The sequence below is a fragment of the Lottia gigantea genome (genome assembly GCF_000327385.1).
Source record: "Lottia gigantea unplaced genomic scaffold LOTGIsca_297, whole genome shotgun sequence".
NCBI lineage: Eukaryota > Metazoa > Mollusca > Gastropoda > Lottiidae > Lottia > Lottia gigantea.
In genome coordinates, this window is record NW_008708972.1 from 1 (window position 1) to 68970 (window position 68970).

General features: G+C 32.6%; 8 protein-coding genes across 8 annotated transcripts; 5 read left to right on the top strand and 3 right to left on the bottom strand.

The window, feature by feature from the left end:
• Positions 1-923: 923 nt before the first annotated feature.
• LOTGIDRAFT_239537 (hypothetical protein) lies at positions 924-2816 on the bottom strand (the record flags this gene model as incomplete). The annotated part of the gene is made up of 5 exons (XM_009056981.1): positions 2783-2816; positions 2511-2602; positions 1943-2221; positions 1146-1412; positions 924-1012 (listed from the first exon to the last, which is right to left on the bottom strand). The coding sequence occupies exons 2-5, from the start codon at positions 2590-2592 to the stop codon at positions 924-926; spliced, it is 717 nt and encodes a 238-aa protein (XP_009055229.1). The 5' UTR covers positions 2593-2602; positions 2783-2816.
• Positions 2817-7650: 4834 nt separating this feature from the next.
• Positions 7651-9425, top strand: LOTGIDRAFT_64873 (hypothetical protein; the record flags this gene model as incomplete). Its single annotated transcript, XM_009056982.1, has 3 exons — positions 7651-8176; positions 8408-8588; positions 9032-9425. Coding segments are annotated over 3 exons (1101 nt in total), but the record flags the coding sequence as incomplete, so codon positions are not given.
• Positions 9426-12657: 3232 nt separating this feature from the next.
• On the bottom strand, positions 12658-15045 carry LOTGIDRAFT_145212 (hypothetical protein; the record flags this gene model as incomplete). Its single annotated transcript, XM_009056983.1, has 3 exons — positions 12658-13511; positions 13926-14239; positions 14339-15045. The coding sequence occupies 3 exons, from the start codon at positions 15043-15045 to the stop codon at positions 12658-12660; spliced, it is 1875 nt and encodes a 624-aa protein (XP_009055231.1).
• A 32255-nt stretch (positions 15046-47300) lies between these two features.
• LOTGIDRAFT_83307 (hypothetical protein) lies at positions 47301-48449 on the top strand (the record flags this gene model as incomplete). Its single annotated transcript, XM_009056984.1, has 1 exon — positions 47301-48449. A coding segment is annotated over one exon (1149 nt), but the record flags the coding sequence as incomplete, so codon positions are not given.
• Positions 48450-50964: 2515 nt separating this feature from the next.
• Positions 50965-51271, top strand: LOTGIDRAFT_145188 (hypothetical protein; the record flags this gene model as incomplete). Its single annotated transcript, XM_009056985.1, has 2 exons — positions 50965-51042; positions 51095-51271. Coding segments are annotated over 2 exons (255 nt in total), but the record flags the coding sequence as incomplete, so codon positions are not given.
• A 4827-nt stretch (positions 51272-56098) lies between these two features.
• On the top strand, positions 56099-58903 carry LOTGIDRAFT_239539 (hypothetical protein; the record flags this gene model as incomplete). Its single annotated transcript, XM_009056986.1, has 3 exons — positions 56099-57192; positions 57660-57825; positions 58400-58903. 3 exons carry the CDS (start codon positions 56099-56101, stop codon positions 58901-58903), a joined length of 1764 nt encoding a protein of 587 aa, XP_009055234.1.
• A 1529-nt stretch (positions 58904-60432) lies between these two features.
• Positions 60433-62935, top strand: LOTGIDRAFT_239540 (hypothetical protein). Its single transcript, XM_009056987.1, has 4 exons — positions 60433-60514; positions 60799-60907; positions 61173-61410; positions 61845-62935. The coding sequence occupies exons 2-4, from the start codon at positions 60824-60826 to the stop codon at positions 62024-62026; spliced, it is 504 nt and encodes a 167-aa protein (XP_009055235.1). The 5' UTR covers positions 60433-60514; positions 60799-60823; the 3' UTR covers positions 62027-62935.
• Positions 62936-63292: 357 nt separating this feature from the next.
• On the bottom strand, positions 63293-67374 carry LOTGIDRAFT_239541 (hypothetical protein; the record flags this gene model as incomplete). The annotated part of the gene is made up of 2 exons (XM_009056988.1): positions 63293-64277; positions 67056-67374. The coding sequence occupies 2 exons, from the start codon at positions 67372-67374 to the stop codon at positions 63454-63456; spliced, it is 1143 nt and encodes a 380-aa protein (XP_009055236.1). The 3' UTR covers positions 63293-63453.
• Between the last annotated feature and the right edge of the window lie 1596 nt (positions 67375-68970).

Genomic DNA, 68970 nt, shown 5'->3' on the forward strand with positions numbered 1-68970 from the left:
TAAGGGGATGTTGTTGGGCTTGTGGAAGGAGATGTATTTGGGCTGGTAGTAGGTGATATTGTCGGACTGGTAGTAGGAGATGTTATTGGACTTGTATTAGGGGAAGTGGTTGGACTGGTATTATGGGATGTTTTAGGACTGGTAGTTGGGGAAATTAATGGACTGGTTGTAGGAGATGTTGATGGACTGGTATTAGGGGATGTTGTTGGGCTTGTAGCAGGAGATGTACTTGGGCTGGTAGTAGGTGATGTTGTCGGACTGGTAGCAGGAGATGTCGATGGACTGGTAGTAGGGGATGTTGTAGGACTAGTATTAGGAGATGTAGTAGGACTGGTAGTAGGAGATGTTATTTGACTTGTTGTAGGTGATGTTATAGGACTTGTATTAGGGGATGCTTTTGGGCTGGTAGTGGGAGACGTTGTTGGGCTGGCAGTAGGTGATGTTGTTGGACTGGTAGTAGGTGATGTTGTTGGACTGGTACTTGGTGATGTTACTGGACTGGTAGCAGGAGATGTTGATTGACTGAAAGTTGGCGATATTCCATTACTAAGTGCGATGTTAGCGATATATGTTTGTGTTCCTAAAAATACCAATTCTTATTTATCAGTAAATGTAAAGTCATGGTAAAATTATTTATTATTTTAAAATTCAGTTTATGCTACTATCACACTTCCAGCCCTGTATTCACCTTAGATAAGAGTCAAGATATATTCTGGTGTCTCGCATGCATAAAGGTCGAAAATATTCGAACATTTTCAGTGGTTTTTGTGATATAATGGCCAGTTTTCAGTACGTCCTGAAGTGTCTCTTTCCTGATCGCTAAACTGCTAATGGTCGGTTTGCTTTGATTTAATTTCACAGTCAAATCAAAGCAATTAGGTCCTCGTTATATCAGTCTCGCTTTAATAAGTTGTCAATGAATCCTATTTGCAGAGCGCGAAGGAGGGTTGAATTTTAACAATAAGTAAAGATTCCTCAATGTCCAAACCATCTATGAAGTCCGCAATAAAGACTTTAAATAGTTATTACAACGTCAAATACAATGAAAATATGTGAAATATTGCGAACTGGTTAGATTCGATATCAGTTTTACTTTTTTGTAGGTTATTAAAAACTTGACGAACTTTACTAAAATCCTGACTTACTTGAACAAAGATTATTTGATAAATCTAAATTTGCTCCATCCAATGGAAATATATCTTGAGTTGAGTCCGACACTAAATTTGATAATTCTGTTGTTTCTGATAGGAGAAAAGGCAATGCCAGCACCGGAATTCCGTTCTGCTTCAATTTGCTTATTTCTTGCAAGGTAAGCTGGGGTTCTGTCGAAATTCCATCTGTTATTATCGTCAATAATTTTGGCAAACCACTTCTACCGTCCGTATTAAAAAGTTCGCTGCTGACATTCACACCTGTAAAATCGTGATCAGTTGGTTTAGTATTTCAATATAATAATAATTAGTAATTTTAAAATATCATATCGAACAGTTGACAGAATTCAATTTTCTTTTGTTGTTGCCTTCTATGTTAGTTAAAGGTGGCAGTGGTATATTTCGGTGGTTCAGAATTGTGTTGAAAATCACTTTCAGCAAGACGACCGGGTATCGTTGCTGTTTTAAAAAATTTCTATCTGCTAATGTTATGACATCACCAATTAAATGAAATTACGGAAAATTTCTCGTCAATTTTTTCTAAGAAGGTGAAGACTGGCAACGCCATGTAGTATGCAATGAGGATTGCACGAGGGATCTTAGACGTATAGCCTACACTACTGTGCAATCCCTCACTCGGTTTACTACATTAACAAACAACTAGACACTTTTGCTACGGCAGCCAAACTGACCTGCATTACTGATACAGATGGAAGCCAGGTTGAAATACCTAAGAAACTTATGTTCATTAAAATGAACAATGCACATGAAAGTATAATGTTTTAGCTTACCTATGTTTAAATTTGAACCCTTATAAGAAGGTTGAAAGTTATCTATGGATGTTGTCAGTTGTGCTTCATCATTTGTGAAAGAATTGACAACAGAACTTGTTGAACTGAAAGACACCAGAGCAACATGGTGACCAAAAGAAGTGAAAATACTGATAGCCTGTTTAAGAAAGGCCACTAATGGTGGTGCATACACTTTAGTATCATTAACTACGAATAGTGTACTCTCCGAATCATCAAATAGTAATATAACATCACCGGTATAACCATTATTATTACAATCTGAAAAAAATATTAGAGAATATTCCAAATGACCAGTGTAGTGAAATATTTATCTTATTTGCTCATTATAATATGATGGTTGGATTTTTAGACTGGGTGTAGGAGATCACAAGAATATATTATAATGTGTGATGAGGATCTAGAACTATCTGGAAGTTACTACCAACATTGTTGCTTTTTACACCTTCTCGATTTTTTACGCTGTGCTCGAGCAAGATCAGAACAACACGCCATTACAGTAAATGACATTCTATAGCCAAACGGATGGTAGAAGAATGAATGCTATTACCTTGAGCTACAACTGGATCAGCTGAATGTTGTAAGAGAACAGTGAAAATCAGCAACCAGTGCATCTTTTGCTGTTTTAACATTTATACAGTTCTGAAAAGGGAACAATAATACTTTCTTACCTCATTATAGCAATGGTTACCGGGATCTCTTTTTCTTAATTTACTAAGAGTTGATTAATGTTTTGGAGCTCCTTTCCCTTTTCCATAGTGAACACCTTGACAATAAGCCTACATTAAGTAATTCGCATAGTGCCGAAATATAAGTACTTACATGATAGCAAAAATTGCTTGCTCATCAAATCCGTCTGCATAAAAACAGTGAAGGGGAGGTGCTATATGCCCTATATACTGCATTTTAACTTGACTCTTACTAGGTTTTTGTTTTATCATAACCCCGAGGTGTTATCCTTTAAGTTGATAACATTTTCCGTTACATCATCATTAGAAATCCAGATCCCATTTCATGTTTATTTGCCCATAACGATTAAGATAAAACGATAATCTGAACATAATATTGGAGATGAGATTAGGGGATAACACCGAGTAACCGCTAACTTATTGTAGGCTAAATCAATAAATATGCTATGCAGAGTGGCTTACAGTGACCTCCCACCCTCCAAATTTCGAAGTAGTCGAATATCACACACATTAGATCTTTTAAAGATGGGTTTCCTTAATTGTCAGTGTTAAAATAAGCGAACTATTTGATTAATTGGTGTGTCTAATGAATCCTCATTCATTCTTAACCATATCATTATGTCCTTATTGCATATAATTAAGAGTTTTAACCAATCATAAATGCCCACGTATGTACAGTCTGGATAAACAAAAAAAGGTTTTTTGTTTTTGACCTTTCTCGATCGGCCAATCATGGGAATTCTGCTTGTAATTCTCTTCTAATTAAGCTAATTATGAATTAATTATGGACATGTGAGACAAACTGATATTTCTCCAAGTCATTAGAACACCTCTACTTTCTATTCATATAAATATTAGCATTTTCATAAATGAAAATAAGGGAACCCATCTTTAAATCTTTCGGGATATAAACAAGTAAGCCTGGAAAATTCTTGGAGTTTCATGGTCTAATAGACAGAGCAAATAATGTTAAAGAAAGGAAAGGGAGAGATTTTGCGTCACTGTGGGTTTATTTATCGGACTAATTGCGGTTCGAATAAGGTGTATACGAAAAAAATAACTTCAATGTCAGCTTAGCAGATCACGTGACTTTCGCGTACGCATTATGGCCGTCGATAATGACATAAATTTACAAGAAATTCAGCATATTTAATCGATTATCTGAAGTCTCTTTCTGTATATTGTCTGCTTAATCATGTAAGTTTTGAAATATGAGTATTATGCAGGAAATGACACCAGCAATACGAAAGTATTTTGATCTGTAAAGCTATTTATTTGTTACACACAATCGCAACATACTCGACCATTGTTGAAACAGGGAAAATCTCAAACCTGTCGTTACCTGCAAGACGACAGTCATGATAATATCTGATCAGATTGTAGACAAGTCTTAAGGCATAGGTATCAGCAGAAATGCAATATAGTTTTAGACTTGTTTTATAAGTAGCCAATACATAAACTTTGAAAATTAGATTTGGAGAGGAATCTTGAATTATGATATTACACACTTCCCTTCGAGAAATTTCTCACCGACTCCGAGATTTTGGTCTGAAATATCTTCCTTTAAATAATATTTCAAAATTAAATCTTTTTCAATGGTTGGTATTTTCATCTGACGCAAAGAAAATCATAGCGATTCGTTAAATATTGTCAAACAAGCTGAGCAAAGCAAAAAGTTGTTTGAATTTTAAAGTTTTCTCAATGTTTAAAGTAGGCCTATGGCAATTTACCAATTATCATTTCTAACTGAATGAAAATTTTGCACATAAAACCATACTAATAGTTTAATGTTCTATATGATTGATGAAAATACCGACCAACGGAAACAATTTAATTTCAAGATATGATTTTATAGGATAGAAATTTCAGTCTGAAAGTGGGTCATTTTCATGGTCTTATTTCTGGAACCATGTTTATGTAATCTTATCAAATCTCATATTTTTATTGACCAAAAAACATCATTAGGTTAGCTAATTTGGCTGCTTCCTATATGCCATCTTATTGTTTGATTTTACTCACAAGATACTATTTGTTTTTCAGAAAAGAAAATAGTATTCAAAACAAAACCTACTAAAATGGCAGATCTAGAATCTCATTCAATAAATGATGTCCCGTTTTCTCAAATAGCTTGCTTTAGTTGCCTGGAAACAACATACAATGGTCGTAGATTGGTGAGACTGAACAGTATACGGTCAATTGATGAAAAACTTCAAGAAAAATTAGAACGGCTATTCTACATGTATGATAAAGAATATGATATTAAATATGATAGATTATTAGAGGCTTCTGCAGGAATGTGCCAAGTCTGTTTGAAAAAATTGGAGAACACATTAGATTTCCTAGACATGATGGTTCCTACAACTGATTCTTTCTTAAACCAATCCATTTCATTGAAGAAACCAATCACTAAAACTGCTATAGAAGAATCTAAAAGAAAAGTAGTTGCATTGAAGAAGAAAATAAATAAAGATGACCAACGCTTATCATCTCTCTTACTTGAGAAATCTACTGAACTGTATAACAATCAATTATACAGGTAAATGATTTTCAAGGGATTAGAAAGATTTTAAATCGGCATTCATCTGATGTTCTTGTTTAACCAGTGCTATAAAACAGTAGGGAAAGCAGTTTTAATTAGAAATCCAAATCCTCAACTCCAAAGAGTTTGATTTTGTTTTCATGATAGGCTGAAATTCAAGTAAACTAATTCTAAAACTTGTGTAAAGAATAGTATCAACAGATCTTATTTGCCATGTATAAAGATATTGATATTATATTTTAGGCACTAGTGTTTTATTAAAAAGGTTTATTGCTTTTGACTTGCACAAAGGATAACATATGTTGTGCCATAATTCATATGTGTACTGTCTTTCAGTGATATTACTATAAGACTAAAAGATGACAGTATCTTCTACGGACATAAAGTTATTTTAGCGACAAGAAGTGAATATTGGAAAGTTGAAGATTTCGCTTCCATTCAAGAACTTGATTTTACAGGTAACTTTATTTACTAAGATTTGTTAACATTTAAAATAAAAAACCTCAATTAATTTCATACTTGTCTATCCACTACCCCTTTCTTCTTCATAAAACATTTTATATATTAAATAATTCTTTTATGTTGACAATTCATCAATTCAAGCAAAGCCTAAAGTATGACATAAATACAAGAGGTGACCTCTGAAATAAAATCTGAAATCTTTGACAAAACTAAGCTCATCTAATTAAAATTTTCAAATGTTGATTCTTCAAATCTGTTATTGATAGAAAAGGATGCTGATATTATGAAGGTTTTGTTAACATGGGTTTATAAAGATGAATTAAGTACAAACCACACAGAAGAATTCATGAAGTCACTCTTTCAAACAGCTATTGAATTGAAATTGATTCCTCTCAGTAATAAGTAAGTTGATTTTAAATACATAGATGTAATATTTGTTGTATCGTCAATCTTCAAAATGACAAGACCTGCAAAATAAGGATGTGGATTGGCAAGTGAGATTTTTGTTAGCTAACCTGCACTTCTGAAGACTCAGGTGCCATGCAGGCATAGGTCTGAATGAAAGTTTTAATTTTTGATCTGTTTACCTCCTTGTCAGTGATGCAATTTGTCATGAAAAGCGCAACTGTTCATTGTGTACAAAGGCTGTAGTGTGATAGTCTATAGAAAATGCGCAATGCATTAGTTATATTCATTATCTCATTTAGGTATTAGTTGAACTAAAAATGAAATATATCACCTATATTGTAGGTGTCAGAGAATTATGATATCCAATGTTGATATTACTAATTGTTTAAAGTATTATAAACTATCAGAAGAATTCCCAGCAGAACTCCTTAAACAACACTGTAAAGATTTAATGTCTCATTGTCAGATTAAAGTCTCTGTAAGTTTGATATTATTTATATATAAACTTGTTCCATGTGTACACCCAATTTTAATATTGTTGAGTTCTAATATACATATTTTAGTTATTGACCTCCGGCTGATTTTCAGTTCAATGCAAGTTTCAACAGTGAGAGATATTCTATGTAACTCTATTTGTCATAAATCTGACAAGCAATCTTTTAAATCCTGTCTTCATAAGCCCACAAAGGCCTAATGAAAAGTAGGACGTAAAACTCCATTCATTTCAATCAAGTACCAATATGTCTGTTATTTTAAATGTTTCTTTGTTTTCTCTGTTCCAGCTGGTGGATAAAAGAAGTTTAGAAAAGAAATCTGAACTTCTCTTAGATCCCACAACAGATATGAATGATGCTCCCAGTCAATCAGCTATGCAGTTGAATTATGATGTTGATGCTGACAGCAAAGTTAATGTTCAGATGGTTTCTACAGAAGATGAAAATACTACTTCAGATCTAATTGATTGTCAAGTTTGTAACAAGAAATTTCTACTCACTGATGATTTGGCTGAGCATATGAAGATCCATGCTGAAGAAGAAGTCGAAATATGTAAGCAAGAGCCAGAGATTTCTGAAGTTCCTGATGAAGTTTCACATGAATCTTTACAGAAATCTGAAAATATAGAACTAACACTAATGAAGGCCACCAAAAAATCACCACCAAAGCAGAAATTTTCCAAAAGAGGACGACGCTTAAAAACTAAACTCAAAGATGAAATAGTGGATGAGGTACTTTCAGATGATCCAGTGGAAGAGTTTGATGATGAAGATGATGATGAAGATTATGAAAGTGAAGAAGAAGAGAAACCTAAACGTCGCACAAGTCTCCGTATAAGCCCACGCACATCTCATAGTCCAAGAGGTAAAAATACGAAAGCTTCTCAGAAAACACCAACAATAAGTCCTGCAAGACGGAAATCTAGTAGAGACCATGTCCCTTCAAAGAAGAAGAAACAGTCTTTACCAGATGATGATGATGAAGAAAAAGATGATTATGAAGCAGCTAGGAGAGATCTTGAAGAGTTTAAAGAGGCACTCGATGTATTGAAAGACCAAGTTTCATTAGAAATTCCTAATCTTCCTGGCCTTAGTCCATATAAATGTTTGAAGTGTGAGGAAGGTTTCCTGAACAAAGTAGAAATGCAAAAACACATGAAAGTTCATAATGGAGAGAAACCCTTTCAATGTAATGTATGTGAGGAGACATGTTCCACTCTCTTTCAACTGGATGTTCACATACGCTCTCATGTTAGCGAGAGACCTTACAAGTGTGACTTATGTGAGAAAACATTCAAGAATATTTTCAACCTCAAGAAGCATCTACCATTGCACAATAGTCGTACACAGATCCAGTGTGAGGTTTGTGGTAAGAACTATACCAGTTTGAAGAGTCTTGAAAGACATCAGATTCATCATTTAGATGAAAAAGACAAACCACATCAGTGTGAAATCTGTGGCAAGGGATTTGCTGATCCTTATTATTTTAAAATTCACAGTCGCATTCATGTAGGAGAGAAACCATACCAATGTGAAACTTGTGGAAAAGCTTTTGGTCACAGCAGTACATATCATAAACACATTAAGATCCATGAAGCTAAGAAGAATTTCTACTGTGCTGACTGTGATGAACATTTCCCATCAAAGGTCAAGCTTCACGTCCATCTAGCTGAACATACAGAGGAATCTCTTTTGACATGTAGTCTGTGTGGTCATCATTGCTTGAATAAAAGCGCTTTATCAAGTCATCTACAAAGGAAACATGCATCAGAAGAAGACGAGGCTCGGATTCTGAAAGATGTAGAAGAACATGTGGAGAAATTTGAGGGTGAGCCCAAAGCATTCAAATGTAAAGTTTGCCAGAAGTATTTTAATGCTGCTTATGATATCAAAGTCCACATGGCTGTCCATTCTGGTCTGAAACCTTTTAAATGTGATATATGTGGCTATGGATTTGAAAAGAGATCACACCTAGGTATCCACAGAAAGAAACATAGAGATGAGAAACCACATCAATGTGATGTTTGTGGAGAAGGGTTCAGAACTCCTTATCTTCTGAAGATACATGGTAATAAACATCTTGGTATTGAGGCTAGACGTAAAACTTCATATAAATGTAAAGTATGTAAAGAAACTGTCATCACTTATAGAAGATTACAGACACATATTAGAGCACATGCAGGTAAGATCCATTATCTTTTTTTATTAATCATCTTAGTCACAGAGTTTCATTAGATGATTTGGAGGATACTCAGATGAAATAAAATGATGTCTATTGATAAATTAGGAATCTATCATTTCCTTTCAGTTATCAAGAGTTGGTAATTTTGACTTTTTTTCTTTTAGATAACCAAGATTATTTGAAGGAAGAGTACCTGGCACTAAATGCTGGCAACCCTAAAATAACCAAAGAATATTTGAAGCAGTATATCGAGTCCAGAATCCAGAAATATACGAATGTATGTGAAATTTGTGGAAGGTCATTTGGAGGAAACTTTTACTTGAAAATCCACATGAGAACTCACACAAAGGAGAAGCCGTATAAATGTGATGTTTGTGGAAAGTCATTTACTTCTCCAGCTAGTCGTAGAAATCATAAATTATCGCATGGTGGTGTAAAGAATTTTAAATGTGACATTTGTGAGGCAGCATTCTACACTAATGCAATTCTGCGAAAACACTTAAAGACACACTCTGGTGAGAGACCCTTTCAGTGTGATACATGTGGTAAAGCTTTTAAAACAAAGGGAACTCTCAGAGATCACATTAAATTTCATGTTGGTGATAAACCATTTAAATGTGAGCTTTGTGATAAAGCATTTGTTCTTAAGACAGCATTGACATGTCATAAAAGAACACATACTGGAGAGAAACCATTTGAGTGCAGATTCTGTTTTAAAAGATTTTCAGACAATAGATCTAAGAAGAAACATGAAGGTACTCACAGTAATGAGACATACCAGTTACCACAGATACATGTTGTACCCACTGTTGTTCCAACAGTTATACCAACTCCAATGACAAACCGCTGTCACCCCCTTCAACAACAGGTTCTTCCTCAACAACTTCAACCATTAGAACATTGTCCACAAACCATTGAAATTCGTCCTCCACCACTTCCAACTTCAATGCAACAGATGAATCATCGCACTCTTCAACCAATACATCACAGAGTACCAGTACATGTACCCAGTACACAATCTACCACTTTCTCTGTTGATGGTGTTGAGATCAACCAATCTGTGTCATTTATACAGCTTGGTACATATCATCAACTTTAGGAAGTGTCAACTACTGTTTTGCTGATATGCATCTATATAAAATTCATACATCATAGTATTAAGTTTACAAATGTATAGTGTTATTAATTCATGGTATGAATTATGGCTCATTAGTTTGCAGTTTGCTATTTTGGTCTGTTAATCAGTTTCAGGTAAAACTGAAAAAGAAGTTGTTGTTTTTTTTATACTTCAAATTTGTAGAAGTACTGCCCCAAACAAAATAGCAATGTCAAAAAATGCAATATCAAGGTAACTTTCAACCTGTGTTCAATATACACTCCATCTTCTTCGACCACCAATTGCAGCTGTTTTTCTTATTCTGAGATGCTCGACGATACCAGGCATAGTCCTACTAGTCAATCATGTCTACATATATAACTTCACATCATCCAAATTCATAAAATATTCAATTTGTGTATGTCAACCTGGCAAACCTATCAACATTAAATTAAAGTTATATTATTCTGTTAGCATCTGAAAGTATACAGCCCTAAAAAATCATTGAAATTTAAGGTTAATATGCTTCATTTTCTCTATAAACCCATATCACGATATGTATCATCGTATCACGGCTTGATATTGTGATTTGTATCTTATTGTGATATGATTTGCAATACCCAGCACTATCACTAATATTGGCACTGATTGAGGCTTTGTTTCTTGCTGAATTTGTTTTGTAGAAGATGTATTAAAGACCATATGTATGATAGTCAAATGCTCAAACATCAGTAGTACATTTGAGAGTTATTAGTCTTATCCATGCTGCATTAGGAGCCAGATGATAACAGGCTCCTAATGATACATGCTCCTAATGATACAGGCTGGATGGATTAAGTTAGAACATTTTTCATTGTTTTTTATGAATTGAATCTCATGTTAAGGTTTAAAAACTGTTTGTTCTTCATGTTTAGTTGTAGTTTTTGTATTTGAATTTCATGTTAATTGTATTAGTATCATGATATATTGTCTGTAAAATGGACATTTGTGGAAGCAATAAAATACTGGTATATTAAATAGCTATTTAAGCAATGTTGCTAAACTATTTTTATCTTCCCACTTGAAATGTGAGAGCATCTTCAGTTTTTGATGCATATGAAATAATGCACCTGAACTAGTTACTAGATCAAATATCAAACATAGTTTACTGCCATGTATGGGAAACGGCTTAAAACCGAACTAATTTTCTAAACCGTAAACAAGAATTTGCATCTAAAGACATTTTCAGAGCCTAAAAAACTTGCAAAACAATAATGTTGTTTATATGAATTGACTGATGAGTCCTGCTTATAAAACTAAGTTGTAAATAGATTATTGAATCAAACTGTCTCTTCATGGGTGCCTCCATCAAATTCTGTAATATGATTACATGTTAGATAAAGCTGTGAATGTTACAATCTTTATATGATTCATGTGATGCTGTAAGACTGAAAGCTTGGAGGAAAACTTGGAATTAAAAGTTAGGCTTACATTCATACCAAATGTCTGTATCCAATTAGATAGCAAACTGTACAACAATGGCCTTTTCTGTGGCCATTCTGGCCTGTATATTTGAATAATACCCAAAAGAGAAGTGGTCTGTTAAATGTTTTGTTCTGAATCCTCTACTAATGCATAAGAGTAAATTAATTCATATAACGGAACTCAAAATAGTACATAAATACTTAACAAATAGCTTATAGACTACCTTTTATATTTACATACATGTAATTTATATATATATTATATACACTATTTAGCTACAAAATATATTGCACATGAACAAAAATTCCAAAAATGGATCCTCAATCTCTCTTAGAGTAGTCAAAATATTCGAACCATATAACCTTTTTATATTGGCTGTTAAAGGGACAGTTTCGCCATCAGTTTCACCAATCATACCTTAGTCTCAGAAACATTATTTTTAGCAAAGCTAATCAGTAATAGTGTACACAGCACAGCTCACAGTAAAAATTTTAGCCTTCAAATCCATGTGTGTCCAGAATTATCTGCGTTTGAAAGTTAAAATGACGACTTGTCTTTTCTTTAGATATTTAGAAAGTGAAATTCCTAGTTCAAGATATTTTTTTGATGGAATTATGCGATTTTCGTACATTTCTAATATTTCTTACATATATTCAAGTCTCAAATCAACCCCCTAAAATGGAACATCTGTCCCTTTAATGCTAAAAATGATATGTAGAAACCACTTTTAAAAATTTAGTAACATTATATTATATATGTATATAATATTTGATATACTACATGGCAAAGAGCTCATTTTTAACTATTCATAGCACTTCTCTAGGTAAAAATTTGATGTCTGGTTTTCATACAATTCAATATAAAATTTAGAACCACCACCCAATTATATCCAGGTAAAATAAGTGGTAAGAAGAATACACTGTATTTAAACAAAGTTTATCATGTATGTAAAACATCACTATGGACATAAAAAAATTTCAAATTTATGAATAAATAATATTTTCAAAAGAGTAAAATTATAGGGATGTATAACTTTTTGTTCAAGCTTCATTGAAAATAACAAGGAAAAACAAACATAATAATTTTTCACAATTAAGAGAGATCTTACAATACAAATTTAAGCAATTGAAATTTCCATAATCTCTTCTAAAAGAACACTGAAAAAAAGTTGAGAACAAATAGGCAAAATAATTACATGTTTATGACACAAACATCAGCAAGGAACAGTCTGATATTTTCTAGGCATTATTTGTTGTGATAGCACTTGGATCAAATATACACTTCTATATTAAGCATGAAAAGCATCATACATGTAGTAAGAGAAATATATTGATATCAGTTGAAGAAGATTCCAAATTCCATATTATAATTGATGGTAAGTTCCCAGTTCTATAAATGATACAGCCTGATTAATTTCTACTCCATCAATTGATATAGAGTTAGGTTGATGTGCAGGCATTCTAGGGTGTTGAATAGGTTGCATGCGTTGAGGAATAGGATGTGGTATAGATGGTGGTAAGGAAGGGATCATTTGATGTGATATAGAGTGAGGTGGATGATGCATGGGTAAAGATCTATGATGTTGAATTGGCATCAGATGAGGTGAAACATTCTGTTGAGGTTGAGGAGGTAATTGATAAACAGATTCAGTCATAATGGTGGTGGCATTATTAGGGTTGGCTCCATGGGTAGCTTCATGTTTCTTTCTAGAGCGATTATCAGAAAACTTCCTGAAGCATAGGGTACATCCAAAAGGCTTTTCTCCAGTGTGAGTGCGTCTATGGGTGGTTAAGCAAGTCTTCAAGACAAATGCCTTATCACATAGATCACATTCAAATGGTTTGGCACCAACATGAAATTTAATGTGATCTCTGAGAGTGGATTTGGTCTTAAAGGCTTTACCACATTCATCACATTGAAATGGTCTCTCAGAACTATGAGTCTTCTTATGTTTGTTCAGATCAGCCCTGACATAAAAAGAGAGTTCACAGAATGGACATTTAAACAGTTTTTCACCAGAATGGGTCATTTTGTGTCGTCTTCTGTTGGTTGATGATGTAAAACCTCTACCACAGGTGTCACATTTATATGGTTTCTCCTTGGTATGTGTTCTCATGTGAATTTTCAAGCTGAACCTCTCATGGTATGATTTACCACATATATCACACACATGATTATGTTCCTTTATTTTAGATTCCACATAATTCTTTAGACTTTCTCTTGTCACCTTCCCATCATTTAGAGCTAAATATTCATCTTTTAAATAATCTTGGTTTACTGAAATAATATAGAAAATACATATATAAAGGTTATAATCTTGGCTTTACTAGGTTAATATCTCATTTTGTAGTTCCCTATGTCTAAATAGGGAACAGACAATATTGACTGAGAACCACTGGTGAAAATTTTATTGCCACTGACAATAGTGTAACACTTCATAATGAAAAGTCTGGATGTCTATGTAGCAATTGTTATATAGTATGACATTCCATACTTACCCTCTCTCACGCATCAACCCTTATAAAGAAGTCACATGGATAATAATATAATAAATAGTATTTTTCATATAACCTTATGGTATTCTCTACTTACCTGCATGACGTCTGATATGATTTCCTAATTGTCTGTAACTTGAGAAAGCTTCCAGACAAACTTTACATTTATATGGTTTAACTCCAGTATGTTTACTCATGTGTAACTTCAGCAAATTTTTGGTTATATAAGATTCTCCACAAACATCACAGGAATGAGGTTTCTCTCCAGTATGTTTCATTTTATGGAGGGCCAGAACTGATCTCTTACAGAACGATTCTGAACACATGTCACATTTGTAAGGTTTGATACCAGAATGAGCCATCATATGAATCTTTATATCATAATAGTCTTTGTAAGTCTTTTCACAAACCAGACACTTGAAGGTCTTTAAATCAGCTGGGTTTATCAATCTTTCTACATTAGTTTCCAGATATTTCAGCAGTTCCTTTTCTCCATCATAGGATTCCATCAGATCTCCCTTCATTACCTCTTCTGGATGTTTACGAGACATATGAGATGAGAGACCTTTCTTAGAGAAAAATGCATGTTGACAAACATCACAATGTAAAGGTTCCTCTCCAGAATGTTCTACCATATGAGTCTGAAGATAGTATTGAGAGGTAAATGCCAGGCCACACACACCACAAACAAAGTTTTTCTGTTTCTGATGTATTTTTACATGATGATGATAGGTACTGCTATGAGCAAAAGCTTTACCACAAGTATCACATTGATAGGGTTTTTCTCCAGTATGAGTTCTCTGATGAATTTTGAAGTAATTAGCACATGTAAAGCCTTTACCACATGTTTCACATTGATATGGTTTGTCCTCATCATTCAGATGATAAAACTGATGTCTCTTCAAACTCTTTAAACAAGTATAGTATTTACCACAGATTTCACACTGCATCTGTTGACGGCCAGTATGTACCAGTTTATGGTTTTTCAACTGAAATTGATAATTGAATGTCCGTTCACACTGATCACATTGGTAAGGTTTAATTCCAGTGTGAACACGACAATGATATTCCAAACGATGAATAGTGCTAACTTTCTTTTCACACACAAGACATTTAAAAGGATCTTTACCAAAGTGAACCTTCATGTGTTTCTCAAGCTCACATTTGAAGTAGAATTTCTGCTCACAGACCAGACAAGAATAAGGTTTAGCACCAGCCTCATCGGGTATTGCAATAGAAACAAAATCAACCAACATCTTCAGGGACTCTTTATAATCTTCAATATCTTTCTTGCAAGCATCATAATTAAATTTACTGCCATCATACTGTTCATTGCGTGAACTGAATGGTATATTGTAGTAATCATGGTCTTGATTAGGGTCAATCTTCTTCTTTCGGGGACTCTTCCTCCTACCTACATCATAATCAGGATCATTTTCAGTATCATCATCACCAGAATCAAACTCTTCATCATTAAAATAATCTTCATCCAACTTTGCTACACCGTATGAATGGTCACCATTTTTGTCATATGTGGTGGCTTCATCTTCATTGTCAAAAGCAGCAATGTTTTTCATGAGTTGACCTAGGTCCTGAACTTCACCAAGTACTTGTTCATGAATATCTGAATTAGCATCTTTTGGTTTTGGAGAACCTTCTTTTTCTCCGTCCTTTAACTCTTCCAACAGGGGAAGTTTGGGTATAGGCAGTTTGCCTTTATTGTTTGGAGAAGGTTTGATTCGTGTTAAACTAACTTTCTTCTCTTCTATCTGAATTGGTAGCTGATACCCAACTTGCATGACAGGTTTAGGGACAATTGGTCTATACTTCAAAGTATCTTTGGCAATAATGACATTTGACTCTTTCTTCATGGTTTTCTTGTCAATTATCTATAAGAAGAAATGAAAAGATTTTCAATTAAGCCAAATTTATCTGAAAGAGAGCAACATTAATTTTATAAAAACTGAACCTTAAAATACCAACAAGACTTTATCACTGTTTAAATGGTGCTCACTGAATAAATGAATCAATAACAGAGCAATAGAAATATTGAAAATTGTATGTTGTTACTAAAAGTTTTGTGAACTATATCATCCTAAATCCCTACGGCAGTTTGACATGTAGTACTTGTGTCTGCGCTTAAAGCCACTTCATTATTTGTTTTGGAAGTGGAAGATATTAGGTGAGAAAAGCTTATAACTTACAGATATTTGTAGTTTATTTCTTCTCATAAACTCCAGACAAAACTCTTTTAATATATCAGCTGACAACTCTTCAGCCAATACATAATATTTTAAACAATTATTGATATTGATAAAGGACATTAAAGCTCTTTGACATCTAAAATAAAATTGAAATTCTTATCATTTATACAAGTAATCAAATATTTTCTATTTTTAAAGTGAATCTGTCATCTAAGAATTGATTACAACTAAGTAATTATCATACCTGGTATTGAACACGATCATGGCATAGAAAGACTTGATATAACACACTTATAAGTCTGTGAACTAAAATAATTTCTAAGATCTTGATTGCTCAATACTATATAAATTTCAAATTACCTTTTCATTAGTGGAGTGATTTTGAATTCTTTGGATAATAAGTATAGATCTTTTAAAAATTCTGAACTAAAGAAGGGAGACAATTCATCTAGATAAACCCAACGAAACAGGGCATACACTTGGTCAAAATTCTTCTCTGTAATGAAAATAACCAGTTATTTGTCAGTTTTATGATTATTATTCAAGCTGAGTCTTGCAAATAAGTATGACTTAAATATCAGTCATATATCTTGTTATATGGGTGTGATCAAATTAAAAAAGTTGCTGGTACCTATTATGTAAGTCTAAAATCAGGCTTGTTCCTTTCAGGGAGTGAGCTTAACTGTGAAAGGTTCATCAGTCAGATAAAGTTCCTTGGCTAAGAGCCGGTTGGTTTTAATGGATAACTGTTGCAAATTTAAGAGCTAATATATAGCAGCATCATTTGAATTTTATTGTAATATGGTTGTATAAGGTTTAATAAGAGAAACTCTCTTATAGAAGCACTGGCCTAGGTCACAAGTAAGGACTGTGAATTACAGCATTGGAATACATCAATTTGATAGAAAATTACCGTCTTCTGGAGAGATTTACAAGTTAAACAAATAATTCAGAAATGCAAAGCGATTGTTTCAGGGAGTTAATGAAAGGGGATCTTATCAACCATGGACATGAACATTACTCAGATTTTTAGAGTTGTGTTATACTAGATTAAGATAATTACCAGAAAGATCGAGTAGATCAGTATTATCAAAATCAGATATTCCCCAATATTTACATCTACTGGCCAGGATAAATTTATGTGCATACAGATTCTTTCCATTCTCTAATAAAACTGTTAAATCACTGAAATAAATTTACTGTTCATATGAAAACAAGTATACATATTGACTGGAACATGTAAAACTACGACCAGTATAACATTAATATGCTAAGCAAAAAAAAAAGAGGGAAACAATCTAATCATACTTTCTACATGTATCAAACATTTGATTGGGTTGAAAAACAGTTTGAAATACTAATCAATGAAAATATCAAAGAAATTATTCTGAAAAGTCATCTAAAATGGCAAAAAAAATTTGAAATTTTTTGAGGAGATAAAATAAATATTAAATAAAATACAAAGTGTAGGCCTACAACTAACCTGTAAAGTTTTTTATCAAATAATTCTGAAGCCATCTTGATCAAAACAGTTGAGAACCTTGAAGCCGATTCTTTTTGATTTATTTTAGATCCAAGTAATGAAACCTTTAGTTTGGCATCATTGACTATAGGTTTAGTTATTGGCTCTGGAAGTTGAATATTCTGCTTTAAGAAAGCTTCAGTTGAAGGTATCATCATGTCAATGAACTCACATGCAGTTTCCAATCTACGACCACATTTACGACATATTCCTGCATTCATCTTCAATAGATTCTCAACCCTTATATCAAACTCATTACCACCTATCTGATAAACTTGTTCTAACTTGGGTCGTAATTTCTGTTCCATACAACTCTTTCCATTGATACGTTTTAATCTTCTGCCATCATAAGTTGTTTGTAAACAACAGAAACAACCAATCTGAGAAAACGGTGTTGTTTTTCCCACATCAGCTTCATCTTCTGCTTTCACTGGTTCAGTGTCTGATTCAGACATATTAACTTCTATGCCTACAAAGCATATTGTCACAATTGGTTACACATTTAGATACATTTGTTTAAGCCCCAATATATAACATTAGTAGAGCAATGATAGTCAAAAAGCAAAATTTCAGTTTTGATACAACTGTATGCCGTAGGCATACAAGTCACAGAGGTGTGCAATTGGGTAAGTATTAGTCACAACTTAAAAAAATTGACATCTCAACTCTAAAGTCAGGTATTCCAAAGTAGGCTATTCGAATGACAGGGGATTAATGCCCAAATAACAAAGCAATTTCACTTTAGGTTTACATCATTGTGTAAAGATACCTTGGCAAGAAATATATTAAAACCTAGTCCAGTTTCCGTCTGCCTAAATTATTGTGCTTGACAAGGTAGGCTACCCATGTAGGTTAGTACAGTGGTGTAACCTATATTCGTGAATATGAAATAAGGATTCAACACCGAATTTGGTCAAAATTAAATATCATGCTTATCATATCATATTTCATACTTTCAGTAGCTTGTATTCCAAGTTCAATATTGTTCCAACTTTTAGTATACAATAATACAAACAAAGTCAAACTAACAAATTATAGTAGATCTATGTCCACCTAAGCTTAAAATACAATCGGTGATAATTTTAGTTAATTTGTTTGGCAGCCATTTTTCATACAATTTGATCATGTGACATTCTATTTTTAGTCTCTACATTGAAGTTAACTTCTCCTTCGTCCATGAATATTTGACATTCGAATGATTCGAAATATATGACCAACGATCATCCGTAAAATTTATTTAAGATAAGGCTTCAGATGATATCTTTTACAGCAGAGGCCATATAGATGTGGATCGGCCTAAGGTAATCTAGTGTATGAAAGCTTTGATATCTTCGCCTACTCCCAAAAAAATGTCATAGACCTATAGACCCTAAGCCTAATATTCTGTTTTGGACAGGTAAAGGGTTTACATGGAAATGGAGACATAACTAAACTCTGGTCTATGCTACCTGACATATTAATACAATTTAATATTGGTCTGTAGAATAACCTTTAAAATGACCTTGGGAAAAAAAAAATTAACAATCAGTTCACAGTGACTGCAAATTTTAATTGTCTGAGATAATGGTTGAATCAATTTGATTTTGATTTATTTTAAGGAATAGTGATCATAGCATCTATATGAAGTTCCTCACTAGGCCCTTCTGAGTAAGAATATGAATATATTATAGTTTCTTGCAAGATACATTGAAGGCCAACATAGCTAATATTACAGGTTTGATTTATTTATTTTGTATGTAAATGCCTTTTTTGTCTGTAAATGCCTTTTTTGTCTGAAAATGCCTTAAGTTTACCCTCCCTTTTCTTTTTAGATAAATCACAATCTGCATAGTGAAATTTTATCATAAAACATTGTTGATGTGTTGAATACTATTTATAAATCCTTTGGATGGAAACTTAGTAAAATGAAGAGTTATTTTAAGATAATTTAAATCTAAGTAAACAGTAAAGAATTGTAGCAGTCTATATTGTATGAAGAATAATGAAAGGCGTTTACACGAGTAAACAACATGTATTGAAATATTATTTGAATAGTACATGTTGCCAAGTCATGTCTTTTTGAATATAATCTGTTTTCTATATATCAGTATTTGAGTTCTGGCTACAATGTTTTTGTCTTAGTATTCTCTGAGAATATCTGCTAATATAAATGGTAAAAATATTGCTGCATAGCTGATTTTTAACTGATTGTAATTAGTGAGAATGCCTGTCGAGAGCTCTTAATTAATACCTATTGACTAAGGCTCATGATCGTGAAGCTCATTTGTTGAAAAATGACCTTGGAGACAGGCTTGCCACCGGCAGAGTCATTGGTCTATTGATGTGTTATATACTAAAGAAATTGCAAAAAAATATCATGGCATCACTAGCAATACTGGCCATGGTATTTATTTTGGTGGAGCTAAACTTCAATAAAGTTTTGGCTGTAAGCCACATTCAAAAACTCAGCTCAGTATACATATTGTGAAATAAAGCTCAGAAATTCTATCAATTGCTGTAGAATGGGAATCTGAGACAATTCCATTTAATAGGCTTTCAGAGTGATGATTAAATGATTGAGTCTAAGATATGTGCTGGTTACGTCTGTGCCATGTCTGACAGCTGTTGTCTTAATGACTTGTCAGGATGTTTAAGTATCTGGAAGTTTTTTAACGTTTGGTAATCTCAACAGTTTTTAGATGAAATGATCCAAACATAAGATAACATAATCTGACAGTGAGGATGTGGTTAAATCATCAAAGATTATTGACACTATGTCATTAGTAGATAGAGGGCTTATCATAATTGCTATCTCTGAATTTACAAAACATTTCACACACCTTTTCATACCTCTAAATAATATGTTTTAGATTCTCATTATTTATTAAAATGTTAATTGAGGTCAACTCTGACAAAATAACTCTTTTTAAACAGACCTCTTCCTTGGCTTAAAACTGGTATTTTGACAGAAACCTCTACTCTGAAAAGACCTCTATGTTGACAGACAATCAGGGTGCAATCCTAGGACAAAAGACCACTATTATTTTACAGACAATTTCTATGCTGACAAAAGACCCCTGTTTTGACAAACAATCTAAAAGACCCCTGTTTTGACAAACAATCTCTACCGGGGCGCGGTAATTAGGTCACAGGAAATTCGGTCACCGGAACTTTGGTCACAGTAAAAAGGTCACACGGTAATTTGGTCACAGTATTAAGGTCACATGGTAATTTGGTCACAGTAATAAGGTCACACGGTAATTTGGTCACAGTAAAAAGGTCACACGGTAATTTGGTCACAGTAAAAGGGTCACATGGTAATTTGGTCACAGTAATACGGTCACACGGTAATTTGGTCACAGTAATAAGGTCACACGGTAATTTGGTCACAGTAATATGGTCACACAGTGATCTGGTCAAGGCAAAACTAGTAAAATGAAATTACTGGTAACTGGTTTAGTGATATTTATTTCATAATACATAATATAGTGTTCTGATTGCCCTCTGCCAGAGATGGGTGGACCTTGTGGGGCCCTGAACGGTCGAACAGTATTTGGTATACCTGTCAATCTGCAGCTATATAGCTATTGCTGATACAACCCGCCACCGGTCTGCCTTTTAAGCTTGCAAGCCATACCACCGTTTTAATTTTGCCTACTCTCGCCATTCCAAATTACAGAATTCTCACTCACTGAATGCAGCCTGTGGAATCATCCAGTATTGACTTCAGCAATGAAGTTGATTTAATATGTATTTTATATATAATCTCCACCACTCCGTGCCTGTACCAATAACGTGAGCGTTTCAAAGCAGATTCTTTTCGATTTTCAGGTGGGGGTAGGGGAGATGCTTCGCACGTATATCACGTATCTGAAGGGCGCCCATCTCATCCTACCCGAAAATTGAAAAACGTTCAGGTCATTGGGACAGGCGTGGAAATTTACGAGCAATGGTGCTAATATATACGAGCGGACGTCCACAAGGCTATACGCCCACCAACAGCAAATCTCATCGAGGCTTTCGCCTTTTAAATAGCATCACTACATCCATGTAGCCAAAAAAATTTGAATTGTGACCTAATTACCTACATTCTCTCTACCCAGTCATGAGAAAATATCTACCTTGACAAAGGACCTCTACTCTTACAGAAAATCTCTACTCTGACAAAGACCACTACTCTGTAAAATACCTCTTCTTTAGAAGAAGACCACTACTCTGTAAAATACCTCTTCTTTAGAAGATCACTACTCTGTAAAATACCTCTTCTTTAGACGAAGACCACTACTCTGTAAAATACCTCTACTTTAGAAGAAGACCACTACTCTGTAAAATACCTCTTCTTTAGAAGAAGACCACTACTCTGTAAAATACCTCTTCTTTAGACAAAGACCACTACTCTGTAAAATACCTCTTCTTTAGAAGAAGACCACTACTCTGTAAAATACCTCTTCTTTAGAAGAAGACCACTACTCTGTAAAATACCTCTTCTTTAGACGAAGACCACTACTCTGTAAAATACCTCTTCTTTAGAAGAAGACCACTACTCTGTAAAATACCTCTTCTTTAGAAGAAGACCACTACTCTGTAAAATACCTCTTCTTTAGAAGAAGACCACTACTCTGTAAAATACCTCTTCTTTAGAAGATCACTACTCTGTAAAATACCTCTTCTTTAGACGAAGACCTCTACTCTGAAAATTTTAAAAAATACCTGTACTATACAAAAGGGTACTCTACTCTGATGAAAGGCCTCTACTCTGACAGGATTTTGCATAAAGTCTGTTTTATCTTACAACAGTTGTGGTTTTTAAAACTGCTGTTCACAGATACCTGTGGCTGCTCTTCCTATACCATAAATACTAGTGTGGTAAAGACACTTTATTTGATTTAGATGTAAAGAATTGTTAAGACAGCTGGCTGAAGATGTATTGCTCTGTTGGTTTTTTGGATTTCATCATAAATATATCCAGATGTTATGCTATTGTTAGACATTTCTGTCATAATTCATCAGATGCAGATTATTTGTGCATAATCATTTAGGTGATTCATCTAACAAAATCTGTTAACATAGAGCTTGCTTGGTGTTGTATAAATTCTTAAAACTTTATTTATGTCTACAGTGTTTGAATGTTAAAACTTTTTATACAAATGAATGCATGAGATAAGTTTATTTTGTTTCAACATTTACATTAAAGTCAATATATAAAGATACATCAAGGAAAATGCAAAAATTTGAAGTACAACATTTGGTCCCAATCTGCACCTTAGATACCTATGTCTTGGTGTACATGATGTAGGTAACTGAAGTGGCTCAGTGAGTTAGACGGTTCAATCCTGGCATGACATGATATAATACCTTCAGATATTTCAATCCGGTTTCCCCTATCAGGATTGGTGTCTGAGGGACAGAAATATGAATAATTCTCTCAGATGGGAATGCATATTAAAGATCTGTCGGCTCGAAATAGGAGGGTTATGTCACTGTCCTGTAAAATTTCCATCATTGCACACTGTATAGCATTGACAATCCTCATGAAGACACAAGATTGAAGAAAAGAAGGTCTAAAACTCCATTTAATTTCAATTCTATTAGTATTCATTATTTCTGTATGGAAATTATCTCATTCCTGTCAAAAGACACTTACAATCTTGATTACAACAGACTTACATATAATACAATTTATTTTATCTCTTGATTTAAACATCAGGTTGCATTTGGCAGGAAGAATTCTTGTTTTTATTGAAAAAAGATAAATATTTTGAACCTAGAAATGATAAGAAGGTGTGTTTTCAGTATATTTTGATAAAATTTACCTTCAAAGATTTGATTTTGAATTAAAGTTATATTGTCCAATAATCTTCAAGTTATCATCTGAATTTTTAAACTAACTTATAACAAATAACACTGTTCAGAAAGTAAACTGATGTAATTGATGAAATTATTTTATAAAATGGGTGATGGGTACAAGATACAAAGTAATAATATTGAAGTTGAATCTCAACTTGGGGAAGTAGCACTGGCTTTCAGTATCTGTGAAACTCACAAAGGGTACCTGAGAAGGCACATAAAGGGTACCAACTAAACTCACAAAGGATACCTGAGAGGTCACCTTAAGGGCACCAGCCAAACTCACAAAGAGTACCTGATAGGTCACCTTAAGGGCACCAGCCAAACTCACAAAGGGTACCTGAGAGGTCACTTTAAGGGCACGAGCCAAACTCACAAAGGGTACCTGAGAGATCACTTTAAGGGCACCAGCCAAACTCACAAAGGGTACCTGAGAGGTCACCTTAAGGGCACCAGCCAAACTCACAAAGAGTACCTGAGAGGTCACCTTAAGGGCACCAGCCAAACTCACAAAGGGTACCTGAGAGGTCACTTTAAGGGCACCAGCCAAACTCACAAAGGGTACCTGAGAAGGCACATAAAGGGCACCAGCCAAACTCACAAAGAGTACCTGAGAGGTCACCTTAAGGGCACGAGCCAAACTCACAAAGAGTACCTGAGAGGTCACCTTAAGGGCACCAGCGAAACTCACAAAGGGTACCTGAGAGTTCACTTTAAGTGCACCAGCCAAACTCACAAAGGGTACCTGAGAGGTCACTTTAAGGGCACCAGCCAAACTCACAAAGAGTACCTGAGAGGTCACCTTAAGGGCACCAGCCAAACTCACAAAGGGTACCTGAGAAGTCACATAAAGGGCACCAGCCAAACTCACAAAGGGTACCTGAGAAGTCACATAAAGGGTACCAACCAAACTCATAAAAGGTACTCAAGAATCCACGAAGATTAAAAATATCACATATATGAACTACTATTCATTGAACTATACTTAGGTCGTCATTTTGCTTCTAGGGTAAGTGAAGAGGTAAGGGTACCATGAGATAGACAGAATACAGCTCAGATGCTAGGAGTCAAAAACTGTTTGAAGCCTTGTCTTTAACAAATAAAAAGAAAGGATTTACTGGGTATTTAGAAATTGAAATCCAGTCATTGGTCTCTGTTACACATGTCTTTTCTAATTATAAGGCAAATTTGTCTCATTCTTAGGACAGTATACCTTACAAGTTTAACAACATGTTGAAGGAATTGTAGACTGTTGGATTATCCCTCTGATATTGAAGATGGCAAATCAATTTGAGAACATTTCTATGTTGATAAGATAAGGTTACTATTTTCAACAAATTATCTTAGAAAAATATATCGTGCAAATTATCAAATGACTCTGACACCTTGCAATTACCGTTTTAAATTTGACTTCTATACATTAGTTTATGGTGCAGCTGTTTCCTTCTTGTTGATGTTTCCTGGCTTTAACCAACCTTAAAAAAAATTCATAGGATTTGAAATCTGATGTGCAGTTAATTAAAGTTTCAACTTTAGCTCATTTCATTTAATTACCCTGGCTTAAACTTCCATTTGTGAAGAAAAGGCCCCGGCATATAATGTGTCAGAATAAAATTGGCGCCACCATCATGTGAAGAAAAAGAATTTGCATGTGATATTTTATTTCTATAATCCTACCCCACAACTAGAGATGTGTTTAAAAATATACCAGGGTTCTTATTAACTCTGCAGATTCTTCAGATTATATTAGTTGATACTTTATGGAAACTTCAAAGTCAAATGAAAGATTTTTTATTAGCTCTTGTCTGGATTACTAGCTGAATATGTCCATAAAATAGACCCATAAACAATGAGCACTAAATTCAAAAGATCTCTATGAAATAGAGTTGTATGTTACAGGACAAAAGATTCCTTATAGATGATGAGTTGCACGACTGATAGGCCTAATGACAAGCATAGAGAGTACATTATAATATATTTCATTCCAATATTTCTGCCAAGTTTCTAAAAAAATGGTTGATTATCATGTATAATATGAAATGTGCACAGGGTACAAACAAGACTGAATACAACAGGAATCTTTGGCAGTGCTACGTACAAACCAAGAAGAGCATTCTGTTTCTTTTTCTGGTGTAGACACTAAAAAGGTCACAAGATGATGTTTAGATTTTTTAGATCTGGTAATAAAATAAATACTCACTTCCTGTTCTTATATAGAGAATGTTATTTTAACATTGATATTATTTAGATTTCTTTAAGATATTTGAGTTCCCGTCTTCATTAGCCCACAAGGTGCAGAAGAGTAGGACGTAAAACTTTATTCATTTCATTTCATTTTAAGATATTTGAGGGGAAAAAGCTATAGTCATATTCTTAAACAAACTTAAAAACAAATGGTTGGAAAATTGAACAATTTTGAGCATACAATTTGCTTAATTTCCTTTAGCTTTCAAACTACTGGGGTTGTTCATTTATTGTATTTCTGACGTTGATTCCTTTAAAATATGGTGATAAATTATGGTGATAATAAAGCTAGAAGGCTTTTTCAATGATTTAGAAATTCTAATTTAAAGAGATTGTTTAGAGCTTTCTAATAGAGCTTTCTAAACTTTCTATGTACATGTATATCAGATAATAGCATCAATTTGCACTCTATATTTCAATCAGATGTCCATGATTGTTGATATTACAGTAAACTTATCATTTTATGATATCAGTATCTCAAAAGGTCAATAATGATGTTATTGAACACTTAATGTTTTAGTGGATTTGCTAGAACCTCAGATGTCTGAAAATTGGATTGGTGCAAATTGATGCTATGAGTGTCCCCAATACACAAAAAAGATTTGGAAACCTCTTTTCAATCCCTTTAAATGTCATTATCATAAAATATATTTATGGTAAACATATATCCAGTATATGCATCCAGGTTATGTACTTTGAAATTCAGTGGTTTCTAGATTTTTGTGAAATAACCACCACATGTTATGATAGAAACTCATTTTTTTCTATTAAATATTTACATAGTAGTTTAAGCCTCTCAGCATGGGCAATACTTATATCTTAAATAGATTTCTGTTTTTTCAAGTAGAAATGTTGATATTGTCTATTGAAGTATTTGCAGAAGAAACAATTGAATCTGTGTTTTTAAGTGTAATTTTTAGCAGATGTCTTCTTTGAAAGTGCATTCTAACACTTACTACAACCGATCCAATTAAAATATTTTTCATGTCCAATGACTTTAATTCATCACTTTTGTCCTATTAATGTATGTCAGTAAAGGGTGATCCATTTAGTATTGGCTTAGCCTTTTAATTCACATCTCATGCTGTTCGATGGATTTTGTAGCACAATCAGTTATAGCGTTGAAAACGTTTACATGCGGTCATTTGCATGGTAACATGGAACATATCATTATTCCAATCATTCCAGCTATAAATGGTTACGGATGGTCTGCAAAAGATCAGTGCCAAGAGGTTGGGTCAAAGACCAACTAAACAAGGGATCTCTGTGAACCTAAGTTGTTTGTTTCTTTCTTTCTTTGTTGATTTTTCAGATATAACATTTTAACAGTAGTTATATTTTCATGTTAAACCTTAACATTTATGCCATTTGCAAATATTTACATAGATTACGAACTGAGTTATGAAAATTAAAACAGTTCACATGCCCCTTGTTGCTGTGGAAGTGCTACCAACTACAACAGTCATTACTGTTTTGAGTAAAGTTAAACTGTTTTAAATTCCAGATTTGCTGGAGGATATTTTAAAGATTACCAGATGCTGATTCAACACAAGGTAATAGATTTTTTATATTGAAATGTAAACTTAAAGAGGTTTTGTTTTTTTAACTGAAAGTTTTGTTCTGTGAACAGTTGATGTTTAAACAATTGACAGATTCTGGAATATACTTTAAGTAATTAACTAAAATAGTTTCACAGAATTTCATTTAACCTTTCACAGCATTCTTTATAACCAAACAGAACTTCATATAACTTATCAATGCATTCCTTATAACCAAACAGAATTTCATTTAACTTATCACTGCATTCCTTATAACCAAACAGAATTTCATATAACCATTCACAGCATTTCTTATAACCAAACAGAACTTCATATAACTTATCAATGCATTCCTTATAACCAAACAGAATTTCATATAACCATTCACAGCATTTCTTATAACCAAACAGAACTTCATATAACTTATCACTGCATTCCTTATAACCAAACAGAATTTCATTTAACTTATCACTGCATTCCTTATAACCAAACAGAATTTCATAAACCCATTCACAGCATTCATTATAACCTAGCAGCAAGTTTATCAGTCTTCAAAGATTAAATAAGGAATGGTCCATTTTTCTTTTCCATTTCCTATCTTTGGACATGCTTTAATATATTTCAATTCCTCAAACCCATGTTCTCAATAGCATCTAGGTTCTTTGGTTATGGAGGATGTTTCGATTGTAAACCTATGCATTTGCCACCAATCTGTTCACTAGTAGCAAATCAGATACAACTAAAAAGATACAACTGTTTCAATTTATCCATGCTATTTTTATCTCTGGATAATGTAGTGTAAAAAGACTTGTATATGTATGTTGAATATGGGGTAAGCCTAAACAAAATTGCTGGAAATACCCATCAATTTTACTCCTACTGGCAGACCACTATCACAAACACTATTAGGAACAATACATTGAATACATAAAAAAGGAAGTTTCAGACTATACAGATACTGTTCGTGGGAAGATTTCTTAGGTCGATATAACTTAAAAAAATTTACTGGTTGTGTACAAAAATATTGATATAGTGATAGTAAGCTAAAGAATTATTATAATCAGATGTCAAGTACTGTCAAGGGCAGTGATAATTATGTCACTCAATATATAAAAACAGAAATAAATTCTTTCTCTTCATGTTCTAGATGATTAACTTTGATATTATCATAAATCTCAGTATAAATACATACACATTTCATAGATTTGTATTTCTTTACAGAGCAGGATATCATTTTTTTTACCTTTTGTAATTGAGGTTGACTTGAATAGAAAAGGCATAGTATTTAAATTTCAAATAATTATCAAAGTTTGTCATGGATTTTTGATTTCATTCAGAGGTAAATGTTGATGATAAGATGTTACAATGTTCAGCTCTCCAGCATTAATCAGTTTATAAGTTCAATTCAAAGTTATGACAACGAACAGCGTAATTGTTTAATAGTGATCATATGTAAATAGTGGAAAATTGGAAATATAGGAAACCGCAACATTGCTTAAAAATTGAAAAAAGTTATATCATTTGAAGAATCTAGCCAGTGTTGATTTTTGACTTGATATATACCTTCAAGATTATTTGATGGTTTTGATATTATTTTTGTCCTTGTCATTGAATAGTCAGGAAGCATTAAGTTGCAATTAAATGAGTTTTGTGTTAGTTTCAAAATGATGTATTAAAAATTTTGTCAAATTGGAGTGGGATTAAAAATTTGAAAGTGAGGTGAAGTTTTAATGAAAGATAGACATTTACTTAACCATCTATATAATCTACTAGTTACTCAACAAATCTTAATAGTAAATGTTACATGTTCAAAAAGATTAAAGAAATAGCATACTGTAGCTTGGTCGTATATACTAGTTTCAGTTTAGTATAAAATTAGAATATGGCAGTGTAAAGTATGTTTGGGATTGAGGTGCCTCTGAAAGGAGCACCATAAACTCAGTGACTGGTGAAAAACATAATTTACTTTGAATTATTGTTATTTCCATGTGGTTCCAGTAAATCAGTAAAATGGTATGGTCATGTCCAATTGGTTTCTGTAAAACAGTTGTAGTTGGTAGATGACAAGTTTATGCCTGCTTTCATCAATGGCTGATTTCGCATGGTTAATTTCCAAGTGGTTTTTAATAGTGGAATGGTTAAATTTAAGGTGGGCTCAGTAAATATGAAATGTTCACATACCTGTGGCTTACTTGGTTTTTGAAAAATGGTGTATGTCTGTTAGTATGTTGTTTCTGTGAAATATTAAAATTTTAAGTCCAGGAAACACTAAACCTTTAAACAAATCAAAGAAATGTTCAATGTCCATCTTTGTCTTTTGTGGAATAGTCAGGTAACGTGAATTTTCAAGTTTTTCTCATCTGTGGAGTTTTTTGTTTAATCAGAGTCAGCATTTTTCACATGCAGTTCATGTATAAAATGTAAGAGAATTCTGTTTGTTTTACCATAAAAGTGTCAAAATGTGGTTCTGATATTTTCTTTATTTATTGAAATGTGTTGTAAGATTTGGGGAAGAATTTAGTCATGTAGAGAATTATCCACAAATATGTTATGAATTAACAAAATTTATGGTGAGATGTCAATGTCGTATAGTTTTTAAGATAAAAATACAAATAAGTGGTAAACTTGTGTCAAATTGGTCAAATTCTTTTCATTTTCTTTTTCTGTTTCTTATTGTATCTGTCTAAATAAATTTTCTTCAAAATGAAGAGTTGATTTTTTGCAATGCTACTAAATCTATAGGATTATAGTTTGAAAACAGTTTAGCTAGGATTTTGTAAGAAAGGGTTAAATATTCAAAATTAATTAGAATATCTTGAACTTTGGTTCTGAAAATGATGGATGTTCTGGTTGGTCTTCACTTGAGGATGGTGAACTAATATTTAGTATGTACTACACGAGATTGATTAAGAACTTTGCGTATCTGAAATATTTTAGAATTTCAAAAGATAATCTAGTGCCTGCTGCAGTCTTTTTCACAAAATTCGCAAACATCTTATAACTAAAATTTATTATTAATAACATACATGTATCCAAATTCATGGTAAATTTTGACCGTAGAATGTATTACGAAAAAAGGGTCAATTCCGATGCAGATCGATTCCATTGACAAAAAATATGCTTCAGGTTAAGTTTGAACCCTGATATGTTCTGGGCCATTTGAATCTTTAAGTTTCATAAATAATCCTTGAAGGAGAGAAATTTAATGAAATTTGTGTCTGTGGTATTATATTGACAATACAGTACTTGACTTGTATAACACATTACTGTGAAAGTTGTTTTAACCAGTTTACTTACACTTTACATCAGTCTTCTATCTAATTTACATTGTTATTACATTACAAAATAGGTGTTATTACCTTGTAATATGATTTTTTTTGTGGAATATTTCTATTTCAATTTTTTATCTGAAATGTATTTCAGATATATGTTTTGTCCCAAAATGATTGAGAGGCAGCACCAAATCAATTCAATATTTGGAAAATTTTCTTGGGAGAATCTTCTCAGAGAAGACCAAGAGAGACTTGCGAATATGATGCCTCCACAGAGTTGTCCTCAAGCAAGCGTCTAACTCACTGAGCCACCGCGGCTCCCGCCAGAAGTTATAGATTCAGAGGATCAATAGAACCATAATCTAGAATAAGTCATTATACATCCATCGTTATTGGTACTGTATCTTAATTACAATATTCATTATGAAACCTATAGAACAATAGGTGATTGACCCACTATTTCCTAGTACATGAATAGACTAAATACAATCATTACACAATTAATTTCTTATTTATTTGTAAAGGTCCCAGTTCTGTTCTTATGGGACTTATGGGAATTTTCTCATAGAATCAACTACGGAAACGTTTAATGAACATCAAAATAAGCTTTTTGAACTTAAGCTCAATGTGCAATATGCATGTCATATTTGTGTTAAAGAAGTATTTATAGGATTAAGATTAAATTGTTTATTTTTTGTGATTTTGGTATAGTTTCGAGATGATGATTCTATTTCGGGTTTGAGCTTTTGAGATGATGTGATTTTTATTGCATTGGTTGATGATTGATGGGAGTTGTGAGGTGTGAAGGTTATTCTAGGCTATGTGTGACGTATGAAGGTGATTAAATTTTGGTGTGAGGTATGAAGGTGATTCTATGTTGGTGTGAGGTATGAAGGTGATTCTATGCTATGTGTGAGGTAAGAAGGTGATTCTATGCTATGTGTGAGGTATGAAGGTTATTCTATGCTATGTGTGAGGTATGAAGGTGATTAAATTTTGGTGTGAGGTATGAAGGTGATTCTATGTTGGTGTGAGGTATGAAGGTTATTCTATGCTATGTGTCAGGTATGAAGGTGATTCTATGATTGGTGTGAGGTATGAAGGAGATTCTATGCTATGTGTGAGGTATGAAGGCGATTCTATGTTGGGTGTGTTACATCGGCTATCAACTTATTTTCATTAAGTTCTCCAATTATCAAACTTATATTTTTTTAATTCATTTCTATCAGGTTTTTGATAATTTATTTGGAGGATATTTTGGCAATGTTTCCAAGTAGCTGGTTATCAAGGTGGTCTCTAAACACAAGTGTTAATTTATTTGCTGTCAGATAACATTAGATTTAGACTGTAACCTTGAATTTGTTACAAGTTGTACTTTTGATAAAATCTCATCTTAAAGCTTAAATTGTTCCAAGGGGAAAAGGTTTCATGTGTAACATTCATGTCAAAGAGTTAACAGATTGGTACAACTATATTAACAAAATTTTTCTTATTGTTTATTTCATGGTGTTGTATGTATCCATTGTCCTGATCTGAAAGCATCCTCTTTCACATTTTATTGTCTTAAGTGTTGCAGATGAAATGAGCAGCAAAATTTCAATATTTTGACTGAAAAGATTTGAACAAATTCTTGGTAGTATTTCCAGCAGTTTAGTGTCGCAGATAGGTGCTATGCCTTTATTTTCATTTGGTAAATGATAGATAATGGTCTTGTGAGAATGAAACTTAGCTACTACCTGATTAACCTGCCACAAGAAACTCAAAGAAGGCATTCATTATTTCTCAGTAGACATTCAGCTATTCATTAAAATACTGATAATGATTTTATGACATTTAGAGAGTTTAAGAAATTTTATTTTGAGTTAACGAGAAGCATGAGTAGAATCAGATGTATAAAAAGATGATCAAAGTTTATTATGATTACAGATTGAATACAGATATAATGAAAGTAGTAAGAAACATTAATTATCTGTATAAAAACTTCCTACTGATGATTGATATGTTTATAAGAATAATGATACATTTTCTGAAATAACCTCATCAAAAACAGGAAGCTTTCTCACACCGTGTGTGTGGTTTATATCTTTCAGAGTTTGGTCTGTTTTATGTTTCTGTTAAATGCTGAAACTTACTCATGATACATGGCCTGGTTAACAGTTTGGAGACAAAAGCTAAGCAAAAAAAAGGAAATGTAAACTTTCAGACGAAAGTAGGTATATGTGGTTACCTTCTCTTAAGCCCGGCCTACACGATCAGACATTTGTTTAAAACATCGTCATACATTTGGATGACCGTGTTCATGGACAAAGGAAGATACATCCATATGTAAACTATTTCTGATGCTTGCCTGGTCAGCTGTAGCTCACTAAATAAGAATTGATAGACTCATGCTGACCTCTTTGTCTTCTTTTCCCAGTCACTGACCATTGGCGAACCTTTCATGCTCTCCTCTTTCATCTTTGTCGATGAAGAATTGTCAAAATAATAATTAGTGAAGCAGCACCACAATGCATACTGATTAGAGCAACTATGTTGAATTATTTTCCGCCTATAAATAGTATTTTCTCTTTTAATTGATCATACACGGTTATACAAATGTTGGATCATGTTCGATGATGTTGGATGGTGAAGACAGAAATCCATAACAAGATTGGACATTTGTCAAACAAGTTATGATGATGTTTTGAGCAAATGTATGATTGTGTAGATAGGGCTATAGAGTTTGGTTTGTTTATCATATCCTGTGGATTAAGAATGAAGATTATCCATATTGCATACAACAAAATATTCTTAGCTTAATATTTTGAGATAAGGCAATTGAAAAAATGAAAGATATTAAAGTATTTAGAAATGAATTATTGTTGAACCTTGAGCTTCATTTTAGTAGAAACTTTCACAAAAGATTTTAGATTTAATTCTTGAAACTTTTATGACAGCTAAATTACAAGGATCTGATATGAAAAGATCAAGTTTTGGACTCAGAATGGATTTGGCAGAAGTTCTTTAAGGTGTTGCATAAATTCATTGGTAATATAACGACTGATAGTAAAAGTTTATTGGACCCTATGTGAATATTGAAGTATGAAATTTTTAAAATTAGTTGTAAGTGTTGGTTGGTAGGTTTCTTACACAAACAAAGTTTTCTTGTCAGATGTTTATTAGGTTTTATTATGTCAGTATATTACACGGGTGGAATTGACAGAGTGGGAACAGTTTTTAATATTAATGGACTAGAACTCTTATTATATGGAATGGCTTATTCTGGCATTATACAGTTTTATGTAAACTGTAGATTGTTTGAGAAGTACTATGCCACAGTTCTTTATAGTGTGTTTAATTCAAACAGGTTCTCACAGCAATTCTATGGGAACATTTACAGATCTGAATAACATATCATAACAGTGAGTGCCATAGTTTAAGTAGGAAGGCGCTGTGAAATCAGAAATATTGTAAAATGACAGAATCTGAAGATGCCATTAGAAGCAGAACGCGAGTGGTGAGGAAATATAAAAAATATGTGAAATAAATGTCCTTGAATTTTTGTCTTAAAAGCTTTGTGGTGTCTTTCTGTTAAGATTTATTTCAAATAATTTCAAGGTTTAATATGGTGAACATTAGGAGATTTAAGTTAACTCTGACCTAGAAGTGAGGCTTACAATTAGCTGGACTAGAATTCATTTATTTAAGAATCATTGGAACTAAAATGAAGCAAACAATTACTTCTTCAATATTTCTTTGAGAAATGAACTATTGATAACAAAATCTAACATTTCTGCAAATTTTGCAAAATAGAAAGGAACTTTCTAATTTGTGCAAAAATGAGTTCACCAGGATTATTAAATATGGAGACAATGGAATCTCCAGTAAGTGATAAATTATTTGATTGGAATATGGAATTGGAGGATCCTTTGGATCCAATGATACCTTATCTGATACCAATGATTGGTACCATGGCCAGGTAAGACTGTCTTTCATACAATCAGTAAGTTGAGTCTCTATACAGGCATTAATGTATACCTAAGCTACGATACCTTTTCAAAAATCTAAAAGCAAACATTTCCTTACAATTTCCATGGGTCAACAGTAGTTTTTTAAGTTATTCATTTAATAGTCTTAGAGTGGAGTTAAGAAATTATACTTGTAAAAAAAAGAAGATTGCTTTTGAAGTAATATGCAATATTATTTATTGCCCATCACACAAGGGTTACTCTTTCTTTCACACCTTTTCTTTAAAGGGACAGGTTCGCCATTTGTTTGACCAATCCTAATTTAAGCTAAGGTAATCACTGAGAGTGTTTGCAGGTCATCATCGAAATTTAAATCTTCAAATCTATACATGTGTCTAGAATTATCCACATTAAAATGTTAAAAAGACAACTCGTTTTTTTCTTGAGTCTCTGTCATATATAGAAACGAAATAGAAAGTGAAATGCATAGTTTGAGATATTGAAGGAATTGTGCAATTTTCCTACATATCTAGTACTTCTGTAGACTATTTACATGTATTTAAAACCTAAATCAATCCCAGAAAATGGTGAATCTGTCCCTTTAACAGATAATCAGTCATACAAATTATTGAATAGTTTTTTTCTGTTACTTTTTTGTTTCTTGGATTTCATATCTCACAAAATCCATGGAGGTCATGGAGGATTATATTTCACAAGCAGTTTGACCATATTTTATAATCTTGGGAACATAGAATTTTAGTTGTATATCCAAGTAAAATCTAAAAGGATATCTTTAATTAAGAATAAAGATAAAGTTTATTTGAGGGAGATAAGATTATCATTACTTCTGAAATGGAATCATTGCTTCATGTTTAGTGTTCTTCATGAGAAGATTTTATTTATTGAACTCTATAATCCTGTGCTTGAGAATATTTGATACCAGATTGACCTTACAAGGGTGTAAGAGTGTGAAGTGTTTTGGGGATATTTTGCTGAAGAGCCTTCTTTTTGTTTTTGCCTTCATAAGCTACATCGTAATCCTTATTCTGGTCTCACATTATGGCGAATATTCTCACAAATATGAATATTTGAATTGCGTGGTGAATTCACCCAAAAATTACGATTGGATAGTAAATGTTTTCATCACAGTCACCCATCGATAGCCCCTTGACCCCTCTTTACCAACAGTGGAAAGACATTTGTAAGGAAGGGGACCTGGGGAAACCTCCTTTACAAACATAGCCAACGCTAACGCATGCTTTACCAACATTACCAATGGCTTACCAGTGCCTTACCAATTCTTACAAAACTCTAATGACCGTTCCGAATTTGTTACCAATACTTACGTAGACACAGCAAATGTTGCGAAGTTTGAGCTATTGTCAAATATTTCTATTCATAAGCACATTCGCTAGCATATACACCTCAGTATGAGACCAGCATCATCACAAGGTCATTTTTTAAGCACAAGAGGACATTATGTTACCAATCACCTTTTAAATTAGACCTATTTAGCTATAGTAGTCATTTAAATTGTACTACCTGCTTACCTGAAAAGGGTCTTATCAACAGATGAGAGAGTAACCTCAGACACTGTCTGTTGCAGATTGTGTACATTAAATATCCTTAATTTCGATCATGTGATGCTACTCACGATGATTGGTTTTATTATGTGCTTTTAGTTTAATTCAGTTTCAACGAATAACACATTTACGCCATGTTTCTGTGTAGGACCTTTGTTACCATATTACTGTGACTCTCACCACATTGGTAAACTGTATTGATCATGAATTTTTGAGCTTTGAAACTTGGATGAAAACATTAAAGAATATTTTATGATATTACAAGAATTTTAAGAAGAATAATGAACTTCAACAATATTGGTGCCAGTGACCGACATTTTTTTTTTGTGTTTACTTCTCGTAAAGATGGTAATAGATGAGTTCTGGTCTATTGGTATTTTGTCATTACAGGTAACAGTACTCAATAGGAGTATTCGATACCCTGGTAATTGGGAAAGTGATTAGTAGGAAAGGTAATGTGTTATTTCTAACAGTACACCTACCATTCTCACTTTCTACAATTACTGAGAGTAATCATTAATCATGATATACCTTACACCTGGTATACCTCAATAGCCTACATTACTAGAGGTGTGCATCCTGTCTTTTCAATACACCTGAGAAGAAAAAGTTTACATATTCATATACCTTGTTTATGATCTTCTAAACTGACTTAAGTCTCAGTGCCATGAAAATTGAATTCCTGAATAAAAATTTGCAGTTTTGTAACATGCTTTTGCTATTCCCCTACAGTTATAGCTAGTGCATTAAAGCTTTGAATTGTCTTGGTAATTTAACAAAGTACCTCATTCATGTAATATCTGTTGATTGATCTTTGAATGAAATGCAGTCTCGAGAAGATCGGCTATAAGTCGCTGAAGAAATAAGACATCAAACCAAGTAAAGCAATTTATTTTTTGATTAAAAGCCTGGTTTGAAAGCTGCACATCTCTTTTGTTTTTAAAACAGATGTTTAAAAAAGAAAAATTATAGAGAACTTATACTTGTTTTTACATCATAAAGAATGCAACACGATGCACATGTCATGCACAAAGAGTAATTGTATATAAGTTCAAGGCGCCTCACATCTTGTGGTTTATATCTTTGACAGTTTTTATGTACTGTTCTGCAATTTTTTTGTTAATGCAAAACACTGCATGATTGTAAAAAAATTGCACTGTGTTGTAAGAATTTAAAGAGAGCTGTATTAAGCTGAATGTGTGATATAGTTAGAGCTCCAAGAAGTCTGGTTTTAATTTCAGTGTTTCAAGGACATTATACATGATTTTAATCGGCTATTTTTTCCATATTTTTTTTACATATTTTAACTAAGCCTACATGTTCCAATTCTGATGGCAGATGCTTAAATGTCCAACTAACAAAAGCTATTATAGGTTTTGAAACTGAATAATCCATTGAGATTAACTTGTGTATTTGCAAGGCACATTTTACTGAAACCCCAATATTGATGTAATCTAATCATTATAAAGGCGACTTTGGATTTTGCTATCCAAGAAAGGGATCCTACATGATACACTTGTATAGGTAGAAATAACATCTTTAAAACTGGATTAAAAAACTGGGAGAGGGAGAAAAATGGAAAACCTAAATTTTAATCTAACTTTAATTAGATCGATTGGTGTATGGCCTGTGCATGATCTATAAAGCAACATTTTTATGACATAAAAAATATGGTGAAAGACTGAGTTTTGTTTTTTATGTTAAGCTTACACTGGCTTATGAAGTTTGGTACTAAATTGAAGTCAGGAAGTCCAGTAATGTTAGAAACATCTGTTGTTAGTAATAGTCAATATTATTATATTTTAATAGTTGCTTCATTAAATTGTTTCAGTATGTTTTTATTTTCTTAAAATGTTTCTGAATTAAGACATCACGATACAAATTTTACAGGAATGCGACTGAAGAAAAACCATCAGGAGTTTTTCAGAATGGCATTTGCTATTAGAACGAGTACAATACCTGCTATTCACATGATGTATATCACTTTCATCTGTTGATGAAAATGACGAAATGAAATTTTGTGTCCATTTCCACATTGCACTACTTGAGTCTTTGCACTGCCAGAAAAATCAATTGAAATGCAGCATCCGCCATCTGTGGGAGGATCATCATCGATTTTCATTTTTCTAGAAATGTCTGGAGCATTCAGGTCTTCATTTTGTTCACATGGTTGTCAACCTAGGGTACTTATAGTCTCTCGAAGTACCTGTGAGCTCTCAAAACAATGTGATCTGCTCGCTTTAAGGGATACCAGGAGATATTGTTTAAAGGTTTGGGAGAGTCCTAACGACCAACTAACAAGACAAGAGGAAACTGTGTTTCTAAAGGCCCAAAGGTGTCATAGCAACTAATACTGCAGTTGTAAAAACTATTTGTCATTTTTAAGTTGAATTTAAAGGGACAGATTTGTCATTTTCTGAGATTTTTTTGGGGTCTTTATTATATGTAAATATTAATCAGGAATACTAGAAATGTATGAAAATCACATTATTCCTTCAAAAATAACTCAAACTAGGAATTTCACTTTTTATTTCTATATATGTATTTTACATATATGACAGAGTTTCAAGAAAAGATGAGTTAACGCAGATAATTCTGGACACACATGGATATAAAGGCTCAAAATTCAACAGTGAGCTGTGAACACTTTTTACTGCTTTGTTAAAAAATTCTCATTTTAAAGATGAAGGTACGATTGGTCAAACATTTGGCGAAGCTGTTCCTTCAAAGTGAAGCTTTTTCAAATGATAACCTATGTTTACCTTATTATGAAATCATTAATAGAATGATATGTTTGATAAATATGATAAATTATATACCGGTATATGAATGTATATGAATGATGCTATTGATTCAATGATATATGTCTTTCATCATTATCTTATCATTCTTCCAACATGCATTTAATATTTGATATATCTCATACTTACTCTGGTGAAATTCAAATAGTTCTGAGAATTTTATGAAAAAGGATTAATCTTTCGTAAGTTTTCATGCTAGGAAATTTGTTAGGTAGGTGCTTGGATTTCATTAATTCTTCAATTTTTCAAAACTTTGAGATGTTTATAGGGTTGCAAATTTGTATGCAATATTTATATACTGGATAATTATCCTAAAGCATGTAGGAAATGCCAGACATCGTGCTGTGGTCACAATTGTTGCCATTGATTGCCAAATCATGGCTTTGGTTTTGGACATCTGTTAAAGAAATGCCTAGGTTAGTGATGGCCACTTAAGGAAAGCAACTGACCTAACTCTTGTTCATGAGTTTCTGACTGCTGAGCGCTCTGGATTAGATCAGAAATGTTAAAAATTTTTAACACCTATCATTCTCTGTATGTGAGGCTAATGTTGAGACAAAACAGATCTAATTTCTGCCATCATCCATACTGAAAATATCATTGAATTTGGGTGTATCCAAAACTGTATAGAATAGATAGAGGACTGGGTCTTATAAAGTAATTACGATAAAAAATTACTGGAGAAACAAGTTGATAGATGTGTAGACATGAACAACCATAATAATATAGATAACTTTATCAGTTCCTTAATAATTACAATTACCTTTTATCTAACAATAAGTCTAATAGATTTGATAACAGACCAATTAACCTTGTCTACCAACAGTAGTCTATATACTTATATTAATGTTATCAAGTCTCTCTGATAAACAGACCATCATTGGAATTCACCATCTGAAAATACAGTGCTCATAAATGATCTTCTTAACAATTCTGTAAGAATGAAACAAAATAAAATGTTGAATTGTGATTAGACAAGTTCTGAATTCCAGACCAACAGTATACTGTAGAAAATTTGAGAACCAATAGACAAGGTATGTTTTTGGACATAATGACCACAAGTTTTGCAGGAAATCTGAACTTTGTCTATCCTTAAGAATAATAATAAGAAATAAGTGATACTCTCAGTTTTTTTTTTATATTCAAGCAAAGTTGGTTACATTGACCCTTTACAAAAGTTCATAATTAAGAATACCCCCATGATTCAAGTAGAGAAGAAGAATAAATTTGAAGGAGAATTCCACTTTAAGAGTAAGATTGAATTACCTGAGAACTTTAGATGAATTGACTTGAAGTGTTTGAACAATTTTGAGAATATTGTGGACAAATACAAATAGTGGGAACCCAACTTCAAAATTCAGAATAATTAATTTAGCTGGTAACTTAACTTTAAGTGTGAGAATAAGATGAAATTCCTGATAATCTTCATTGGTAATTAAACTTGAAGATGTGAAAAAAACTTGAGAAGAGAACAGGAAATTTTCATCTAAATGCTAATTATAACTCCTGTTTCTGAAGCCCTTCATATATATTTGAAAATTAATCCACATTTCTAAATTAAGCTGTCCCTAATTTATTTTCAAAATGCATGTCTACATCATAAGGTGAACTGTAGTTAAGTAAAATACTAAGTGGGAATCCAACTTTAGAATTGAGAATAATTAATTTTAAGGGGAACTTAACTTTAAGTGTGAGAGTAAGATTAAATTACTGGAGGGCTTCAGGTAATTTAACTTGAAGTGTGTAAACAATTTGAGAGGTGAAAGGTCATTACCTGGACTAGCTAGAGGCTAATAATAACTCTAGTCAATAGATACTAGTATGTAATTCAAGTAGATTATTTGTGTAGGGATATATTTCAAGTTGCTACATTTTACACAGGTTGGTTAAAAAACAAACTTTTATTATAACTTATTGGTTTTGAATTGATTTGCAGGTAAATTAATGGTAATTAAGATTGAGGTTAAAGTCTGTTCAATATACTGGCCAGTTACCTTTACCTGTAATTTAACTCTGTTTAATACAACTCCTAGGTATGGATCTGATTTGGTATATAATGATAGTGACATGTGTTTCTGATGAAAGGTATTGACAGTAGGCTAGACTTTGACAGGGTCTGATGACGTCCAGTTTCTTCTTTTTTAAGTCTTTGAACAAAAACATATGTTAGTTATGGCAATTAATTAATGCACATATACATTAAACATTATCTACCCCACATATATAATATAAAAAAAATAAGATTTTGGGATATCTGTGTATCCTGATAAATTAAGTTCCTTGTGCAGCATTATCACTACTATCGTTTCTCAATCAGTAATTCTAAGAGTAATGTACATGCTAAAATGTAAATTTTAAAAGAATACTTTATCAAATTTAAAATCACAAACTTGGCAACTATGAGTATATATTCCTCACTTGGTGAATCACTGTATAATTAGCTTGGAAGAAAAAGAAAAGGTAAGGGTTTAGATATCATTAGAAGTTAAACAATAAATTAATATTTTTTTAATTTTATTATAATTTATATTGAATAACAAAAGGATATTTTTTAAATATCATATTCTGTTAATGTGCATAAAGTATTTAGATAACAGAATAATAGAAGTATTCAGAGCATGAAGTATTGTATATATCATTATATTATATATGATAAAAGCTTGGAGACACTATTTCTCTTTGTCATATTTTCATTATCAAATATTTTGATTTACAGTGGAGCTAGCACAAAGGTAAGCCTAAAAGCACAAAAGTAAATCTTTTTTACCTTGATAAGGCGTCAAAAATATTTGTTATATCTAAAAGAATTTTCCAAGTTACTACCAAGTGGTGACTTTGAGATCTAAAAAATGCGAAATGTACAAAATCTTCCATGATAACGGGGGACTTCATACCTGCGAAAGAAAGTGTCAATGCAATAACCAAATATAAATCGGTTTCAAAATAAAGAAGGAGTGGAAATAATGTTACTTTGAGGTGAATTCTAATCTACATCAGTTTATAGTTTAGAAGAAATAACCAAGTCACTACAAAGTGGTGAATCTGAGATCTAAAAGTATGGAAACAGATAAATCTTCCATGATAACAGAGTACTTTGTTAAAAAAAATGTCATCCTCATAACCAATTATCAATTGGTTTCAAAATAATGAGAGGAGTTATTAAGGTTAAATGCTTTGATGTTGATCATATCGAAATGTATTTGATCCACAATAGAACCTTACCTATTTTTTTGTCAAAATGTATTTGTAATATTAATGCATGCCTTTGGAAATTCATTGAATAATGTGCAATTGATAGTTGTCACTATCTGATTGAGATGTAATTTTTTTGAATCGTAAGGAGGGATAACTTTGATATCATTGTTATAGTAGTATTCAGTCCACATGTATTAATAATAAGTTATTTAGTAAGTGTGTCTGGTACATTCCAGTGTGGTTTTCAGGTCAAATATAATAGAAATTGTACAATAAAGGTATGCAGACTATATGAAGTTATAAACAGCTCTCTACAATTAAAGTCAAAAATAGGTTAAGAGTGAGCATTGCAGTCAATTATTAGGGAAAATTCGAGCAGGTAAGAGTTATTGCAACCATTTTTATAAGTCAGCAAGTATGAAATTTAGAGCAGAAGGTTAATTTTGGGTGTGACAGAAGTTTAAGAGCTCCTAATGGAAAATATTTGTTTAACCAACTAAAATATTGCCATGAAAAAGTTGTACAATAGATATTATATTTTTACAAATGTACAAGATTTTTCCAAGTTGACAAAGGAACTTTTGTTGTTGAGTTTTTCATGTGGTTTTATTTCTCAATTAAACAGTAAAAACTGGGTGTATCAGGTATCTTAAGTTGATATATCATCATGGCATAACATGTAGGGATGGCAGATTTATCTATTGTCAGGGCATTTATTTCCCTTATCTCACTGACTGTCACCTAGTACAATCCTATGCAATACTGGAATGTTTCATTCCAATTTTAAGTGTTACAACTTGGTAATGCTAGGTTGTATGTGTTTGATGGAATTGTAAATTGTAGCATTCACCCTGTTCAGTTTCATGCAATGCTGTAATGCATCATTTTGTTATAAGTAAAGATAAAATGTACACCATGTAAGCTTGTATTATGCGATGTAATATTGTAATGTCATCCAGTTGGGTGTGATTGCAAAATATGGCATACACCTTGTACAATGCAGGAATGTATCTTTCTGTTTGTAGTGATTGTAATTGTAGTCTTAGTGAATCTGTCAGTGTGTAAACATGTTTTAATCTATAGTCTCTTTCACCTGTCTATTATTTATAGTTAGTAATGCGTATTTATTATCCTCTAAATTCCTACCTTTCTCTTTATCTCCTCAGTTACGAATAGGTGGACAATTTGGGTGGTCAAAAGTACCGTTATGCAATGTACATACTTAACTACACATAACTAGCTTTTGAAATTAGGTACCGTATGGAAAGGTTATGATACCACAATTGTAAATCTGTCATTGTGCCACTTGTGTTGTATCTAATCAATAGTTATGTGTTGTGCCACTATGATCACTTGTGCTGTATCTGATCAAAACTTATCTGTTGTGCCACCGTGATCACTTGTGCTGTATCTAATCAAAAGTTTTGTGTTGTGCCACTATGATCACTTGTGCTGTATCTAATCAAAAGTTATGTGTTGTGCCACTATGATCACTTGTGCTGTATCTGATCAAAACTTATCTGTTGTGCCACCGTGATCACTTGTGCTGTATCTGATCAAAAGTTATCTGTTGTGCCACTCTGTTCACTTGTGTTGTATCTGGTCAAAAGTTATCTGTTGTGCCACTATGATCACTTGTGCTGTATCTGATCAAAAGTTATCTGTTGTGCCACTCTGTTCACTTGTGTTGTATCTGGTCAAAAGTTATCTGTTGTGCCACTATGATCACTTGTGTTGTATCTGATCAAAAGTTATGTGCTTTGCCACTCTGTTCACTTGTGTTGTATCTGATCAAAAGTTATCTGTTGTGCCACTGTGATCACCTACATCCATAGCATCTACTATCATGTACATTCTGCAAAGAAGACTGAAAATCAAAATCATGAATTGAATTGAATCTTTGCATAGTTTAAGTTACAAGTTGTGTGACTGAAGACATCTGAAGACATGTTCTTAGATTTCTCTGGAAGGCCTGAAGGGAATTCAGTTTCTAGTAGTATATTTCCTGTTTATACCTGGCCAGGACAATGTTTATATTCAATGTAAACATTCATAGTTAAAATAAGACAGGTTATTATTCTAAATGAACTTTTTATTATATACAAACTATTAACCATATTTCTAATGTCAGACCTCTCTAAATGGATGACACTTCCACACACTAATTTTAATATGGTCAATCTGAATTTCGAACTAAAATTTGACCAAAACTTTTTATTATATACAAACAATTAACCTTATTTCTAATGTCAGACTGTTCCCTTTGGCTGACACTTCCACACACTAATTTTACTATAGTCAATCTGATCATTTCAAACTCGAAATTTACAAAAAATAACAAGCATAGTTTTCCCCTTGATAGCCTTACATTTTAGTGTAATTCTTGTGACTTTACATGTTCATTATCACATTTCAAAGAATGACTTTGCTTAGATAAGAAATTAATATTAAAGCTTGCTGTGACTTTGAATTCAGAGATATAGGTGGGATATAGGATAGGCCTAAAATGCTTGATGTTGACTTAACTTATTACATGATCCTCGAAAAAGTTGCTGACTAGATGTCTTAAGCTAGTGAGAACTTGGTTGAGAAAATGTACCAATTGAAGCATTTCAACCTATGCCCTGTTTCCACTCAAAATTATTAAAGGGTTCTTTCATCAGCGCTTGATATTACCTGCAATCCTGCAAAATTCAATTGTGTTACTTCTCTATCCCTGAAAATATAATGTAGACACCAACAGACTGCATTACCACTTTTATAAGGTAGACTTCGGTTTCAATGTTCTACTAGACCTCCTATATTTATCTAACTTTGAAAATAATGATTAAAATAATAGAGCCCACATGTTCACTCATACTTAATGTCATTATTTATGAATATAACACATTGGGTTAAGAGGTTATACAGACAAAAGAGTTGTTGACCTTCTCACTAGTCTATTTTCATGTTCTACATGGAGATTTGGAAGCAATTACTAATTATTAACCCATATTGTGCCAATCTTTTTTCCTTTTGATCTATAATTTCTCTAACAAGGATGTTGATGGGTCTGAATTGATCTGTCGTGTGTGGTTACATCCAATTGGCATTAGTTGAACTTTTCTTCTTTTTTTTTCACGAGCTTGCAAAAATAGTAGTTATCTCATTTAGCTCATGTCATCTGATCTCATTTAGCTCATGTCATCTGATCTCATTTAGCTCATGTCATCTGATCTCATTCAGCTCATGTCATCTGATCTCATTTAGCTCATGTCATCTGATCTCATTCAGCTCATGTCATCTGATCTCATTGGGTCAGTGTGTCTTCACGAAACTGATCAGAAACAAAGATGTCTGATGCTAAATATCATTTGATTTCATCTCATGTACATAAATTGGTCTTTATTCATATATTTTATATGCATCTATTTATCATGTCCAAAAAAAATCAGACATCAAACTCCATTCTATTTCACTTGCATAAAGATTATAAATTAAAGGATGAATTAAAAATTACTTCTTAACTTTTTATTTTGTAATTTCACCTGATGTTTATAAAACCATGCATTCTTATATTCTTTGTAAATTTATGCATGACAAAACAAATTAAAATTCATGTCATAATAACATGTTTTGTTACACAAAAAGATCTGAACTTAATGTATGTTTATCATGAAACTATTTTTAACTTGAGCATAAAATATGAGGACAATGGCACACCTGACTGTGTTCCTTATTCATATCATTGTGTTATCTTATCTGCTTTGAGGCGTAGTCTACCTTCCTTACACGTTGATAAATTAAATTATTAAAATATTTCTGTGGATGCTTGTCACATTTTTATTAGGATTTTTAATACTATGGTTATATCAATGAATAGGTAGGATAATTTTTGATTATAATAATTTGGTATCAAATAAGCTTTAGATATGACTGGTTGCATAGATTAATATCCTTAAAAGCAGTGGCCTGATAATTAAGGTCAATGCATATGGAATTTTCTTCCTAATTCACACTTATATACCTGATTCTAGTATTGAATGAAACAGTTGGTAATAGTTTGTAAATGATTTATTCCTACAAGCAAAAGTTTCAGTTAATTTTAAAATGTGAGCTAAAAATAATTGAATAGAGGTTTATTGTCCTTTCATCAGGATATACATCAATAGTCGGAAGGGCTGATATTGAAAATATGTCTGGTCATTTGAATGGGACAATAAACCAAGAACCCATATGTGAACAATTTTTATGACAAAATAGCTCGTGTTGATAATAGTTGTACAACAGTTATACAATAGTCTTTTTTTAAAAATGAAAAAGATGTTTTGAAATCTGTGTGAAATATTTACCCTTAAACGGCTGATAACTTTTTTTTTTTTCAAAAGTATGTGTTTTAAGAACAGTACTCGTAACAAAATTAATGTCAATGATTTTTAATCTTCAGTGATATTGTCATGTTACCTAGGTGATATTGATTTTTGTTTAATCTTCATATTGTGATGTCATTTTGTCATTTTCTCATTACATCAAGGACTAAAATCAATGGTATTTTGGTCAAAATAAGACCAAATATTACCGTTTATCTGTGACCTGTGAATATAATGACATTGTATTTCACCATGGAAACTATTTATGATTCATTTGATGAAAAGAAAATGAAATTTCATTTAATTTTCACCATCTTTTAAGCCAAAGTTTGCTATTCATTTACGAAACATATGTAAAGAAGCAGTAAATGGGTCAATGTTACTATATTGTGACCTTGACAAACCATGTGTTATTACACGTAGATGTGTACAGTGTAATTTGTGAACTGTTGAAATAATAAGGATTCATGTTGTTTTTATTCAAATCATAAGCCAACAGTTGATCTACATTTAACTGGTTTCCAACTATCCAGAAACAGAGATATCAACACACTTTCCACTTCAAGTAAATATTCACTGAGTAAAATCAACTGTTAATCCACTGAACCAGTTTCCATTTGTGAACAGTCGTGATTGACAAGCAATCATCATATTGTATAGTAATCAGTATTCACCATCCGGTTGCATGCCACTGTGAGTGATTATCATTATTTCTGTGAAATGGCTTCTTTGAACTGGCTTCCGCATTAGTGGTATTACTGATGTCATGTGATCACTGATTAATAAATCAACATTTTGGGATCAATTAGTTTATTGATTAGAGAACAATATGGCATAAATAACAAACTCTGTCCATTTCATTCGATCATTCAGACTTTCAGAATCAATCATGGCTACTCAACAAACTAAACGTCAACGCTTTGAGGTTACAGCACGTGAAAAAAAGGAAATTTGTGAATATAAAATAAAGTATCCTAAGGCTAGTTTAGATGCTTTAAGTCAACATTTTGAGAAAGAATTTGGTCATAGAATAGGTAAATCTACTGTTGGTGATATTGTACGAAACAAAGAAAAGTGGTTGAATATTCCTGAAGATTCGTCATCGTTATCGCGAACTCGGCATGCAAAGCATGAAAAACTTGAAGAAGGACTTAATTTGTGGATTCATGACATGAACAGTAGAAATGTAGCAATTAGCGATATGTTGCTTATCGAAAAGGCAAAAGATATTGGAACTAAGTTAAATGTGACGGATTTCGCCTATTCTCGTGGTTGGCTTGCACGTTTCAAAACACGTCATTCTATTGTTAGATGTCATTTCAAGGGTGAAGCTGTAAGTGAAAATAAAACAACAGACATTAAAGGCGAGGAAAAATTAAACTCAGTGTTAGCAGATTATACGGATGAAAACATTTTCAACATTGATGAGACTGATCTGCTCTTTAAGTTAGGTCCTACTTATACTTTAGCATCAGTGTCTAGTGTCAAATGTTCAAAGGAGCGAATAACTGTTGCTTTATGTGCCAATGCTACTGGTACAATGAAAATTAAACCATTTGTGATTGGTAAGACAAGAAGACCACATTCTTTTGGTATGTATTTTAACCCAGAATTATATGTCCGATACAGGTTTAATGCAAAGGCATGGATGACCTCAGAACTGTTTGCTGATTGGTTGATTTCGTTTGATCGTCAAATGAAAGCCAAAGGTAGACATGTGTTGCTATTGTGTGATAATGCTGCCAGACACAATTCAAATACAAAGTTGTCCAATGTAAAACTCTATTTTCTACCTCCCAACACAACAGGTTCTATTCAACCAATGGACGCTGGTATCATACATGCATTCAAAGCTTATTACAGACAATTTTTAGTGAAACATTATATTGGTTGTGCCGAACGTGATATGTCCCAATCACTAAATTTGAGACAAGCAATCCGTTTTGTTAAAGACGCCTGGAATGCCCTGACAGCCTCTACCATTTCCAATTGTTTCAGTCATTTGGATGTCATAGACCAAAATGGAAATGATAACAAGGAAGGGATTGATACCCCACTTGCTGAATTACGCGCAATTCTAAAAAAAGTAGGCTTACCTGATAGTGATGACATTATGACTGCTGAAGACTATGTGAATATTGACAAAGAAGAAATAACTTGTGACCAACTAACAGATGATGACATCATCAGACTTGTGGATGGGGAAAATGAATCATCAGATGATAATGATGTAGACGATGAAACAACATGTTTAGCTCCGACATCACATGAAGCTAGGGAACATCTGGAAGCCCTCCTTTATTTTTATGAAAATAATGGTGAAATAGATCAAGTTAATGCTATATCTTCATTAATTGCATCTTTCAAACATTCAAAAGGAAGCCAAACGACCATAGAGGACAATTGCCAAGAATGATATAATATGTTGTTGTTTTACATCTTATTGTTTATTATTATACATTTTTATTGAAATGAAATAAAAAAATGATATACAATCACAGTTTTTCTATCAGGATTATACAAGCATACAAAGTACATAAATCTAATGTTATGTCACTTGTTACAACAAATATGCATTTGTAAATTGTAAATGTGCAGATAAATGAGGTTCTACTGTAGAATATTTGTCTCCACAATGTTACAGTTAGGATGTGGGTGTGTTAAATAATTATTATCAAATTAACCATATGTCATTATGAAAAGAGAATACGCCTGACATTTTGAATTTCTGATGATTTCGCCTTTGAATATTTTGAGCTATAATCTATACAAAGGTAAAAAGAAGCTTCAAAATAGATGGGTCTGTAACCCAAGTAAAGATTAATATGTTATAGTTCTTATGATTGGTGAATAATTCTTGATACAGGCAAATTTGAGATCATTACAAATTCAATAAGGAACAATCATAGACATAGCCTTGAAGATTCTGGACTTTTTCATAATACTTTATTAAGATTTCTGTAAGACATTGAAGGACATCATTGAAAGCCTTAGGCAAATGTTTTGCTTCACATCACAAATATTTAATGTGACCATGAAAGTATCAATCCATGTACATGTTGACAGTAATTGAGAATTTACCTAAAATCCTCATATGTAAGCAAGGTTTATACTTAAGGTCACTTTACACCCACTTGAAGTGTATTTATTTAGAAGATTTAGTGTAGTAATACAACAGGTGTAGAGTGAGATATTGATGGTGTTTTTGACCTATTTTACCTGTACTGTTATATATTTTAATTGATTTGATATTAAAAGTATAACTCAAGTAAACCTAGTAAATAGTTGTCAGTATATACATGCATTTATTTTGCCTTGTTGCATCCTTGTAAAGAGAAACAATGTACTTTACAATCTGATTATACTGATTTTGATGTGGACTTAAATGTGTGGGAGCTATTTTGGACTTTTTTGTACAGGTACTTTAAAGTACCAACAAAATGACATTCCAAATATATTAAGCTTTTCTGGGCATATTTGATGTCCTATTGCTTTTTTCCTTCCCAAGGAACAGTAATAGATGTTCGAATCTCCTAACTCAGATGTCCATGATCATCAAAGAGTTACCGATCTGATTTGCAGCTTTCTAGATGAGTATTTAGTGATCTGTTTCTTCTCTGTGGAATAAATCTGTGATTTGCCTTTTCTCACTTGAGAAATCAATAGTTTAGTGATATTTCTCTTCTCAGTGCAGAAGCTCAGCTAATTAGAAAATTGGCAGTTTTGTTTTGTCTCTATGGAGAAATTGAGGTTTTCCCTATCCAAACTTTTGATATTCTCTATAAAGAAATACACAATACTTAGGCCACCTCAGAGCCAATTGACATTGTGAATGAATCTCCCCTTAATAGATTAACTAAATTGACATGTAATTTTAACTTGTGACATTTAGATAAAATAGTTGATAGCTTAGTGGAGCAATTTATCCCAAATTACCCTACAACCATTGTTACCCTAATTACCCCTATTGTTATCTTCCAATTACACCCTGTTATTCAAATTCCACAGTCATTTGTTAGTGTTAAAATTAACATGTCACTGGCAATTTTGGCAGAAGTCATTTATATATCTGTGTTCTCGTGGACTGGAAAATGTTATTTTGCATACCTGTGAATACCTTTTGACTGTTATGTGTTGAATGTAACATAACAATGTAGTTTGTTTATATTATGATTGTTAATTGTTGATGCAAGGACAAATTGTGTGATAAAAAGTTAGTTGTAGCTGCAAGTCATGAATGTTAGATATAGTTTCTGAGCTCTGATAGGATTGAAATCATGCCGTCTGCTTTAGTCAGGTATTGTTTGTAATTTATTCATTTAGTTTCTGTGAATTATTATTACATATTACAGATAAAATGAAGTGTTTGTATGCATACTTTTTCAATTTCTCATGGTGGTAGTGTGTCTATGGTGATTCTCAGCAACTAATCAGATCCATCGCAGTTGACATAGAGATGCTAAGGTTGACTACACAGTGGAGTTTTTAAGAAACATTAGTTCAGAGAGCCGAGCAGGGGCCACAAAATTTTCCAGGGGGGCAACAGGTTATTCTTTCTCTATGTAAATTGTCCAAAATTTTGAAAGTGGGGGGCCATGTTTGTTTGACGTTTATATTTCAGATTGGTAATCAATTTATTTGTGTGTATTTTTCAGAGTTATCAATTGGTATATGTGTGTATTTCAGATTGGTAATCAATTTATTTGTGTGTATATTTCAGATTAGTAATTAATTTGTATGGGTGTATATTTCAGAGTTATCAATTGGTATATGTGTGTATTTCAGATTAGTTATCAATATGTATGGGTGTTTATTTCAGATTAGTTATCAATTTGTATATGTGTATATTTCAGATTAGTTATCAATTTGTATATGTGTATATTTCAGATTAGTTATCAATTTGTATTGGTGTATATTTCAGATCAGTTGTCAATTTATATTTGTATATATATCAAATTAGTTAGCAATTTGTATTTGTATATATTTCAGATTAGTTTTTAATTTTTATATGTGAATATTTCAGATAAGTTATCAATTTGTAAGTGTGTATATTTCAGATTAGTTATCAATTTGTATGTGTATATTTTAAGTAAGTAATCAATTTGTATTTGTGTATATTTCAGATTAGTTTTAGAGAAGAAGTACAACCAACAGTTAATGGCCACTAAACATATAGCAGTATCAACATGGTTAGAGGCTATAGGGCTTATCGACTATCTACCACTTTTTACACAATATGTGGGGGTTGAGGTAAGTTTTTTTTTCATCAATTATGCACAATAAAAACAATTTGAGAGAGAGGTGCCATATTGACAACTGAGTCACAGTATGGTCTGTTGATTAAACTGAATTCCTGCAGAATTTTGGGTATAACTAAAATTTTAGGACAATCTGGTAGTGAATATCTAAGTTTCAAACAATAACAATTTTTCCAAGAACCAATTGTTTTGTATACACTTTTAATCATCATATTATTTAATTTAACAACATGACTTTGTGGTATTCTTAAGAATTTGGACTTGGTTTATGAAAGATTTATATAGATAAATCTGATACATTATGATACATCATAAATTGTCAAAACATGATATACGTAATTAGATATCACCATACGTAAAAAAAACTATTTAGGTTAATGCCTGGGGCTAGGTCAGTGTGTTTGTCTAAAACAATATTATACTCATCCCCCAGCATACCTTTCATAGACACTCAAATATTTACTTTTTTTTAAATTTGATAAAATTTTTAAAGTTAAAGAGAATTGATCTAGCTGTATTATTAGGTTAGGAGACACAGAAAAGCAAATAATTGCGAAAGGGTGATAAAGAAACTGAAATTGTAGCTCAAATCTGCCATCGTAGCCTAAATATTTAGAAATACAAAGCCGCAGCATGCATTTTCAAAACAAGTTGTTGGTTGTTGTTTAAATACTGGAAAAAAGGAATCTTAACTTGTCTTGTAGGAGATAATAGTAACATTAGCTTTATGTGTCAAACCAAATACATTAAAGGCTTTGACAAGTAGAGAAATGTAATTGGAAGGTATCTTATTATAGGTCATAACTATTGACATTTAAAAAAGTTACTACATTACTTTATTGTCATATTTTAATGACATGTTTTGACATGTGATTTATAATTATATTCTTTTTCTGTATGTGGTAATGACTTAATCTGAAATTTTAAAAAAATGACAGATTTCTGCAATTTACGTGTCAAATTGCAAAAATTGATTGAAAAAGTAGATTTAAAAACAAGTTTGATTAATTGCTAATATTGAGTCTTATGACTTCCATTAATATCTGAAATTTAGGAATTAAGAATTGATTAAAGGGAGAAGCAATATATGAACATTGACTGTAGCAAATGCTGAAAGAGAGAATAAATATATGAACATTGGCTAATGGCTGTAGCAAAAGCTAAAAGGGAGAAGCAATATATGAACATAGGCTGTAGCAAATGCTGAAAGGGAGAAGCAATATATATGAACATTGGCTATTAATTGTAGCAAATGCTGAAAGAGAGAAGCAATATATGAACATTGTCTATTGGCTGTAGCAAATGCTGAAAGGGAGAAGCAATATATGCACATTGGCTATAGAAATTTCTGAAAGGGAGAAGCAATATTTGAACATTAGCTTAAACATCTTTGCTATACAGTTAAACTATTATGTAAACACCATTTTATTGAAAACAAAAGCATTATTCATGTTATTGTGAAAAATGAAAATTGTGGTTCACACTCAAATATGTGCATATAGTCATGTACAATTCTTACGTTCAACATAAGACATTAACATATTTCCTAATAATAAAATTATTTATAATGAAAGCCAATGAGTAAAGATCCAAGTGTTGGTTTCCTGTCATGATGTTTTGAGATCTAACACTCCAACGTCAGTTCTATATCATTAAGGATATGATTCAAATTGTGAATAATGTGTGTGAAATTTATCCATTTTTGTTCACATTAAAGTCAGGTACGAAGTCATTTACTAGCATAAGCTTTGAACTATGGCCTTTTTTTTTCCAAAAACTGATTTGTCAGTCACTAAAATTTATTTTAAATTTTTCAGATATTGATCAAATTTTAAGATCTGTTTTTATCTTTGTTAAAGTGTTAAGAATAAGAAAGCTATTTACAAGGTCAAGTGAGACCAAATAAGTCTTAATTTTTGTTCACATATCTTAGATCAGAGGCCATACCACTCAAATTGAATGTATTTTCACAACATCACTCAGATATTTTTCATACTAAAATCAAATCATACGTTTTCCTGAATGAATCAATATTTCATGCTCAGGTTCATGGAGTCAAATTCTCATGATTTTGACCTTCAAATTTCAATACCCCATTATCCACTTAAAATACTTGTCAAATTGGTGTAAGAAAGTGGTATATAAACCAATGAAATAATACAGATAAGATATATATCCTTCCTGTGATATGATATCATAATATTGATAAGGATAGGAATCTAGTAATTGTTATATACGCAGCTAATCAGGATATATAGTTAGAAATACTTTGTGCAGGGACAAGAGCACAAATATACAGTATGTATCATTATTGTTATACTTTTGGAAAGCTTAGAGAAAAACTAGAACTTCAATATAACTTTTATTTAACACAAAAAATTTATACAGTAAATTTTCTTAGAGTAGGGACAAGCAGGGATAAGCACACAAATGTATCGTTGAGGTATTATGATTGTTTTTTTTTTTGAGAAAATTCAGAAAGATGCCTTGAATTAAATAACTGAAACTTAAATGTTGTTTTTAGTAGTTTGATCTGTACATATATATTCCTAGGTAAAATGTAATTCTGTTTTACATGACAGGTCTGTTTCCATTTATTCAGGCTAACAAATGTCATAAAAATCTAGAGAATTTCCATAACAATGGCAGATTCCATTATGTCATATATGGAAATAATTTAGATTAGACACAATGAATAAAAAGGATCAATATTAATTATCAAATATTTGTTCTCCATACTGCATGTATATCATGAAAGATTTAAAGGGGTTTATTAATGGTGTGATATCTAGTAATAAGATGCTATATAAATGTGATATAGGTAAAAACACATGTTTATTTAATAATCTTCTATTACATATACATACTAATTGATATCTCAATTATCTTTTAAAATACTGACAGCAAGATAAGAGGAATAGTTCTAGTCTATTTCATATTTTGTAGTTATTTAAAACCATGTTATTGTAATTGGTAATTGATCATTAAGGATGTTTCAAACCAAAATACTTTAATGTGTGTGGAAACTGGAGTTAAATCTTGTGATCTAATTTTCAGGATTTACTTTACCTGACTGAATCTGAAATTAGAGATTTAGGAGTTCATAATGGTGGACATCGTGCCAAAATAGTTTCAAGTCTTCGTATTCTCAAGGAGAAATATGAGAAAGGTAATACCATGTTAATATTCTTATATTTTCCTTGAGTTATTCTTAGGTTAAGTTACTTAGTTAGTAAAACTGATAGAGTAAATTTCTGTATTTCTTTTCAAAGTAAAGTCCAATGTCTGGTTAGTCTACAAAACAATGAAAATATTTTGAGGAAGTTTAGAATGTTCTGCTATGTAGAAATTAAAGTATTTACATTTAAATATTAACAATATTATTAAAGACACAATTGACAAAGATCTGGACAGAGTTTCTGTTATTTGAAATTGAGCTCTATCAACAAACAATGTATATGTCCTTATTAGAATGTCTATATTCTATGTGATTTTTCTTCATTCTTATGAGTTTTGGTTATGATATAAAATTCAGTGCTCTATGTCCTACATCTGAAACATTTTGCAGTCAAGGTTTATTTTTCATCTAGAACCAAAACAAATGTTTTCTTTGATATACTATAATAGTACAAGGTATATCTTGTAACTACATGACTTATAATAACCACACTATTAAATGATATACTAAAATCAGGTGTCAGATTGTAATTCTTAAAACTGATACAGATTGAATGGTTCCTAAGATTATAAGGTGTCTGTGATTATGGTTCAATGAGTTGTGTTATCTATTTACAGGACGTAGTCATAAATCACCAGATCATTCACTGAATAAACCAAATCAGATTCTATCACCTCATGTTCAGTAAGTAAACAATATTTCTAATTTTGTTTTAAAGTTATGCTTTGATATAGGTTTTAATCAGGTCATTTTCAACATTAATAAAGAAAATTTTTTGGATCCATTTAAGCAAATTTGTTGATGTGACTGGACTTGGTTTTCAAAAACACATTCTCTCCTGTGGTATTTGCATGTTTATACATTATTAAAATATCATGGATGTTTCTTGTCAAAATATACGTTGATTTAAGTCTGGTAGATGGAAAGTCTATGACTACTTTATCTTTCATCTCTTCTTTCAGAGTTTCTCCACCATCACCATTGAGTCATCCTGACTACTCCACAGTATCACCTGAAAAACTCCAGGCAGATTTACAACGAGAATTACATTCAGACTCTTCTGAACTCAAAAGTCATGGATGGTATCATGGTAACATCACCAGACAACATGCAGAAGCCATTGTGAAGGCTGATGGTGAATTTTTAGTGCGAGACTGTATTTCAAAACCTGGTGATTTTGTGCTGACCTGTTGTTGGCATGGTGTTCCTCTTCATTTTATGATCAATGCAAGTGTTCAAGAAGCAGAAAGAGGAGCTCTACCTAAAATACTTTATCAGTTTGAGGACGATTCATTTCAAGCGATCCAAGATCTTATTCATCATTATTTATCCAAATCTAAATTTGTGACACAGACTTCTAAAGCTGTATTAAAGCAACCAATCTCACGCTCTATGCCATTGAGTTACTATGACTCCAAATATGGAGCTTTAAGTAGTTTATCTTCTGCTGGTGCTTATACTCCTACACAAAGTCCACGACCAAGTCCATTTGCTTCACCATCAGATAGTCCTACAAATAGTCCAAAAATGGATAGAAGAAGACCATATCGAACTGGCAGTCAGCCAATGTTGTCTGTTGAAGAACTGAGAGATGCACCAAAGATCCAAATCCAATCAATGGATCGTTCTGACAGTTTACCAGCAATTAATGTACCTGTTTCTAAACATCGCCGTTCTCCATCCCGAGACAGACCAGTTTATAATTATCATCAGAGATCTGGTAGTGAACCAGTATTAATGTCAGAAACACTCCATGTACCAAATACTCTGGCCTGCAACAAAATAGGTTCAGATAGTGATTTATCCAAACCTGCCCCACCAAAACCTAGTCGAATACCATCAGTCAAGTACAAACAACGACCTAAGGTCCAAGTGAGAAATATAGCCCTGTATGAAGATGATGGTAGAGATTACTCAGATTATTGTCAAGTTAAAGAAGATCCCAGTTGGTTAAAGGGGAACAACTCTCAGCCTGTATCACCAGACGCAACTACACCAGTGTGTATATCTAGTCCTTTTGACATTTATGACAATAATTTTAATAACATCAAACCAAATCCACTCCTATCACATGAATTATATGGGAAAGTGCTCAGTAATCGGAACTTCCCAGACTTGAAATCTCCACAAAAAGAATTTTCTTCTCAAGATATTTATAACATAAACAATAAATATGATAATACTTTCATGAAAAGACGGAAAATAACCATTCCTGTGATAAAGAATGAAATGAGTTTTAACCTTACTGGAAGTAACTTTAATGTGTTACCCAATGACTGTAAGCCATTAGAAGCAGGGAGTATGATCACCATTAAAGGTATTCTATTAGAAAAGGATCCAAGGACTCTAGCTTTACACTGTACTAAAACAGATTTACAATGTGTTCATGTTTTAAGTCATGAAGATTTTGGAATGGGTGTTGAATCGGGACTAGAGCTATTAACATTACCTCAAGGGAAGCAACTACGTCAAGATCTGATTGAGAGGTTGGTAAAGAAATTAAATCATTGTATTTCTTGTGTGTAGTTCTTATTACTTTCCGATCCTTAAGATTGATAAATTTGGAAATATCTGCTTTATGTTCTTGAGCATTTGAAACTAAACAAGAATCACGTTTGAATGTGGTATGGAAATTTTTCTATCAAAATGGATAAAAAAAATTCATCAGTATTGGGTTTATAAATATATCCAACATCTTCCAGTAAATATATATCGTGAAATTTCTAGACTGTCCTGGTTGTTATTGACAGTACTTGTATTTGCATCAAGATGGTTAATGACATATTTGGGTGTGATGACTTTGCTGAATTGAAGGGCAAATTGGAAGCTAAAGCTGTGCCAGAGCAGAAATCGGCTGTATGCCTTGCAGGATTTTTGTCTTAATTGAAACATTATTTTCTTATTTTTATTTTACAAGATAGATTCAGATTTGACTAATTTTTGTGTTTTTCAGATGTCACTGTATGAAGTTATTAGTGATAGTAACTATATTAACTTGTAGTACTATTAGTGAACGAGCTCAAATGATAAGTCAGTGGGTCATGGTTTCTCAAGAACTCAAACTATTGGGAAATTTATTTGGTTTTGTTAACGTAATGGATGGCATTATGTCCCCTCTTGTAAGTGAATCTTAAATGATAGACAAATGTCAATGAGCTTTATGAATTCTATTTAAGCAATGATTTAAATTTGACAGTCTGCTAGGTTTCAGATTGTTCTTATCTTCACCATGTCAAGCTATAATGAACTGTGTACTTATACTTTGACCGCAATAGTCACCTTTTTTGTATTATGGAAATTTGTACAAAAAGCGATTTGATTAGATTGTTCGAATATGAATAAGCCAATTAGAGTTCTCAAAAGAAAATCTGTTAACACAAAGCCACAATGTTTACAGTTTTTCTTTTGAAGGCTCTGGTTGACTGTATTCGCTATGTATTAAGGCTGTGCACGTTAAGAAAAAGCAGGCTAATGCCGCTGTCCTGGCAAAATTTCCATCATTGCACCCTGAATGGCTTTGCCCGTCTGCATGGTGCAGAGAAGTAGGACGAAAAACTCCATTCATTTCATTTCGCTGCACTTACTCTTTCCACTCTTTCTTTAATTTAAATTTTACCAATTGTTGCAGACAATGAATTATATGGTTCTGTTGTATAATTAATACAATAATTGAATTTTTTGCCTTTTTTCCAGGTAACAAGATTGAAAACAACTCGTTTAATTTTACGTCAGAATCATACAAATAGTGCTTATATATTAGATACCAAACTAAAAACTGCATACAAATCTTTAAATGAGGGTACTAGTTCTCTCCCTTTACAGAATGTGTGTGTGCCAAATATCAACCCTTTAGTATATTTATTAGAGCGTGATTTAGAAACAGTGTTAAATGAGTTACCATGGGAACGAATAAATCCAATTGCAGGATTGGAAATGTTTTTAACTCATTTGGACACAGCACGAGTGATTGCTGCTCAGGTGGAACTGTACCAAATAACAGGAAGAGCTGTAATGGCAGATTTTCAAGGAGATGAAGACATTTCGGAAGTTTTTGATACAAGATTACAATTGAATTTACTATGGGGAGCTCGAGGTAGCAGTGTTAATCGTGTTGATAGACATCGTAAATTTGATCAGTTATTAACTATATTATCAGAACGTGCTGAAAAATCTAATGATGATGGTACAGCTGTGTAGCTTGTGTCAGGCAGGAGTTAATGCTCATTGAAATTGTATGTGTAGAATGATAAATAATGATCACACCGTTACTGACTTTTTCTATTCTGATGTCCTTAGCTACTATTGGTGGATATCTGTTTAATGATTAATGATTACATTTACATTAAATTTATATACCACTGTGTTCATAACATGTATATTATTTCCAATATTTATATAAAAATACAACTGAAACTCAGTTTTTAACCATAAAAAGATTTCCAGATTCACCCATGGGAACTGATTAAAAGGGAGATTCCATATTAATTCTATGTGCAATATTCTGTCTTTTCTGACACTAATTTAGCTTATTTACAATCTTCAATGTTGTAATTTGTGTTATATTTAAATCTTACATCAAGGTATCTGGATATAGCCATTGACACAACTAAAAACAAAGTGGGACATTTAGACATAATATAGTCATTTCATACATCATGCATCATACTTTGAACCTCTGATGAATGGTTCTCTTCAAGATAATTTATCAAATGATGAAATGGTGTGTTGTTTTGGTTATAAATTTGTTATATTGTTTAGATATGACATGGTAAATACTGTAACTTACAGTAGAGATAGTTCAGTCACACTAGTACAGTATCTTAATAATATTTTACCAATTATAAACATCTTCTAATTATAATTTCTTCTAAATAACAGTATTATTACCACACCAGCAGATTAGAAATCATGGTTTATCCTTTGCCTTTTTTTTTTTTAAAGAATTATGTTCAAAGGACTGTTTCATGTTATCTGTGTCTCAGCAAATGGATTCAAAGGAGGTTTCCAAGCCTTTGTAGTAGGTTTTATTGAGAGATTGTTCATTATATTATGTATTTAACTGTTTCATTGTTGCTTTATTCATTGTTGTTGGTTTCCTTGTACAGATTTTTTTACAAAAGTGCTTTTTATAATAAAATAAAATCAATTACATTTTTCTTTTTTGATATTGAACTGTCTTCAGTTTTATGATTGTTTTGCAATTTACCAATAAGTTTAAAGCATCATTAATGACCCTCAGTGGTTTGGCTTTATGCTCTAAGAAATAGAAGAATTAGACAATTTTTCATTACTGCTTCCAAATTCTTTTTTTTCTTATGAACTGTTCTCTTGAAAGAGTGGCATCTACCTTTTCAATGCTGACCAAATAATGGCAGGTCCATTTGTACATTGAAATATCCAGAGAGACCAGATAACCAGGAATACATTGTATCACTAAGAATAGGTAATCTGGTCAAACAAGCAACATGTCTAAACTTTCAAAAGTTTTTATGAACTGTTCACTATATACTTAGGAGTCAAAATAATAGAGTCATCGCTAACAATTGTCATGGTCTCATTTCAAATCTAATTAATCATTTGAGCTTTCGTTGAAGAGCTATTGTCAATCAATAGTGTCTTTAATTTTCTATCTCTTACCTCCCTTTATAACTTATTGACTTTGGCGTCCTTAGATACGATAGTAACTATAAATAGTTAATCAGATAATCCAAATGAATAACTGTTAGGACTACTTACAAATACTTCTATATATAATCAGGTGAAATATACTATATCGTGTGTCAAAGAAAAAACCAAGTCTTGGATCAGGTAGGGTTAAACTAAATTTTCTCACAGATCCAAAGTACCTTGACCAGAGTGACCCTAAACAGAATCCGTAGTCAGCAGAGCTCGCAATTCATGGGAATACAGGCTAATTGGTATATTAATCTGTTCTTTATTGAGGCAGTTGTGAATAATTATTTGACACTCTCGGGGGAGTGGCTGGCTGAGGGGGGTGAAATATTTCTCGATTGGCGCAGATGTGGTCAACTACATATTCTCCCGATTATATACATGTTCAGCTGATAGTAGCAATTTCTATTTCAATTTAGATTACAAAGTATAACATTCTTCAGAATGGATATGATAACAAAACGACCCCTGGAAGCCAATACTCCGTATACAGTATTAACAGATGAACAACTTCGAAATATCAAAAAGGTTAGTATGGCGATATTTTCAAACATCATACACAACGTTCGACTTTCTTTCAATGGAATTGCATGGAACTTTGTATATCATTATGCTCTTACTCATCAACTAGGTTCAGTCTCGACTGCTCCTTCTGCATCCATGGTCCGCCATTTCTAGTCTATTTTACGTTCGATAATTGTTGAAGGAGCAAATGGATCAAACCATTATGTACAGATAGCAAATAAATATGAACTTTTAACAATTCCTGATAATGTTGAATGTTTTGTTTAAGGATTCCAGTCCTTTCTTTATGGGACCAGCAGTTCGTGAAGAAATGAGTGAAGAGCGAAAGAGAACAGAACAACCAATTAAAGCCAGATTTGCTTATGCTATGAGCTCCACTACAACACGTGGAGGTTATCCTACAGAAAAATCATGTTATATAGGCGAACAATTTAGTCGGTTTCCAGACCCTAATCATGATACATGTAGATTAGGAGCTGGTGAAAGATGGGGACCACAGAAAGCAGGTTAGTCAATCTTCAATAGATACTGATGTACGGGGTACCAGGTCCAATTATTGCAAGGGTTACTATGTCTTGTGCGTCTGTAGCTCACCATACCATTCATGATCTGAGTATATTCGTGCTAAAATAGCGTTGGTAATAATGTATCCTAACCATTACACTGGAAAATCTGGACTGACAATGTTCAACGAAGAATACCACGCAAATTTTATTGACAAAAGCAGAATATTCGACTAATTGAATCTGATTATCCATCTGGTATGGAATGCAAATAAATAAACATTCCATAAAGTGTTAATATATGCACCAAAATGATTTAAGGATCGATGAACAATCTGGCCAAGGGCCATGTCATCATATTTGGTTTTGGAATTAAGATAACTTTTTTTTGTGTGTGTCATTGATCAAAGGCCAATTTTACCATTTTATGTTTTCAGGTTCCAGAACGTTACATCATTACGAAAAAGAACAAGACCCATTACGTTATACGACCATCGATATGTATCGTCGACCGAATACAAATTTACCAGGACCCAATATAATGAAATTTGGACGAGCAGCAGATGGTTTCTACCAGGAAAAATTTCCCAATCGACTTACCACAAGATTTACAGCATAGACTAGTAGTGGTCCTAATTCTATTTATGTATTGTTTTATTTTGTCTGCTAATATATTTCATTATACCGAAAAGAATCCGAGTTATACGTCCTTATTTAACTTAATTTAGTCTTTTGAAGACTGGTTATTCTTGAAATGATTTAAAATAAATCAACTCAAAGTTTATCTATTTATCCTATTCCACTGTCCGATAGGACTCCATCTTACAGAAAGTTGCGAAAACAGTTGAAGTAACACAATACTATAATCCAATCCCTCAGATTTGATGTGAGAGAAGAGGAGCATTTTCACATAATGTTTGTACCATGTCACCATTAATTGGCTTTGGCGTTAACTCTTTTTATTAAATGAAGATACTAATGATTGTTCGATCCTCTCTAATGTGAGGGGATCATTCTGATTGATAGCAATATATAAATTTGTTGCATGTGGGATTAATGTTTTCCATGTCATTCACGTGCAGAGGTAATGTTCTAGCAACTGGTGCAGTTTTTTGGGTTTTGGCACCCAATTATTCTCAAAATTCAACCCCGTCGCCACTCGCCAAGTGCTCCTAAAAATAGGATAGCAATATCTCTTTCGAGATAATTATTATCATTCTTGTGTGGATTGAACGAGATTTGGTAATAACAGCAAAAGAGAATCATGCCTTTTAAGTGTCGAAATTCTTAACATCCAGAGTGCTGTAAGGTGTAAGATTTTGTTGTATGGCTTGAAAACAAGACGTCGCATTAGATTCTGAACTGATCAGTTGTAAACGCAGATTTGCGTGTAACGATTAACTTAGGTATTCATGGATTGAAAAAAGCTGTACATTGTCTACTCTATTTATACTTTATTCTCTCTGTATATCATACAAAAAATATCATGTAAAAGCTAAAATATATATATTAAACTACATCATAGCGGAATAAGCCAATTTCAACAAACTAAAACAAGATTTTAAACCATTAATGATAGAAATGGGTAAAATGACCACAACGAAAGAAGTGAAATTGAAACGAGAACACAATTGGATACTTCGATCCTTAGCATCAAACAAGTTTGGAATACACAGAATCTTCGTCCCTGTTAAAATGAATAGCATGAAAATTACTCCTTTATGTTTCATTATACCAAACTCAAGTATACACTAGAAATCAAAACTTTTTTAAAAATTTCAAACAATTATTGCAATCGAAATAAAAAGTCTGTGGCTGTGGATCTAAACAAACACGCTATGTAAACTTAAAAAAAAACGATATATAAATATACAACAACTATTTTATTGATTATTTCCAACTTATATTCAGCCATATGCAAGAGTATGTTTTGTTAGAAATTATTTTAGTTCACCTAAAACTTGAGGCTCACAGCCATTCGGCTGAAGTCGTTAATTTCCGTTCATTTTGGTAGCTCTGAGAGACACACTCAATGTCGATAAACGTTTATAAATATATGTAAGAATGTGTAATACCAAATCTAGCACTATTTGTTGCACTTGGTGGGTCATCGTCATCATCATCCATTTTGTTTTCTTGCACATTGGATTCCAAAAGTCTCAAAGCGAATTTAAATTTGAATTTCATATCGCTGGCAAAGCTGTTGGATTGTTTATTGCAGAGTCGCCATGCTTGTTTCAAGACTGGGACATTCAGAAGATCGTTGCTATTTAAAGCAATTTGAAATGATAATGGTGATGTTAATGGTAGTTCAACCAGAGTATATCCAGAAGAATTTAAAACGCACCCAATAAGGCTAGTTTCTTCAAATGAATCAAGGGCAGTAAAGAGACCAGAATATGACGTCAGACGTGGTCGTGTTCCACCATAAACATAACGTAACAGCTGAGGGAATTTTTGGTTGGTGATAATTTGGGAACTGAGCATTGATAATTTGGTACTTTGTTCATCAGTATTTGGTAGAACTTCTATAAATTCTCCAGGGTGACCCAATGGTATCAAAATATCAATGTTTCTTTCGTCACGGCATTTCAAATAACAAAGCTCTTGTTTTGGATTCTCGATATCTGGAGTGACGCCTTCAACTTTCTGTCGAGTGGTACCTTTAAACATTTTATCCACTATAAAGACGCTACCAGGTGAAAATTCCAAACGTGGATAATAATTACTTTGTTGATTCTTGCCAATTTGAAAAGCTGTTAATTTGTTAACATTCACGAACGCTGTTGCTTTACTCTTAGCCAGTGATTCTACACTATTATGAATTATTTCATCTCGTGCTGTTCTTGCATTTAATCTTAAGAAGTGTCCTGGAAGATAAAATTAAAACAAATATGAGTAAGAAAGATGAAATGTCATGTGTACGATGCAGCTGGATTGTTAAAAATATGTTTGTATCCATCGAAACTCTGAATTAATGTCATAGAGGTTATTTTTATTAAAGCCGTGTTATAAAAATGAGTGTGTGTTATTGGTCCATAAAAGTAGGGACTTTTTTAATCCCAGTCCCATGACCTTTTATATTATGATCATATAAGACACAGGGTAGCCATTTTCATCCCCCCTCTCCCCTTTCTGTTTTAGGATCCTATGCCTATGAGGGCAGGTGTGTAGAATTATATTAAGTTAGAAGGGTAATACACTAGAATACAATAAGCAGGATTAAGGATTATCCAGTTGTTTGGTAAAAAGTATTGTAATATATATCAGGTTAAATACACTATGAAAGACAGACTTTATTAATAGAGTATTGACCGATTAATAAGGCACAGCTAAAGAGTTATATACCGACAATATTTTTTTCTGATTTCACCACTTTGTGTGCCTGAAGGAGAACCGCGTCGAAACTTGAATTGTTGTTCCACAATGTTGCTTCTATATATCAAACTTAGAAATGCTAGATGTCTTTTAAGAAATTATTTTTACTTTGGTATTCGCACTCGAGAATAATTGAGGGAATTTAAAGCTTGTACTTGGCTATTCAGATTTTTATTCGAGGTCTTTGCCTTTCGTAATTCAATTCATTTTACCGCAAATTTCACTCAGGCCAAAAGACACTTCTTGTACAAGCTTTCAAAGGAATGGCAAGCCCCACAGACGTCCGACTAAAAATGGTGCATATTGAAACATGAAGTATGCCCGATACACCTACACATACATATTGTAAATTTACTAATCCATTCAATACATTGAAAGGTTAATATGACTTTAGATCTATTATATAAGTAGCCTATATAAGGGATTCACTGGATTATGAAATGACAAATTATATATTATATTATAGTGTGGGTACATGTATAGAAAATATTTTATGTTATATAGTCTATATGAAGTTTGAATAAATTAAAATTTCTCTGAGCGAGCTATTAGTACATCCTATTCAAATAATGTAAATGCAAGCATGGGCGTGTCTTGTTGTTGGTATTGTTCTCCGATTACTATTGCTATAAATAATGACAGGGAGGTCATTGTAAAAAGCTACTTCACCAGCGAAATTTCATGACAGCGAAACTAAAGGTACAATTCAAAATAATAAATGGACAATGATCAACAAAATCTCATCAAAGTTCTCATTTGCTTATTCGAGATCATAATCTGACAAAAATACGACATTCTTTATAAATGCAAATCGGCGTATTATGCTCTGCCAATAACTAAACCATCTTACACCTAAATCTCAAATTCATCCAGAATCTAATGATACAAAAATTCTTTGAAATCTACATAAAGTTATCAACATCAGGTTTCGACAAAATCGGATCACAACAATAGACTCTGTCGCGTTCTACAAACCATCTTGCAATTACAAATTTTTAGTATGAAAAATAGAATTTTTCAATATCAAAAATCTGAAATAGATTTTTACTGTATCACAAATAATACAGCTTCGTGTCATTTGACAATTATTTGTTCGTATGTCCACAGTTAAGCTTTTAAGTGAAATTTCTGAAGCATAACTTTTATGACAAACATGTTCTTATACATGTTCGGGGTCAGCAAACGGGTGGTGAATAAGTAGTCGGTTGGATCACAATCAAAGCAAGTTCATTCGCTTGATAACTCCAATTTAAATTTGTTGTAGAAAATCTTGGTTTTTTTGAACAGATATGTAACTGAAGATCATTTACTCAATTTAATTTTACGTAATTGACGAAAACTATTCATCCATTTGAAATATTTTCTGGGATCAAGTCATGCTCTTATTCACTTTACCTTAAATAGCTTACAGTTACTTTCTATACACCTTTCAGATAAAGGCCAAAATCATATCTACTCAAGCATAATTCTAACAGGCGTGTTTACTGTGATTTAATAGTTATCTTTTAAAAATGTGACACCAAAATGTTCGCTTTAAGGCATTGTTTGGATTCTAGTCTTAACTTGAAGTAATATTAGGAAACAACCTAACTTTGTTGATTATCGGGCTGAATTTTAGGTCCACTCTCGCCAGTAACATGTTGAACTTAAGTTTAAAACCCAGTTTGACATTTGAACGCATGATCAATGATGTGTGATGAACAAGTATTCTGAATGATATTTTTACCACAACAAGCAATAGGGTTTCTACTAAAAAACTAAAGCATTCGTGAATAACTTTGAAATTTTTCTAAGAGTTCGTATTCAAAGACTACTCAGAACTGTGTGTAAAACGATGTAACACTGTTTAACGTTTCAAACACGTCATTGTGAATGCCAGTTCAAAATTTGGATCGAAGATGACTTTTGTGTATCGTTAATTAAGAATATTTCAAACTTCTTTTTATTCCTGGAAAACTTACAACGTTTCGAAAAGATACTTCCTTTAATCGCGCTATGACATAAGTTCAAAGTGGGACTTACACTTAAAATATATATTAATGTATATTAATAAATTCTCTACTTATGTGAGCCCATCTGATTCAAAAGAAACCTCTTGCTTCCAAAATTTAACAATAACCTTTCATGGTCTTGTCAACTGTACAGGACAATTAGTAATAAAACATGCAGTAAATGTTACAAATAACCTTGCACCAATTTTGCTCTATCGTCAAAAGAGCAGCAAACAGCAAAATGTATGTTAAGAAAATTAACATTACTAGTTAACAAACCTTGATAATCAGCTGGTATAACAACAGTTTCATCAGTTTCTCCAAATTTCTTAGCACGTTCATCATATAATACATTTCTAGCTAATAATTTTCTGACAGTTCTACTCTCATACAATAACATAGGTTGACCGAGGTTCACTGGTAACGGTTGGGACCTCTTTGTAAACAATGTTTGAGGATTACACCGTACCACCAGTGGTAAACTAAACTGATCAGGAATCTCCTTCATCGAGTAAGATTGAGAACTCCAATGAGTGCTGGTAGTATTCTTTCCATTCCATCTCTTTCCTTGAGAACTTGTCCTGGAGCGGCTACTCATGTTGATTTCACAAACAAACTGATCTCTATATTAAAAAACCTATTTGTTTTTCCCGTATACTATATATTTAATACGGTCTGATTATACCGATAAATACACCTTTATGAAGAAATCCTTCCCTATATATACGTGAGTTCGCCAGTAGGGTTACGCTGGTGTGTTTTCTATACGTTTACTTAGAAATAATTTTCTTCTATATAGAAGGTTTATTTATTCAAACCACTCCATTGATTTACTGTGTTATGAATAAGGGCCGACGTTTATTGAACCCATGAAGTATTTCATACCAGATTTAAATATTTCAATGTATAGTAGTAACTGTTGCTTTATATGGAACGTGACCCTTAATCGTATCCTATACATGCACTTTAATGTACACTTCATAGCTTTCTCTGTTCAATAGTGGCCATGCGAAACAGTAAACGCTATTTGTATTAAATCTCATATATTCAAACACCTTTACAAATTCTTATCAAAATACCACTTGGAAAGAATAATATTAGCTGTCGTTTCTGCCCTGAAGATCTGTTGCTCGCGAATTTGTCTCAAATTAACACCTATCAGACTTCCTACGCTCTAACTAATTTTGAATTAGATCAAAAGATAAATTTCTTATGATGTAGATCAAGATCATTCACACTACAAATAACAGCTAACCAACGAGCCAAACATTTTTTATTTTTGGTGGAGCTTTATTGCATAGTCTCTCTATACGGTGTTAAAGTTCGCCACATCACGAAAATTGGTTCATGCAGTTAATCTTTGTTATTAAATAATGTTAAAATTCTGACTAGATATATTAAGGTATTATTTCTTCGTTCTTTTGCATCTTATTATAAACTAAAGGTGACTTCAAAGATTTAATATTATTAAATGTTCATGTTGTAGATTACATTGTGCTCTGTTTCCGGTTAAAATCATATTGTACCTTGGAATCTTGGAATGATTTGGACACGTGATTCACCAAAAAACTGCCCCACAGTGAACCCAATTCATCTCAGGATGTTTCATGGTGGTCTACGCATTGCTTCTTTGAAAACCTTTCGGGACAAAAATCAACCTAAGAAAATATTGAACTATGAACTTTAATTTTCCGACTTTATTGGACTTCGGTCAACATTGTCATGATCACATTGTGGCACATGGAAATAGGTTTATTTCTGTACAATATACATAGCAGACATGCGGGTGGTCGTACAGACCAACATCACGGATGGATAAGCCGAAAAATTTGATTAAAATATACAGCAAAAACTCAGGTAGTTTTGTTTTTGTATCTGATTCTGGTCCCCAACCTGCCACCTCGTCATCACCTGTTGTTCTACCACCCATTTCCACCACAGACCAGGGTAGAAAAACGTCTGATCCTGAAAACGTTTGAAGCAAGAAGAATACTAGAACAAATTACAGTCCTCAACAAGTCCGATCATTAGAAAAAATATTTCTGGATACGCCATACCCAGAGCCTGAAGTAATGGAACAGTTGTCTCGAGATCTGGATATTCCCGAGAAAAACCTGAAGGTATTTTTCTTTTTAGTTCCTTCTAAGCCAAATTGCAAACACAATTTTCATTCGACATCCACTGTAATATATTT

What these genes read in the sequence shown, in the direction of transcription:
- LOTGIDRAFT_239540 (XM_009056987.1), top strand. Translation starts at nt 60,824, where the DNA reads ATGGATATGATAACAAAACGACCCCTGGAAGCCAATACTCCGTATACA. An exon ending in AACTTCGAAATATCAAAAAG is followed by an intron (nt 60,908 to 61,172) that starts GTTAGTATGGCG and finishes GTTTTGTTTAAG; the next exon opens with GATTCCAGTCCTTTCTTTAT. An exon ending in ATGGGGACCACAGAAAGCAG is followed by an intron (nt 61,411 to 61,844) that starts GTTAGTCAATCT and finishes TTATGTTTTCAG; the next exon opens with GTTCCAGAACGTTACATCAT.